Genomic DNA, 60,948 nt, shown 5'->3' with positions numbered 1-60,948 from the left:
GTAAAGCTGCACTGGCGTGTAGAGAAGGAGAAAGATGCTGATACGCGCCGTAGATCCAACAGCAACGCTGTGCAGAGGTGAGTGGAACATAAGTGATCTCAGCTCGCTGATCGCACAACCGCTCTGCTCCGAAGAAGAAATATGAATGAACAGATGCATGATTCCCTCCTTTTATTCCTGTATGTCTGGGGGAGGGACATGCAGAAGTCTGCCAAATTCTCGTTGAACTTTTCTCAAGTTCAGAGGTAACCGAGGCCTTCAAGAAAGTCCCCTAGTGTTGCTTCATTCGACACAATGTCGGGTGAACGACAGATGGGGAACTTCAGAAGCGATATGATGGTTGAGAAACAGATCCATATTTAAGTTATTTTTTACTGTAAATCTCCACTTTCACTTTCAAAATGTGAACGAATGTAAAAGTGGAGATTTATAGAAAATGATGTGAGAATTTTTCATGTTTGGGTGAACATTCCCTATAAAATTGTGTATTCCATGCTTATAAAATTCAGGGAAAGGTATACAATCCTATATGTCTTGGAGATTTCAACATTTTCTAGAACTCTGATCTGCTCTAAAAGATTTCATGGGATAAATATTGCTCATGTGTCGAGTAAAACTTGCTCACACACAATAGTGATGTCTGATTTGTGAGCGAAACAGTCTTTTTAGTCTTTCTAGTCTTTTAATTGGTTGAACTGGTTCACAAATTGGCTGAATGATTCATTAGTAAATCGTTTTGATTTTGAAGGGTTTTTAATCCTCATATATTAGTTACAATGAACTGGAAATGACATGGAAACTCATTGGTGAAAAAGTGTGGGAACCTAATGCACTCACAGCACAACATTTTGTTTGTGCATTTTATTGTTTATTTCTATTATGAAAATGCTTGTTATCTGCTGAGAACTTTTTTGGTCAGAATGAGATAAGGAAAGTTTGTGAAGCATGATTTATGAAAAAATTATCAGTCTAATTGGACTGCAAAAACAAAAATATGCATTTAGCAACACTGTTTTATTTGATCGCTTTATTATTATTATTAATATTACATTATTAAATGTAAATCTAGTAATGTGAAACATTTTTTTTCAACCGCCCACTGTTCTTCCAAAGGCCCCATCAGCTCTAAGGCTATATTCGGAATGGCATACTAACATACTACTCTTACTATTCCTGCAGTACATAGTATGTACTGTATACTGTACACTGTATGCAAATTAAACAATTGCATAGAACACCCAGATGATCTACTACATTAGCCAAAATGTGCAGTATACAACAAAGCACACTAGACTTGACCTTCCATTTTCAGCGTGACAAATGGAGCGAAAATAATTACATATCTTTTTTTAATCATTATGTAATGCCAAAAGTTAAGACATTGAATTAAGAAAATGTAATAAGAAAATACAATTAACTATTATGTATCTCCAAGATGCTAACTTGACGCAACTCACAAGCAATGTGCTGATGTCATATGACAACAGTGTAACATTATATTGTTTAAAACGTGGTAGGCAGTACACAGTGTACTGTGCAGCATTCAGTAAATGGTTCGCTAGTATTCCATTCCGAACATCTTCAGCCTACATCTTCAAACACTGTCATAAACAGGAAGTCTTTCTGGTGACTTCCTCTTTCTCACATTTTCCTTTTCATTTTCATTGGTTCAATTCCATTCAGTGCTCTTTTTCAAACTACACCTTCATACAAATCCATTCCACCCCCTTTAGTCTAAATCCAGTCCATTACTATACAAGGGCTTTACAAAAAAGCTAACTTTAAACAGCCATACAATGGCTAAACGTAAACCATATCTCTACCATGATGTGTTAATTCATTTAATTTTTTTCTCTGTGTGTTGAAGTTGTCATTCTTGTTAACGTTTATTACTAAAAGTATTTTTAGCAGTGTTAGTTGATGACAGAGGTGTGTGGGAGTGTGTGTGGGTTTTAGAGTGTGTGCGAGCGTGCTAGCCGCTGTCAGAGGACGTGTGTGGTGCGGTAGAGGGTGACCGCCGTCGGTGCACTGATGACGACCAGGAGCGCTCGGAGGCCTGCGAGGAGGGTCGTATCAGGGTGAATCCACGCTGGGTCAGCCCGTCCAGCAGGTGGTGCTGTTGCTGCTGTATGGCTTGTGAGAGCAGACCAGGCAGAGCCTGCAGACTGCTGTTTATAGAGTCCAGTTTTGTCTCTATGTGACCTATCCGCTTTTCGAGATCCTCACTGCGCTCCTGCAGCTCCGAGACTAGGTCGTACATCACATTCTGTGTCTGAGGAAGTGATGAAAACACATGGTTACCAGACTCACGCATACAATTATACACACATAATTGTATATTATAATTTACCATTTAAGCAATGGCAAAAAACTTATCCCAAGTGTGTTCAGAATTTAAGGGTGTGTTTGAAATGACATGATATTTTTGCAGTATGCAGTATGCATTAGACACTGTGGGGATCTATTATGGGCGTGTATCAAATAGCATACTACTATACTGCTCAAGCTATTTTTGCACTATGTATACTGTGTACATTATACAAGTTTTCCATACATATATGTGAGGTGACCTGCCATATTTGCCAAGAGCACACTGGGTGGAGTATTATATACCAAAATGTTATGTGACTACCTAATATTAAAAATATTACACACAACTGATTAAAAAATGCAGAATAACCATTTTTTCTTACACAAGATGATAACTGGATACCACTCACTGAATTAAACATGCAATACTTAGTTGAAGTATGTAATTCCTGCAAAACTAGAGCAACCGATCGGAATAGCGAAAATAATAGTTTTCAAAACATTATTACAATATTATACAAATTAATATTTTGTAACAAATTGTATTGTCACTGTACATTAATCTACTTGTTACATCTTTTGATATTGTTGAAAAGTGATTATGGTTAGGGGCTGGGGTAGGGTTAAGGGGATCTAAAATATTTATAAAAGTACTGTAATAGATTTATAATAGATTTGTGTATTCAAATATATTTATCATGGATTTGTCGAAATATTACATATCTAAATCTGTAAATACATAAAACTGTTTATATTTTAAATGCTTTCAAACATCATTATTGAATGTTTTTGTGTCTATTCAAACGTAAAAACATGTACGTTTAAATGTACAAATGGCTACGTATATTAATGAGATCAGACTGTTCTGTTACACATAATGTTTTAGAATAATATGCAGTAAATAGTATATATATGGTGAATTCAGGTAAATTGGGCGACTTTTTATCATTGAGAAGACATAATTTACCTGATTTCCCTATTTTGGCCTGTATTTTCATTACATAACCCAAATGTAACTGAAATATAACCTACAACCTAAATATAACATACTTTTTCTACAAGACAATGCAACACATTACCATCTTCACACTGAGGTGTATTTTTCAAACAACAAGAAACCTTTTTCACACCTTTGCTAAGTCGACCAGCGTGTTTGCTTGGTCATTTAGCTTCCTCTGCTCCATCTTCACACTTCGCAGTCTATAAAGAAAGGAAGCCGAAGCAGGTGGACAGAGAAAGAGAGACAAGGATGGGGCCCAAGGAAAGAGGACATACAGATAGTACATACAAGATAGTTTGTAGAGGAAAGAGTGAATCAGGAAGTTCAGGAGTTGGTTTGGGGTGTTAATGAAAGGAGAGGAATTAGCCAGGAAAAAGAGGAAGAAACAGAGTTTGATAATTAGGTATTAAATTGGAAGGTTAATAGCGTCACATTATGAATGTTCTCCCACAAAATGGTGCCAACATGCAAACATTCACATTCCAGTTTGTTTCAGTTACACATGCAAACTTATTCAGCCACAAGAGGTAAAAGAAAGAGCAATAAAAATAAATAAATAAATAAAAAGAACAACCAAGGCCTTGTTCCAAAACGTTTCTGAATAAAATTAGAATGGATTTGATAAAAACCAACTCAAAATCAAGAAATTGTGCTGCACAACTTTTTTGATGTGGTGTGATGCAGATCAAAACACACAATAAAAGTGTGATGAAATGCAGTTAAATATTAGTTACAAGTAATAACAGCATGAAATGAAGTTCTAAAGTTCTAAATGTTCAGTTGCTTTTCAAAAAATGTACCTTTAAAGAGTAGCAACAGCAGAGTGTATTAATACATTTAATTGAATTGATTATGTTCTACTGAGGGCAAAGCATGCATGTGGTTTGCTTTTGTATGTATCTCTAGCCAACATGGAAAAACATCTGTTGACTATTAAGGGCTAGATTCATTATCAAATCCACAATCTTCCTCTCAGTCTCATTTGTTTGTTTTAAAGAAAACGAAACCCTAGAAATAATCAAACATAGTTTCTTAGTAACAGGAATAGAGAAACATGTTTAATAACTGAATACTATAATGTTTTGCCAGTAGGGATTTCTAAGTCAAAACTCTTGACGTTTTCAGCCAAAAATGAAAATCCTCTCATCATTTACTCACAATCATGCCATCTCAGATGTGTATGACTTTATTTCTTCTGCTGAACACAAGAAGAATATCTCAGCTCTGTAGGTCCTTACAATGCACGTGAATGGTGGCCAAAAATCACAAAAAGGCAGCATAAAAGACATCCATAAGACTCCAGTGGTTTTTTCCATATCTTCAGAAGTGATATGGTAAGTGTGAGTGACAAACAGTTCAGTATTTAAGTCCTTTTTTTTTTTTTACTATAATTTATCCTCTCTGCCCAGTAGGTGGCGATATGCATGAAGAATGTGAAATCGGCAAAAACTGAAGAAGACGAACGTGGAAGTGAATGCGGAGAGTTATAGTAAAAAAGGACATAAATATTGAACTGTTTCTCACCCACACATATCATATCACTTCTGAAGATATGGATTTAACCACTGGAGTCTTATGGATTACCTTTATGCTGCCTTTATGTGTTTTTTGGACCTTCAAAGTTCTGACCACCATTCACAGACCTACAGAGCTGAGATATTCTTTTAAATTATTTTATTATTCTTTTTGTTTGGGTTCAACTGAAGAAAGAAGGTCATACCTAGACATACTAGGATGTAAATGGATGGTAAATGATGAGAGAATTTTAATATTGGGATGAACTATCCCTTTAACTTTCAATAGGGATCTGGATGAAAACATTTATTGTATCCTTTCAGACTGTAATGAGAGTAACATGTGCAAACAGATAAACTGATTACAGTACAGAATTAGGCAGCTATAGGCTCCATGGTAATGACAGATGTTCTAGCAACAATGCATTAGCATTAAACTAATTTCAGATTGAATTCATCAAGTCAACACCAGGAACTCTGTAGGTATCCAAGTCTGGGCTTTCGTCTAGGACAGAATTAACAAAACCCGGAAATGAAAGTTCTGTTGAGATACAAAAGAGGGGAGTGTTTTGAACATGTTAGGTTGTGTTTTCGGAGCATAGGAAATTAAGGGAAGATTCAGGAGATGCTCTGATAATAACATGCAGAATGTGAATGTAACATGATAGCTGCTTGTGTCTTCTCCAGAGTCAACCAAGCAACCTAAACCAACCCCAGCCACCCATTCACAACAACCTTTTTCCCTAGTCCCAGAAAAAACATAACTCAAGTGTGCAAGCTGTATGGAAAATAAAACTGTATGGAAGTATAAAACACTTTATACTTTTTCACAGTACTTGTACTGTTTCAGAGATGAACTCTCAATTTTGGGAAGGCCAAAATTGGTCTGTTTGTTTCTGTACTCAGACCTCCATAGTTCCTTGCACTCCAGATGCACTTGTTACTTCACCGCAGTATGAGCAACACAGCCAATTTGAGTTTATGGAGCATTTCAGGTGCAGATATTTATAGAATTTTATGACTGAATGCATTAAGCAAGGGAATGTTTATGTTGTCTCGTAAAAGCAAAGGCCAAATGCATTATAAATGAATTGTTGCTCTCAGTAGTTGTGCTTTTGCTTTGACCGGCAAACAGGGGCAGGACGGGCGATTCACATCAGTGAACTGATAGCGTTGCCAGAAAAAGTTTACAATGTTACTGCACTTAAAAACAGAACCAATCAAGTGAAAGCACACAAGTACAAGTTGCTGAAGCTTTTGTTTTCATGCAAGCTTCTCGTGCAGTGCTTTAACATTTGGTATTTTTGTAAATGTATCGTGGCATAAATGATTTGCGATACATTTGGAGGAAAACACTGCAGACTGAGTCCTAACCAGACGCAATATGATAAAGCGGCAAACGATAAAAGGTATCTCTTCCATTATATTCACAGTTTTTGTCCTAACCAATAAAGATTGCATCAAGCAAAGGCAAAAAGGCATTTGAAAATCAGACGAAAAATACAAAGGTACAAGACTGTGTACTTTACGTCATTAATGAGGGAATGAACTATCCCATGAAGCATTTCGAATGAGATAATCAAATATAATATAAACGATGGATAAATCTAAAACTACTGATTTGAAATAGTTGATTATTAGTATAGAAACAATATACGCTGATGAGCCAAAACATTATGACCACTCACAGGTGAAGCGAATAACATTGATCATTTCCTAACAAGGCCACGTGTCAAGGTCTCGGTGGATTAAATGGTAAGTGAACAATCAGTTCTCGTAGTCAATGTGTTGAATGCAGGATAATTAGGCAGGAGGAAAGACCTGAGCAACTTTGACAAGGGCCAAAATGTTATGGCCAGTCTACTGGGTCAGAGCATCTCTGAAAATGTAAGGCTTGTGGGGTGCTACCGGTCAGCAGTGGTGAGTATCTACCGACAGTGGTCCAAGGAGGGACAAACCACAAACTGGCAACAGGGTGTTGGGCACCCAAGGCGAAAGCACCTACAATGGGCATGTGAGCCTCAGAATTGGACCTTGGAGCAGTGGAAGAAGGTTGCCTGGTCCGATGTGTCACGCTTTCTTTTACATCACGTGGACGGCCGTGTATGTGTGCACCATTTTCCTGGGAAGTGATGGCACCAGGATGCACTGTTGCAAACAACAAGCCGGTGGAGGAAGTGTGATGCCCTGGGCAATGTTTTGCTGGTAAACCCTGGGTCCAGCCATTCATGTGGACATCAATTTGACATGTGCCACCTACCTAACCATCATTGCAGCACAGGTACACCCCTGCATGGCAATGGTATTCCCTGAAAGCAGTGTCCTCTTTTAGCAAGATAATGCGTCCTGCCACACTGCACACATTATTTAGGAATGGTTTGAGGAACATGATGAAGAGTTTAAGGTGTTAACCTGGCCTCCAAATTCCCCATATATCAATTGAGCATCTGTGGGATGTGCTGGACCAACAAGTCCTATCCACAGCGGCTCCACCTAGCAACTTACAGGACTTGAAGGATCTGCTGCTAATGTCTGGATGCCAGATACCACAGGACACCTTCAAGGGTCTTGTAGATCTATGCCTCGGTGAGTTGGTGCTGTTTTGGCACCACATGGAGAACCAACAGTATATTAGGCAGGTAGTCATAATGTTTTGGCTCATTCATGTATTTAAATTGATTGCAAAATAGTTATAAGTATATGCAAATATATAAGTAGTTTGGAAGTGTAGGGATTACGTCATTTACAGTGCGTCATGACAATGTGCCGTTGCTGCAGAGCTCGTTTGGTGCGCTTTGTTTGCAGCAGTTTTCTAATTGGTAGGTTCATGGGTAGTGTAGTTATTCACCAGAATTTCCGCTAGGAAACATGATTTCTTTTTTAAATGAAGAAGAAATAACACGGACTGTTGGCTTCAACAGAAGTACATATAACCGATTAACATTATTGTTAAATATTCTATTCCCTTATGGAAAAAATGCATGGGATTTTTACTTTCAATCTGTTGCGTTCTATATCTGTCACTTCAGGTAGCCCTGCCCACTGTGAAATCTCAGTGGACCAAAATCTTGCTTCTCATAATAGTACATAAAACATTAAATAGATTCTGATTAGCTGTGATTGTGCTGCGTTGCACAGCAGTTTCGCTTGTAGTGTGGACAGAACAGATTGCTTGTCACTGGAATCTTATTGTAGTGTGTCTGGTTAGGACACACTGTTACAGACTATTTCATGGAGGTACTGCAGCTAAGATGATCAGTGCAGATTGAGTTTCTATGGAAATCTGGTACAGGCTAGATGAATGAATTTTGGACATTGTGGAATCTGATAAATTTGAAGCTGAGAGGATGCAAAGAACCTTTCTTCCCTCCAAGTATGTACATTAACAGGGCTGTAAACCATCTTAACAGATTTGTAAAAAGTGTAATGTAATTTATCTATACTCTTAATGGATATTACATCTAATATAAGATGGTACCCAGCTTCAAATATTTTCAAAATGTATCATGTTAGTTAATATTGCTGAATAAAACTTGAAAAAAGGGGTTCCAATGGAAAGGAAAGATAGAAGACTTACTTCTGAGCTCTGCAGTGATTAAAGGCAAAACAAAAACAAAATATATTTTTAAAAACCTCAAGTTGCACACAACACTTGACACCAAAAGACTTTCAAAATCTGTCATTTTATTTGCATTTTTAGGCCATTTATCAATGTTTGTTGCTTAAATTTTTAATTGTATTTCCATCAATATTTCCAAATGAATAACTGATATAGTGCACATCTTCATTGGTTTTCATGAGATGATGGTAAACACCATTCTGTCTAACATGCTTGGCTGATATATACTGGGTAAGGTTAGAGCAAATCGGGTTGTCTCTGTTCTGTACCTAGGTTACGGTCTATGCCATTCCCAAGACAATTTAAATCCATGATCAGACAGAGAAAACACCCAAGATCTAGTTCACCCAAAAATAAAGAATTTGTCACTATTTACTCACCCTTATGTCATTCCATACCTACAGTATATGGCTTTCTTTTTCACAGATGACATAAAAGAAACAATGGCATTTTGCACCAATGGTGTCATAATCCACCAATGTACTATTTTTCCATTACATGGAAAAGAATGGCCGGTATATTCTTCAAAATATCTGCTTTTTAGTTTCCCAGAAAAAAGTAAGCCATGTTTTGAATGGAGGATGAGTAAGTTATGACAGAATTTCCTTTTTGGATAAACTATTTCTTTAAAATGCCCTTTGTAATGTCTAATGTCTAAAAGCTTCAATTCAACAAAACTCTTTACCATATACATTATTTTATGTGAGTCAATTCCCAAAATTGAAAAGAGAGCACATGAACTAAACCGTATTAATCACTTTAAATTTTAGATTCATCTTTGTTTTCATATAAAATCTACCATACCAACAGCTTAATGGTCAAACAGTTCTTTGTCAAATTATGTGTTAGACTGAATGTTGCAGATATACGTACTGATGAATGGCCTGCAGAAACTTGCGCTGATGTTTCCGGACCTTGGCGTGGTCGATCTTCTTCACGAGTTTAGTATATTTGTAGATTAGCCATGTTTCCCTGAGTACATTAGCAGCCGTGTTTTTTACCTGTCAGCAAATAAAGTCTACATAAGAGACTAAGAGGTCTTTTACATAAGTATTATGAGAAATATTGTTTTTAAAATATCAGTACAGCAAGTATAGCCAGAAAAACTTTGGGCCCTTATTCATCTATTACTGAGATTCAAAATATAATTTAAACCTGAACATAAACAGACAAATTTAAAACAGAAATATTATGACGTAAAATTAATATGTAATAATGTAAAAGTATATAAAGAGGTCATGACATGAGGAATCAAATTGTCCTTGATCATTTGACAAACAAGAGGTTATTGTACCATCAAAATATACTGTAAGTTTCAGAACTCAAAGCATCCTCTTCACTGCAAAAAGAACATTTGTTGAAACCAAGCTGCCAAAACAAATCGTTCTCTACTTCCTCCACATTGTGATGTCACAATGTGGTAGACGTTTGCATCTGATCACCTCCACAACAACACAACAATGTCTACTTTACTTTATTGCTTCCATAGCCCAGCCCAGTAGTGGTGAGCAGTGAGATGGCAAGTAGAGATAGCAGGTCAGTCAAAAGCATAAAGCTAATCATAACAGTGGCCGTTTGCGGTCAAGTCTTAAAGGAGAAGCAGCACCAAACCCGTCAGAGTCAGAATGAGGGTTGAAAAATATCATGTTTTACAAATATATGACTAATTTTGATGCAAAAAACTTAACTTAGATTTTAGGTGAACCTCAAGGAACATGTTGAAATAATAAAAAAGGCATGTCATGGCCCCTTTATGATTCTGCACTATTTCTAGGTCTCTGATCAAATAAGCAAACACTGACCAGGTTAACTCCTTTGCATAAAAGGTCACATTATATTGCTTTCATTGAAGCACAAAAGATGCTCTTTGGAACATTTTCAAATCATGCTGAATTAACATAAATCATCAGGTTTTACACAAACTTGTGGAATATATTCACTCAACTTGCTATGCTGATAATATCATTTGTAATTACAAAAAAAAATCTAAATTGTATTAAATTAAATATTGTATTAAATATTTTCTCAAGTGGATTCAGACTTTTGGACTGAACTGAAAAAGTGCAGATAAGTTACTGTTGTAACCTCTGTTCCCCGATGGAAAGAACGAGACGTTGTGTTGATTGTAGTGACACAAGGGGTCTCTTCTGAGAGCCTCGTGTACCTCTGAACTTGAGAAAAGGCCAATGTCAAGTTGGCAGACAGAATTTGCATGCCCAGCCCCCGGACATACAGGTATAAAGGAGAGAGGGCGAGCGAATGTCAGACAGGTTTTCACTGAGGAGCCGAGAATAAGGTTACGGCAGATTACAGTGATAGGGATAGTGACGTGGCAAGGGGAACACAACGTCTCTTTCCTTCCACCGGGGAATGGTTACTGTTGTAACCTCCGTTCCCCTTTGGTCACTCACTCGACGTTGTGTCGATTGTAGTGACACAAGGGGTCCCATTTAAAAAACGGCATGCACTAACCCATGTTACGTGGCTACCGAACCAGGTGCAAGCAGGCTGTTGCGTGCTAGAAGCAGCTGGGTCAGCTGCACGTAACCCTACCCAACACCCCCAATAAAAGGAGTCATATACCGCTCTTAGGTTCCAGTACCCGTACGGTAACAGGCTACATGAGATGTATGGGAGCCAGCCGTGTCTTTTCTCTCTCTACGTTTCTCGTCATAGAGTTAAAAGTAAAATCTTAACGCTACAGATGCATCGGGGAAGGCGTCCTTTCCCGTTCCTATTCTTTCAGGGGGAAAAAGCCCTGCGGATACCACGTCCTGCCCATACTGAGGGGAGGTAACTTGTGGAAAATACACACGGGGGTTGTCAAGCCACCCGTGGACATGGTGTGGTGGTAGATCCTGCCTGATAAGGGAGGAGTTGCTACAGGAACGGTGACCAGGGGGCAGCGAGGACTGCCCAAGGGAGACACGGGTCCTGCCTGCGGGGGGGCCGTACCGTGGAAAATACGTCACAGGGAGTTGCCTGAAGCGAGAACTATGCCTGTGGAGCCCAAGCCCAGCACGGAGCACTCGACACATGGTGGGTCTGGAGGCGAATTCCTCTACAGAATCAGCGGCCAGAGGGCTAGGGAGGAAGAGCATCCAGGGAGTGAGGGCTTGCTGGCTCCCCTGGGAAAGAAGGCGCACTGGATCAGCTTGGTGAAGGGCGCAAGGTGCAAGTGGAACACCCGGTCGGATGTTCTGTATTACCGAGTTCTACCGGCTCGGACCTGTCAAAACATGGGATGAGACTTAACCCTGAGATTGTAGAACCTAGCAAAGGTGTTGGGTGTTTCCCAGCCCGCTGCTCTGCAGATGTCTGCTACGGAGGTGCCATGGGCCAGTGCCCACGAGGATGCCACACTTCTCGTAGCGCGTGCTCGAATCCGCAAGGGGGGGGGGCACAGCCTGGGTGTGGCAGGCTAGGGAAATAGCATCAACAACCCAATGAGCTAACCTCTGCTTGGAGAAAAAGCAGACAAAGAGCTGCTCAGAGCATCTAAAGCCCTGTGTGCTGTCCATGTAGATACGCAAAGCACGTACCGGACACAGCAACGAAGAGGCTGGGTCTGCCTCCTCCCAGGGCAGCGCTTGCAGGTTAACGATCTGGTCCCTGAAGTGGGTCGTAGGAACCTTGGGCATGTAGCCCGGGCACGGTCTTAGGATGACGTGAGCATCTGCCGGACTGATCTCCAGGCAAGTGTCACTGACATAGAACGTTTGCAGGTCCCGACCCTCTTGATGGAAGCAAGCGTGATCAGGAGGGCCATCTTCAAGGATAGGGCTTTGAGCTCGACTGAATAAAGTGGCTCGAAGGGGGGTCTCTGAAGGCCTGAGAGGACCACTGAGAGATCCCAGGAGGGGAACAGGTGAGTGACTTGCCGTCTACTGCATCATGGTGGGCTGCGATTGCAGAGACATACACTTTCAAGGGGACAGCCTCCCCTCCAGCCTCTCCAGCAGGAATGAAAGCACTGACCAAACTGCGCATCTCTGTGGGTCTTCAGATCTGGAAGAACACCAATTTGCGTACAGACGCCACTTACATTTACATTTATGCATTTGGCAGATGCTTTTATCCAAAGTGACGTTTTGAGAAACGAAAGCCGTGACCACAACGTTGCCATGGTCATGTCTTCGCAGTAAGAACATGTACCATTCCCAAATGCTGCCTCTGTGTGATCGCTACCCAGGCACACAAGGCAGCATCTATGACCGTCGGATCTGGAGAGATACTGGCCACATCCAGGAACTACACAGCGGCGGAAGGGCATCTTTATAAAGATGCGTCCTGAAAAGGACGTTCAACTCCCGCTTCTGTATGTTGCTCTTTTACTAGAAAAAAACTATTTTAGAGGAAAATAAAACTCTTTCAGAGAAGTTACCTCTTTTATGAGAGACGTGCTGTCGAAGCGCCCAGGGGCAGAGTCTGCACAGCGTGCAGAGAGGAGAAAGCCGCTGTAATGCGTCATCAGATCCAACAGAAGCTCTTTGCAGAGCTGGGAGAAGCAGTCATGACACACAGCTCGCTGATCACACAACCATTTAGCTCCAAAGAAAAAATCTGTCAGACATTCGCTCGCCCACTCCCCTTTATCCCCATATGTCCGGGGGCGGGGCATGCAAATTCTGTCTGCCAACTTGACATTGGCCTTTTCTCAAGTTCAGAGGTACACGAGGCTCTCAGAAGAGACCCCTTGTGTCACTACAATCGACACAACGTCGAGTGAGTGACAGAAGGGGAACTTATGACTCCATTAAACCTTTCAAAAAGAATACTACAAAAATAAAGCACATATTCAGTAAACTGCTACCACTGTATTTGCAGGTCCTGCAACACAATTTGGCTTAGAAGTGCTTTGTGCTGAGAGCTCTGAGTGCTCCTTACACTTAATTTATATTTACTATCCTATACTAGGCTATTTTACTATTTTAAATTACATTTTCATTTACTTTTTTCCACTTTTAACTTTCATTAAAAAAAAAAATCTGTATATTCAATAAATGACACTTAATTAATCAATAATAATAAATTAAGTCTTGTAATGAAAAATTCTTACTCCCTTTTCTCGATTTTTCTCCATTTCTGCCAAAGCTTCTATACTATGCATTACTCTTGAATTTCTGTACTGCGGTGCTGCTAATTTTATTTGCTCCTGTATGAAAAATGTCTTGTGTTTTTCCTCATTTGTAAGTTGTTTTGAATAAAAGAATCTTCCACATGATTAATGTAATGCAAAAGTAAAGCATGCTCACTCTTTTGCAGAGTTGAGTGTCCATCATAAAGTTATGAACATGCTTCTCAGCCTTGGTGAGCTCTAGTTTTCTTGCTACGACAGCAACAACTAGGGCAGTGCAGCCAGCCCCCTGCAAATAAACAACAAAAAGACAACAAAATCTTTTTTGAGAGAAAGTTTAGCTAAAGTCCTAGGCTTTTTTGCATACAGTTCCTCTAGACAAAACGGCTTTTTGACTTGATGATGTGAGTGGATACCAATCTAATAATTGTAACAAATGTGAGTCTCATGCTTGTTTCACATCGCAAGTGTGAGCAGTGCATATGTGAAGCTACAGCGCAACTGCAGACTCACTATGGCTTTAACACTGGAAGTGATTTTTTTTTTCACAGCCGTGGCTCTATATAAAAAATAAAGTGATTTCTATCTATGTGGGGTATTTAGTTTATTATTTATATATATATATATATATATATATATATATATATATATATATATATATATATATATATTAAATACAGTAATCCTTATCCTAAAGCCATAGAGCATGTTGTTCTTCACAATCACTTTTGTGTCATCCATCGTCAATCCAAGAATGAGTTAAATTCTAAAATTAGTTGTGTGCATTTGTGTATCAGGTCCACTCATGCCAGTACACTCGGGTGTGTATGGGTATTGCTGCTAAGCCTATAGACCTACTCTATGTACAGTATAATAGTATACAACAGACAGTTTATTTTTGTATATTTAGGCTCATAACTTGTAGTATACTATAGTTTTAAATTAGAATTAAATCCAAGTTATAATTTAAATCATTTCAATTTGTTTTTGTGTCATTTTACATCTCCTGGCATGTTTTTTGTTTTGTTTTGTTTGTTTGTATGTTTGTTTTGAGTGGTGGCTCAGCCGTTAAGGCTCTGGGTTACTGACCGAAAGGTAGCGGGTTCAAGCCCCAGCACTGCCAAGACACCACTATTGGGCCCTTGAGCAAGGCCCTTGACCCTATCTGCTCCAGGGGTGCTGTTTCATGGCTGACCCTGCGCTCTGACCCCAGCTTAGTTGGGATATGTGAAAACAACTGCATTTCATTGGCTCTGTACGTGTACACTGCACAATGACAATAAAGTTGAATCTTAATCTTTTTTGTTTTGTTTTCTGACATTCTTTAATTCATCTAAAAACACTAGACTACAAATATATACTTATTCTGTGGAATTTGTACTTTTTTGTGTCCAAAAATTGTAATTTTGTCCATCAACAGTGCACTGTCACAAACTGTGCATGAGCAGCACTGCAAAAATAGACTCACGCAGATACAATCGCTTCAATGTTGTGACGTTCCGTCTACGCTCTGATGTGGTGCTGCTGCATCCAATGTGAATATTCTAACCTGTTAACATGGGGGCTGAAAAAATTACGCTCTGCTCACGTGCTGCTCACGTTTGTGAGACAGGCCTCTGTAAATAGATTTGACGGTAAGACTTTACACTGGAGTCTACCTATTTCTTATCTGTTTCCATTGAGTCACCATAGGAAAAGTATAATTTATACAATATTAGAAGGTAAAGGAGAGACCCACCATGATTCCAGTTAGTAGACACACTCCCTTCCCACAGTACGTGTTAGGCACCATGTCTCCATAACCAATAGACAGGAAGGTTATAGAGATCAACCACATTGCTCCCAAGAAGTTACTAGTGACTTCCACTTTATCATGGTATCTGATAAGATAAAATGACAACAAAAAAGCAGAGAGTGATTAATCAGTACTTCGTCAGCAGAATACAGTAAATCTTGAAAGATAAATTTTACTTCTGTGGCTTTTAGTCCATGTCTATTTATTTTTAGGCCATCACTATGGCAACATACTCCTAAAAATGTACTTTTATGATATACAGTATGCATAAATACTTTCAAGATTAACAGATACAATATATGCACTTCTTCTTCCAGGAAAGCAAAACAAAAATATTGTTGACTCAACATGCACTCAGTTGGCATATCCAAATTTTTGTCCAACAAAAACCTCTCTAGAATGAAAATGTCCCTCCCCCTAATACCACCTGTCTCTGACTAGCAATACTAGTAGCAAATCATGTTTTTTCTGGACTGTTATGTGAACTTAAGGCTACTGACTATTTAAAAAAATGAACTTTAATAAGTTCTGCCCAAATTTCCTGTTTCAAAAGAAAATACATCAACAAACTTCATACAAAAAACAAGCATGCCAAGTCATTTCCTGGTTTCTGCTAATTTAAATTTAGAATGGTAACTAGATATCTATTACCTTGAAAAGACTGATTAACAGCAGATCTTTCTTATGTAATAGTAAAAAAGATAATAAATATTGATGACCTTAGTAAAGGTTTTCTGACCCGCCTACTTAATACTTGTGCTACTTCAGAAATCTTGTAAATATATTCACAGATTTTCATTGATTTGACCCATACTAAATGATAAAGTTACAACAGCCATTCACAAACTGTCTCTTTAAAACACCACTTAACATTGACACTGTTGTAATATACAGTAAACTGTTCAGAATATAAATAATGACCTGTCCAATCAGTGGCCAGGTACTGTACACTTTATATTAAGTGTCATTTGAGCAGCCCAATTACATTTGAAGGGTAATCTTCAAGGTGACCTAAAGTGCAACATCAATAAGTACTGAATGCAGCAGCATATATCAATATTCAGGCCTGACTAGGATGAAAGGCAGACAGCCCAAATATAAATCAAGGTGCCTTTATATATGTAATTTCAAATGAGTGATGTCCATATTGTGCTTATATGAACGAGAGGTCAGCCAGGGCCCATTACATGATTTTGCTCTCATTCACTCAGTGTTCTAATTCAGTCTGCTGTGGAGAATGTGTCTGTGTAAGACTATTGTGGCAGTAACAGTCCATTACACAAGCATAAAGAGGGTAAATGGAAAAACATGCTGGCAGTGTAACCAAACCCAAAGCTGCCATGAACTAAGATAATGTACTGATCCGAGAGTACAGGGCACATAAGACTGTTCAGGCAGCTGAGTTCACCAAGAAATTTTTGCATTATCTCAAAACAGAGAACTTTTGTTCGAGAGCTTCATTAACGTGCAAAAAACTTAAACATAGATTCAGCTCTTACAAAAATGTACCATGGTAAACAAACTTTCTGTAATTTATGTAAAATAGCATTTACTACAAACATTGGTACAACAACTAGATACTGTAGGTAAACTTGAAACTTATAGCAGATTCAAGACCTTGTGCGGGTTTGTTTGCATTTGAATTTTTTAATAGTCTTGTTTTAACATTCCATCAATGGAAGTCTAGAAGCTTAGAAAGCTCTAGAAGTAGTTACAGTCAGAAATATTGGTCTTGGTTTAGGGATAAAAAAAAAACCCAAACCAAGTCTGACAATCCAAAATAATTTAACTGTTGTACCTTCGTATTTGCCACCACTGTCAACAAAAAAAGACTTTAAAAATAACAGAAATTTGCTCTGTTTAAAGGATTTTGCAGTAGTTGACTTGTATTTTGTCAGAAACTATGGTTACATACTACATTTTTGTAACATACCATTTATGATGATTCTTTCTCTTTAACATTTTTAAAGACACCATAAAATCAGAATTGGAGTTTTGTGCTTTTTTCCATGTCTATTAGCTCTAAGGCCATCAATGTGCTAGTGCCTAAAAGTTGAAAAAAAACGACATAATTATGCATTGATATGTACAGTCTTTCTCTTTGGGGAAACAGACTAGAAATACTGATGACTCATCTTTCATTTAGGGGTATATCCATTTTTTGTGGTCCAATTAAATGCTCAATAAAATGTGAATGTCCCCCCTCTTAGTACCAACTACATCTGACTAGCAATAGCAAGTAGCAACTCATGGTTCATGGCAGTGACATAAGCTAAAGTTTATAGGCTATTTAAAGCTTTTTGAAAGGCCCTGCCTCAACTTCCTGAAAATACGTTAACACAAGAAAGAAGACTTGTCAAACCATTACATGGGGTCTTTAACAACATTCCTCTCAAATCAAGCAACCAATCGCCCAAACAACACTTTTAAATAAATATAAAATAATAACAATAAAACAATTATGATGATGATGTCAAATTTAGAACAAAGTCATCGCTTGGCCTCAGATCCATGTTCCATCCGCATGGGCAATATGTCCATGTGCTGACTACGGGGTAACTCTACATTTATGTGCAACTTTATCAATCAGTGAGTGTCCAGCTTCTCTGCTCATAAATTTAACTGAGGACTCATTAGCTTGAGTGCTATTAAATGAGGATTGTGCTAGCCAGCCATCAAATGATTTAAAATGAAGGAGTAGTTGTGACCATTTAAGGGTGAAGTGAAGAGAAATACAGAGTCTCTGAGGGTTCCAAAGGTGCCGATAAAGCACCTCTCCATTCCTTCAATGGATTCATCAACTGTAACTCTTACATAAGGCATGAGAAAATAGAAACATAACCTCCTCCCACCTGCTTTGACACCTGACTAGCACATTAGCTTAGTTGGTGTTCTCAACACTTTAACTCAACCATGAGCCAAACACACATCAGAAAACCACTATATTTGCTTAACACACGATGTCTGGCACAGATTAACACGCTATCTCGGATAGCTGAGAATACAATTGTTATAATGGTTTGTTTTGGTGAGACCAGGTCTAGTTGTCACATAGGGAAGCTGACACTAGGGTACTAGCAAGGATTTTGCATGTTGGTTTCAACACCTATAGTGAGGTATGTTTTGTGAATTCTGTCCTCCACTAATACTAATACAAAACTATTTTCAACAGTATCATATTTTTCTTCACACTAATGAAGGTGCAAGCTGTCATATTTGTTTTATATGTTGTAAGTTTTACAATTGACCATTTTCACATTTCCAGGGTTTGCTGTTCTTTAGCGAAGAATGGGAAACCATGGCAAATATAATTTTTGCGTTTCCATTTGCTCCAACAGCTAAAGGAAAAAAACATAGCTATTATATTTCCATGACTGCCCAAAAGAGGGAAAAAAATTAAAGCTGTGGATTACGGCCATGTCCCTTTCAAGGCAAGTCAGTCCACTCGGCGGCCATCTTTGGAATGCTCCCAGGGCAGCTCATTTCTATGGATACAAGCGGCATAAAAGTACTGTTCCTACCTATTTGAGTGGGGAAAGACTGAAATCTCCAAAGCAGTTGGTAAAGATTATGATCAAATAACATATTTTAAATCAGCAGTAAAATCTGACAACAATTGTGTCATAAATTATGCTTCTTTAGCTCAGATCACGCTAACAAATTATTATTATATTTTTGGCTTTTTCAGCTAATGCGCAAGCATTATTATATTTTTGGCTTTTTCAGCTAATGCGCAAGCACATTCTAGAGTTAACTGACATACAATGTACTGTATGTACAGTATCTAAAAGGTGATTTTCTAAATGAATTGTATATTTTTCCTTGATAAGAATGTCTGAAATGTTAATTATTTAATTGTAATGATTTTTGGTAGCCAAGAATTCAAGCCATGTGCCAATAATGCAAGTGACCTTCAAAAATAAAACCACCCTTAGAAATATTCAGAGTTAAGTGTGACAACTAGTCCCAATTTCACCTATATGCTAGTCTCATAGAATGAACCCTACTTTAACGTCATTTTTGCAAACTGAGTTTTACGTGCCGCTTTCTTCGTTTTGCTGCAGTTTCCTGGTGAAATTAACATTAGAGGCGCTACAACAACTGCACATTTATTCACTTTCACACAAATCACGGCTACTGTGGCTGATTCTATCTTTTTAAACTCATATTTTACGCTCTATTACTCACACCCTGGTTTTGATGATATCGAAACCTTTTGCTCTAATGCAGGGTTGTCAAATGTGTGGCCCGCAGGCCAAATATGTCCTGGAAATGACTCCAATGTGGCCCATGGGATGATTTTAGATTTTAGATTTATTTTAATTTATGGTGTTACATGGATGTTATAACTCTCTGTCATGTCAAAATGAAACAATAACAGTTTTTGTAAAATTAATTGCAGTCATTACAATTGTTGTTCAAATGATAACATTAAGATAATATAGACAATTCTTTTAATACATGATTATATACATATAACAGATGCTTAGTGGCCCTCAACCTAAAATGAGTTTTCACCTCTGCTTTAACGCATCATTTAAAAACAATATATTTTAACGCTTGTATTACAGACCCACCCACATTTACGCACTTATTCCAATTTGATTAACTTCTGCATTAGCTCACCTAATAGAGTGTTGGCTTTTGGACTCGGAGACTGAGCCTTGAGCCCAGTCAAGGACAATTGGAGAGAAAGTGAAGCAAAGTGCTATAGAAGTGACGCGATATGACATGGTTGCTTCAATAAAAGTGTTTTTCATGTCGAATTTGCTTTTAAAACAATATCGGTTAGGTTAAGCCATTGGTTAAAGTTGAGGATGTCTTTTATTCACGTCATTTATCTTTTTGAACACTATTGGCTAGGTTTAGACTAAAGTTTTAGGGTAGGGAGGTACATTTTACTCATTAAAACATACAACTAATATTCACCTTAAAGGGTGAATATTGCACACAAGGGCAGAGTATGTCATAATCCCATATTTTTAATTTCAAGGTGAAAGGGGGCAATTTAGGAATTTTCTCATCTTCCAGGTTTAAAATGAAAATCGAGTCAACGTCACAGTTCATGACATACATTGTTGAGGCTTTCCATTGAATTTCAGCAAATCCACATCACTGGTGTTCTCGATATTATTCATGAGATGGTGTGGCCTTTACCCTTTGACAAGCGAGTCTTTGCCATGCACGTGACCAGTGCTTCAAATTCTCAAGCGCCATCTGTCAGTCGAAAGAGTTGATAGCACTGTGATGCAAAAATAGTGGTAATTTTTTGGGAAATTGTTTGGAACGACACTACAGCTTGGCTACCATTATCATTCTTCCATCGAAAATCCCTGCGAAGGCATCATTTAAGCCTTTTCAAAGTGTCCAAAAATTCCCATGACTACTTTACATTTGACAGAATGTTTAAATGAGTTTGTTTTGGAATGTTTGCAATTTTACACTTCAGCTGTGAAAACTTACACACAAGACCTTTAATCTGCTTTAAGATGCTCTCGTCTTTCTTTCTTTCTTTCTTTCTTTCTTTCTTTCTTTCTTTCTTTCTTTCTTTCTTTCTTTCTTTCGTTCTTTCTTACTGTAAAACCTGTAAAAACCTCTAACTTCAAGCATTTAAATCTATTTTAAACTTTCAGACAATGTTTTGCAAGGATGTAACCATATATTCAGGATTGAACTGTAATAATTTAATAATCAACCATGGAAAAACCCCATATCAGTATACCACTATTCTGAATATTGTGGGGGACATGTCCCCCTCAATGTCTATGGTGTTTACGGCCCTGGTAAGACCAACATTATAGTTTGTCTCAACAAACTTTTCATATCTAGTTTAATCAGTACTTTTGAACCACACAATGTAAAAAATCTATTCTTAATAAATATATTTTATTTTCTCAACCACCTAAGCCAAGATTTTATTTGTAATGTAGGGCAAACATGCAGTTAAAGCAATGAATAGTATAATAAACGTTTTTGTTCGACAGCCCTTTTATACAAAGAATAAGGCTTAACCATATATATAGCCTAATATATTAAATAAGTGTGTTTGAAATTTTAAGCACATGTTGCTTGAATTCAATAAATACTAATGAAATATCAGTAACTTGACAAATCAGTAACAATATAAATGTTATTGTTATTTTACTATCAAAATAAGCAAAGATTCCACATAAAAAAGAGAGCACCAAAACATGAAGGTAGCTATTTTGGAAATGATATTACAAGGACTCCTACTTCCAGAAGAGCACGAAAACTTATAAGAGTTATAAGGTTAAAGAGTTGCTCAAAAAATTGTATTAGAAAAAGGAAAGCAAAAGGGTCCTATAAGAGGGCTAGGGGCCCTCATAGTCACAAGGACCTGTGAAGGGGGCCATGTATAAGCTCTGGGGCCCATATATTTCAGCATACAGTATATAAATATTTACCCCCCCCAGCTGTTAGTCAAGGGCCCCTGGGCACTGGCCCCATTGGCCCAATCTGTAATTCTCCTATGCATCCATCCATTCATCCCTAATGTAAGTGTGTTAACCGATTTAAGCACTTATGTTTGTCAATCAGCATCTTGGAATAAGTTTCAAAATGTATTAAAGTGTAAAAAACAATAACATATTTTTGATACAGAGTGCATGGCTTGGCATTTATTTGTGTTTTAAATTACAGATATAAATTACCAGTGTGAGTAATGTATTGTGAGCTACAAAAAACAGTGTATAATTTATTTGTGCACTCTGTTACGAGTGTGAGAAACCTTGATGCTGTTAATTGCATTATTAAAATAAAGCTGAGTGACTGGATCAGACAGTTGTTGGGTTCACTTCCCCTTCTCCCCTCAATCCGCTGCTGATCATGCCCACTTTGAGTGCATCTTTTAAAAACGTGGTGAGAGCTCAACTGTGCTGAAACAGGGGGGTGTTGCGACCCTTTATAAACCTCTGATTACAAGATAATTTCACTCGCTTTTGGCACCCCCTGATGGACATTTTACTTGGAAACTGCAGCCAAACATGTAATGCAGCACGTAATTTTGGTTTGCTAAAATGTTGCCTTTGTCACGTAATCTTCATGCTATAGTTCAGCTTCTAATAACAGCATAGTTATCAAATCTGCTTTCAGACAGGAAATATTTTATCATGACAGGTTTAAATTCCCATTAAATCTTAAAAGTCTCATGAGTAATATTATGTCCTCTAGACATTGAACAGAAATACCCCGTACACCAATAAGGTCATAGATAACAGGACGATGATGTGGCACATATAGTCCAATGGGTAAGAAGTGCTCACAGAAACTAGCTAAGGGCTCAGAATGACCTGGTTAGCATAGCTGTGCTGCTCTTTCTATTTCAGTCGGACAGGACAACATACTAGATCTTCACTCTTCCCCCAATTCTAGGTCAAGATGTTGATATCTTGGTGGAAATATCACTTTAGAGCATCAGAAAAGGTCAAGGAATCGACAGTGCTTTAGGAAAAGAACAGGCTGCCATGAACATGATGACTACCATGTTTAAACACATGGTGTCAGCTGCGTGAAAATCCCAAAATCAAGAGAATTACTCAAAAGTTTGATAATGACCATACACTAAGACCCCCTCTTTGAATGAGGCTTTAAAATGAACAACCATTTATAGGAGAAAATTAAATTAATGTATATGTTTAAGAATTTGGGATTTCCAACATGCCAGCACATTGCTAAGAGCCAAGTAATAGCTTTTCCTTGCAGAGCACAGACTCACTTTGGACCCCTGTTCAGCAGCAGCCATGTGGAAGAAACATAGAACAAAACCATGAACATGTATAAAAACACTTTCACTTGCCAATGAGAGCACATTTTATACAGACCACAAAATCTCTGCTTGACCAACAGCATTTGATAAAAAAAAGAGGAAAAGAAATTGTTACTTAAAAGAACTATTCGCCCCAAAATAATAGTTATATCACTATTAACTCTCCCTTATGTTATTCCAAATTAAAAAAAAAAAAATATATGGAATTTTGGTTATTTAGAAATATCTTCATGCAGCTTGCAAGTCTAAAATAAAAAAAGGACACATACACACGCACGCACGCACACACGCACGCACGCACCCACACACACACACACACACACACACACACACACACACACACACCATAAACATAGTCCGCATGTTATTTCATGATATTTCCATACTATATTTCAAGTCTTTTAAAGTTGCTATTCATTGATAATCTTCACACATCTAGCCCACGTTCATGGCCAGAATTCAAAAACAGTGCATGGTCATATACTACACATGCAAAAACTTATGTAATTTTGGTGTCTGTGACGTTCATGTGCCATTTTTTAATCTCGGCATGAACACCAGCTAGATTTGAGCTCCAGTGGAGTGGAAAATTATCTGTTAAGATTGAAAGATGTGGTCACTATGAACTGGCATTGTATTGAAGGTGATGGTATTTCTTCAAAAATGTCTGCTTTTGTGTTCCACAGAAAAAATAACAGGCTTTGGAACGACAGGATTGTGAGAAAATAATAGCTGAATTTGTATTTCAGGGTGAACTATACCTTTAAGCACCTTATACTTAATAAGCCAGGTATACAAACAAGAGCTTCTTAAGAAATCAACATATATCTCACCTCTCACAGACATGCACAGTCCAGGCAGCAATGATCCATGATGATATACTGAAAACCAGCAGCACTGTGCCTGGGCAAATAGTCATCAAAGTCTTCATGACAAAGCGTGTGTTAAAGTTGATCTTATTGAGGGCTCCGATACTGCGTGACGAGGCGTCCGTAAAGAGCTTACTGTGCAGGAGCATGACCCGGCCAATCAGATACAGCCGCAGGAACATGGGGATAGATAGGATGATGTCCACGTCTGCGTCGGCCACAGACGGGGTGTAGGTGAAGGCCAGGCGAGCAGTCCACGTAAAGACGTACTGACCTGGAATGGGGTGGATGGCACACACCAGGAGCTCTAACACGATGAAGAGGATCCGCTCATATGTCATGGCTATCCGCCAGTCGTCCGCCCCATTGTCCACCATGAAGAGCTAAATGTTGGATGGACAAAGCATTTTAAATGGGATAGTACACCCAAAAATGAAAATTGTGTCATCATTCACTCAACCTCATGTGTTTCCAAACCCATATGACTCGTCTTTCTTTCGTGTAACACAAAAGGAGATGTTTGGTTGAATGTCACCATTCACTTTCTTAGTAATGGAAAAAAGAGATAATAAAAGTGAATGGTGACTGAGGCAATCAGTTCTCAACATTCTGACTAACATCTCCTTTTGTTTCCATTTGAAGAAAGAAAGTCAAAGGGGTTTGTAACAATATGAGGATGAGTAAAACATGACACAATTTTTTATTTTGGGGTGAACTATCCCTTTAACACGGTAAGATTAGCCTCAATCATACATAGACTTATCAATGTAATTAATTGTATATAATAATGGAAGAATCAAGGTCACAGTAAATGAAAAAAGTATCCTCTTCCATTTAGTGCCATTTTTCAATAAAACAAGTATCTGCGGTTCATAATGACTATGCTATGGATTTTTCTGCTGTTTTGTCATTGTGATGTCATTCGTGAAAGTTACTATATAAAACTTGCAATCAGGAATAAAGGTTTTCAATTGTCCATCCATTTAGCAATTTGACCACCATGTGATGTTTAAAGTCATTAAATAATGCTCACTAACTAACTGATAGACAGGCCTGTATTAAATTATATTAGCCATAAGCCCCACTTGTAATACCATCATTAATCAATATCAGTGTCCTCTCTATAAATACCTTTTAATGGATAGGCAAAATAGCACAGCCATTGAATACAGATATCAGGAATTAAAAAAAGCCATGGCAAGCTTTCATTCTGGTGGTACTACAAGTCATAAGAAATTGGAATAGGTGCTTTCTCTGTTATCTTTAAGGCTCCAGTCTCAGTCTGTACTCTTGTTTATGGTTTCCAAAGCTGAGTCTGCAACTTACCTGAATCTCTCGTGCGTGGTACATTATGATCAGACAGAGCAGAATTACAGTGGAGAGGCTAATAAGGCATTTCAGTGCAAATGAATATGAGGATTCCTGCAGAGACATTAGAAAGAAAGAAAAAAGATGTTTATTAATTTAAAATCTTTTTAAGTTGTGTGTGCCTCAAATGGAAGGGCACTGTTATAGCAATGGAAAGGTCATTGGTTTGATTCCTAGGGAACACACATACACATGTCTCTTTGGATAAATGTATTTTTCACAAAATTAAATGTATTTATTTACTGGATGTTATGCTGCCTTCAAGTCATGTTGGAATGATTGTATTTATAAAGCACACATGAATGGCACCAATATGTTCTAATAACAGTACCAGTAGGGAAGTCGGGATTTTCTTTAAATCACAAATTAAGAATCTATTAGATGGTATATGTCATAAGAAGCTATGATTATGAATGTTACCTGTGCAGTTGAGTTTAAATGCATGTTGTGTAAAGTTGATGCAGTATAGCGATAAAGCTTGCCAGAAAATGTGTCTAATTTAGCCAGTTTATGCTCTAACAGGCATGATTCCCACTTTAAGAGTTATTATGTGTTTAATACAAGTTAAGCAAAATCGACAGCATTTGTGGCATAATGTTGATTACCACAAAAACTTATTTCGAGTCGTCCCTCATTTTCTTTGAAAAAAACAGAAATCAAGGTTACAGTGAGGTACTTACAATGAAAGTAAATGGGGCCAATATTTGGAGAGTTGAAGCTAATAATTTTATAACAGTACAAACATTATTTTTATTTTTTTATTGTATATTATCATTATTATAATTATTATTTAATTTTTTTACAATTGTTTAGGGTTGCAGGGTTTATGGTGCTCATGCCAACAAAGTTTTCAGATTGAATGCAACTTTACAAAAATAAACAATTTCTTTGATGTCTTCCTCTCTCAGATAAAGTAATTCCAACATAAGTAGCTAAAATAAGTTCAATAGTAGCTCATTAATCCTGTCTGTCTCTGCTGATACACTGGAACATGATGTGCTGGCTAAGGCACCGAATAGTGGAAAGTGTAAAAAAAATAAAATAATTCACCCTAAGGACTGTCTAACTACTCACAGGGCCAGTGATTCACTCAGGCCAAAAAATTCTGCAAACATTGGATGTAGTACCATTTGAGAACACTACATCCTGTAGGCGACACTTAATGGATGTACTGGAGACAATTTGGAACTCTTTGGTGTAAAATGTTAGAACTACTCAGCTCCTCTGTAAGATTTGAATATCAGTTCTTGATCTGCTTTCATTAATAAGCAGGATTTACACAGATTTAAAGGGGTCTTGACATAAATAATCAGATTTTCTTTGATCTTTTGATAAATTGTAAGTTTCTTAATTTCCTCCTCACTGCAAAACGAGCATTTGATGAAACCAAGCTGCCAAAACGTCTCGTTCTCTACTTCCTCCAGATTGTGATGTCACACTTTTGTAGACATTTGCATCTGACCACCTCCACAACAACACATCAATGCCTACTTTACCTTTAATAGGTTTCGTAGCCCTACCCAGTAATGGTGAACAGATGGCAAGTAGAGAGTAGGTAAATCAAGAGCAGAAAGCCAATTTTAACAGTGCCCGTGTACTGTTAAGTCCAGGGCTGGATTGGTAATCTGTTATACTGGGCATTTTCCCAGTGGGCCGACACACTTTGGGGCCTATCAGGGGTGGACAAGCCATCGGGAGAACCAGGCAGCTGATGGGATGGCCGCGAAATGTGCCAAATGGGCCGTGATAACGCTGATCCCCCCGCTCAACAACTTTTGGGCCAGTTGCTATGTAAAAACCTGGACCGATTTCTCTTCCCAGTCCTCCCCTGGTCAAGTCTTAAAGGAGAAGCAGCATCAAAACTGAACGTTTCTGACAGAGGCTCAGAATGAGAGGGGAAAAAGCTACTTGATGTCCAATATAAACTCTAGGTCCTGAAGCAAAAACCAGTTGAATCTCTATTAGGCATGTCAAAGCTCAGGTACTTTTATACCAAGTCGATACTAATATTTAATACAATGTAACAATACCAGTCAAATTAGATTTGTGTTACAATGTGAGATCTGTGCCACCTAGTCAGGCTGCAACCTAGTCTCATTGAATGAACGTTACTATAACTACATTTCTTCAAACTGAGTTTGACGTGCTGCTTTCAACGTTTTGCTGCAGTTTCCTGTGAAATGAACACTACAACAGGTGCTACAACAACTGTGCATTTTATTCACTTTCACACAAATCATGGGTGCTACGGCTGTTTAGGACTTTGCTATGGTATTATATCAAAACTATTTTACTCTAACGCATCATTTGAAAAAATATACATTTTAACGCTTGTATTACAGACCCACCTACATTTCCACACTTATTCCAGTGTGATTAAATTGGCTGTAGCTCACCTGATAGAGTGTTGGACTTTGGACTTGGAGACTTTTTAGCCTCAAGCCCAGCCAAGCACATTTCAAATGAAAGAGAAAGTGAAGCGAAAGTGCCACAGAAGCAACACTATATGACACTATATGAAAAGTAAATGTGCTTTTCATGTCAAATTTGCTTTTAAAACACTATTGGTTAGGTTTAGGTGTTGGTTTAGGATAAGGATGTCTCTTTTATTCACCTCTCATTTATCTTTTAAGACACTCTTGGTTAGGTTTAGGTTCAAGTTTTAGGTAAGGGAGATACGTTTTACTCATTAATTCATATTCACCTTAAAAACCTTAAAAAAAGTCTGATATCATCATTTCACTGGCAAACTGCAGCCAAACGTGTAATGAAGCTTGTAATTTTGGTTTGCTAAAAATTTTGCCATTGTCACATAAGTTTCATGAGACCAGACTGGATCTGTGCATTAGGCCATGCAGTGTAAGTGTAGCCTGATTGGTATAAATCTAAAAAGCAACCTTTACTTAATTTAGAAATGCTTTTAATGTGGATTTAATGTGTTAATGTTTACATTAATATTTAAATGTTATAATAAATAAAGGGGTTGCTACTGAACATTGATGTTGGTTATGAAATTGGGATCATGTATCGTGATTCGTGAAATTTCACTGGAATTGGTATCAACCCTAGTCTCTACGAGAAAAAAAAGAAATACCATTATTGAAGGTTCCACAGAAGGGGAATGTGTTCTACTAGGATATCAGGCTCTTACTATAGCTGAGCTCATTAAGAGTCCCTTAAATAATTGATTGAGCATATAATTAAGGGCTAGGCCTATTAGCTCATTCACCTTCATTCAGTTTCTTTTGTATAGAAGCTTTACTTGGGGGTAAAAGGAGTGCAGATGCTTATATAACAAATGACATGTATTTGTCATGAGATCGCATTGACTGATGTTCTTTGATACCTCTATTCATTAAGGAAGTGCACACAAAAAGGGTGATCTCAATGATGAATTTATGATTTAGTGTCTTAAAACGGTCATAAATAGATCAATCTCAGAACTCATTGCTGCAGCATTTAATTGCTAGGCATGAATCAATGTGCTAAAGATGAAATGAGATGTACTGTATAAAGCTAATCTAGTGGAGGTCTACACGTAATACTTTATGATATATTGCTGCCCTACTGAAAAGCACATTTCATGAATTTTCATGCAGGTTCAGACTGATTTATGTCGGTGAGTGCTAGTTAGCACGGCGACAGCATTTGTGGCATAATATTGATTATCACTAAAATAATTTCGAATCATTGCTTGTTTATTTAAAAAAAGCAAAAATCTTTCAATTGTATAGCTAGAAGACATAAACATTACTCATGTTAACATGATTTAGTGTGATAAAATAGCTTATTAACCTTATCTGTGTAAAATTATATCCAGTAATAAAACTTTGTTGTCATGACGAAGCAACAGCGGTATTCCGTGTAATCTGGCAAATGTTGTAACACCGGTAAATCCCTTATTTTATCACACTAAAATCATGTTAACATGTATAATAGTTATGTCTTATGGCTATACGTTTGAAACAAAGTGTATGTTAAAGTTTATGGATTGGCCCCATTTTTTTTTAAATAAATGAAGGATAAGTCAAAAGGTTTTTTTGTGGTAATCAACATTATGCCACAAATGCTCTCAAATGAGCTAATTTCTATTGAACCTGGAACATTCCTTTAAGCAGAACACCAGCTTTAAATACACAAAATATGCTGGTGACCAGCAATTCTTGTCTTTTTAGCAGGGAATGGCGTATTAAGAAAAACTTAATATACAGAATCTGAGGTTACTCTTACCTTTGTATAAACTCCCCAGGAGAGCTCAGTCTCTGTCACCATAACAACAATACCAAACATTCCAAATATCAGGGCGTAGTCACTAAGGCGTTTGCGTTTCTCGAACAGCGCCCTTCGGTGCCCGAGCCTATAGCCAATGTCCTTGTTCTTCTTATGTGGAGTGCTGCATGGTCTTTGCCTCACCAGGTTCTCAGTGGACTGCTTACTTGGGTCCTCCCCGTTTCCTTTGGAGACCACCACCTCCAGGCCAGAAGTGTGTAGGGTCTGCAAAGGCTGGGTCTCAGAGTCCAGCTCTGCTAGGTTCTTCCGGGATGCCCCCAGACTGCCGAGTGGTCTGATTATGCCTCCATTGTACTTGCAGCTGTTCATGGCTATCTGAGGATACTGCGGGCCACCATGGGACAGGGAAGGCCGTGATCCAGCATGGCTCAGCCTGTTGGCATCCGCATTCACCTGCCAGAAACAAGAAGATATTTTAAAGATTATATCACTGCCATTTATGCTCAGGAGGTTGTGTACACTACAGCCTTGGGCAGAGCACTGCCAATTCACAATAATGCTAAATTGACATATGACATATTTTTTAGAATTTAATATTATAAATACGAGCCTTTTCAGGGTTCATAATGCATGCTGGTGTCTGCAAAGCAAGTGACAAGGTTAGTCTATGTTCACTACGGAAAAAGCTCTGTCAAGCAATGTGACATCTACACTATTTAACTGTGTAGTTGCATGATTTAGAGCTATAAAACAGATTATTTGATTTTATAAGGATTAAAGTGGTCCTAGGGGTCTTGAACTTTTGAAATAACGGTTTAAAGTGTATAATTTACTCACCCTCATGCCATCCAAGATGTGTCTGACTTTCTTTTTTCTACAGAACAAAAACAAAGATTTTTAAAAGAATATCTCAGCTCTGTAGGTCCATACAATGCAAGTGAATGGTGACCAAACCTTTGAAGGCCCAAAAAGCACATATAGGCAGCATAAAAGTAATCCATACTACTCAAGTGTTTAAATTCATGTCTTCTGAAGCATTCCAATTGGTTTGGGGGTGATACCAGAACAACATATAACTTCTTTTTCACAATAAATCTTGACATCAGACATTTCCTTGGATATCATGATTTCAAGCTCAATTACACTTCCTAGCACCATCTAGTGCACTGTCCATGAGTCAAGCACAAGGAAGTGCAATCGAGCTTGATTTCATGATCTTGCCTAGAAAGTGCAATGTAAAGTACTGTGAAAAAGCAGTTGTATTTTAGTCTGTTCTCACCAAAAATCAATTAGATCACTTCAGAAGGCATTGATTAAACCACTGGAATATTATGGATTACTTTTATGCTGTCTTTGTGCTTTTTTTGAGATTCAAAGTTCTGGCCACCATTCACTTGCATTGTATGGACCTACAGAGCTGGAATATTCTTCCAAAAATCTTTGCCTGTGTTCAGCAGAAGAGAGCAAGTCACACACATCTGGGATGGCAAGGGGGTAAGTAAAGGATGAGATAATTTTCATTTTCGGTTGAACTATTTCTTATATCATGACAATGGCTCCAATACAGTTTTCAGCTAAACCAGTGTAAGTGAAATAATCAGTAGCAAGCATTATAGATGCAATTATTGTTAAACCAATTCCACAGCTAATCATAACAGAGCATGTTTTCATTGAAGTCTTAAAGGTACAGTAGTTGTTTAGAACTAAGTCAGAGAATGGGTGGAAAATGATCATAAAAGACTGCTTTGGTGCAAGAAACCTTGACAAACATTATCAGTGCACCTCAGGGAAAACAAAAGAAAATAATAATAATAAAACAATGGTGATATGACTCCTTTAATCTAAAGCTGTAACACAGAAATCACTGTCCTTATGAGATACTGTAAATAGAGAAACCAATCAGAATATTGCACATAAAGTAAATGACACAACAATGAGTGACAGCTCAAAGACAACAGAAAAATGGGAACATGCAAAAAAGTCATTTTAGTGTCAGAAATGGTTATTTGTCCTTATTACAGGCCAGTAAATATGGTGATATTTGCAAAGATAATGCAAACAAGATTTCTTTCCATAATCTCTCCTCATTGAATTTGTTCTGAATTGAATTTGTCTATTTAATTAATACCATTCTAATTTTCATGGCAATTAGGATCAGTTTCTGCTATGTAGCAGCTACTGCTATGCCAGCACACTGCCAACTCATTTGCAGAGACCTACTTCTGTAATGTCATTTTCTGATAGGCAGCGCAGTGTATACCGACATTCTAACAGACTAGAGAGAACAAATGCCTTAGAAATTAGAATAATGACAGCTTCATTGAAAACAATACAGTCGGATTTAAATTCAGAGTGTACTTGTGAAAATGGTATTTTGCATTATTTTTAAATACAACTTTTCTTTTAATAACAAATGATATTATCAGTATAAACATATAATTGAAAAAATTACATCAATTTCTTGGTCTTTGGTATGTCCCTCTTGAGTAAAACCTTATGATCCATGTTTTTCCATCATGATCTGAGAATATTTTAAAGAGCGTCGTGTGTGCTTCAATGGAAGCAAGGAAATCTGACCTTTTTTTACCAAGGACATAACATGGTCAATGTCACAAATTTGCTTACATTTGATTAGTGACCTAGAAATAGTGCAGAATCTTAAATAATTCTTCTTAATATACGTCATTTTATTTATTTGTTTAAAAAAAAATTACATCCAAAAATCTGTTTATTATCATATTTAACCTCCTGAGACCCGAGCATGACTGCTATGTGCAATGTCTAATTTCCCTTTTTGTAGCACTTAATAAACATGCAATAATATTTATAATAAAATAAAATAAATTCTAGAGCAAATCGTTTTCCTAAAAATGAATGTCCACATTTGTGGACAGCGGGACTAAGTTGTGACATTTTAAATACTGTAATACCAAGCTATAGGAAGTTAAACATTTTTACATCAATTTGTTCATTATGGCTTCAAGAGTGTTGGTTATTCATGTTTTTTAGATGTTACAGACATTTACGGAAAGGCACAAATAAAAAACTATACCAATAAAAATTATTTGACTTGATTTGACTTTCATGTTACAATGTTTTTTATACTTAGGAAACAAACTTAATGTTCTCAATGTTCGCACTGACAAACAAACAAGTGATAGATATTGCTGAAGCATTTTACCAATCAGAAAATAGCATAATTATTTGTGATACAAGTAATGGCCAGCATCGCCCAATGACTGTCAACCATGATAAAATAAAATATAAATTATAAAATTTATAAAAATATAAATTCTGAATCTATGTACTGATTACCATTGTCCCATGTCTGCCAAACATGTTGAGTGGTCCAAATATCTGCAGCCTGAAACTGAACTTTTGATAGGAGGTTTGGATTGAATGCACTTGGCTTCATAGGAAAGCAACAGGATGCTCCCTTGCATCCTATTTAGTTAATGACGTAACTTCCAGTGTGCTGTCAGACTGCACTGGTCTCAGAGCAGTTTGAAATATGTATACTGTAAATATAGGATTTCTAATAAAAATCTTGTGCTATTGTACACTATAGTGTTTCATGATAAATCGCTCAAATTTTAAAAATCAGATGAAACCAGACACTAATCTTTTGATACAAACATAATTTGGATTCTTACCAGATGTACTTTTGTTGGCGTTTCTTCCAAAGACAAACTCTGCTGTGATCAGCGCCATGTTGTTTTGTCACATGACACCGTGCATCAAGTGACATCCTAGGGTCTCCTGAACTGAGATCAGTGAGTTTAAATGAAATTGTGTTGCATATAGCAAAGGCAAAATACAATGTCCAATGATTTGTATGTGGGGTCGCCTGAGGTTAAACTAGATATTAAATATTTAAATTAGGTTTTTAACCCTATATTTTCAATGCAAACTTAAACTATTAAAACCTACAGTATATCCTTACATCTCAAATGCACAAACTCCTTCAAACATGAACTTAAAGATTAAGCCATCCATTTTCAATCCTGATTAGGTTTAGTACTAGTTGTGGCACCACCTGGAAACCCACTTTTCACAAATCTGGTTTTGGTGGTTTAGCCGAACCTTCATAAAGAGAGTGTTAAGTCCTACACCACTGCTGCTTGAACTCTCAGCACAACTAACAGTTTTACTTTGTTCACTGAAACAATTCTGTTTATCCATGTTACTGCACTGGGCTGTTCAGTAACAGCATTCAAGCTAGTACCAAAGGTAACAAAAATAATAACATTCAGGCCTAGAAAACAAGTATTATAGACCTCAGAAGCCAATGGCTGTCAACACCCACGGTGTGAGACTGTTCTCATTGAGTCTTTACATGGATTTCTACTTAAATTGCAACAGAAAACAGATCCTGAAGAGCTTTTTATTTGTTTCACTTTACAACTTTGTTGCCCTGAAGACAACAAACCTAAAAACCTTAGATTGACTGTTAAAATGTTGATTTAAACAACCTTACAGCTCAAAGAATACATGAGTTTTACCAGAAGAATTAAGATGTGCTTTTATAAAATTATAATCCTAACATTTCTGCCTTTGAATCCTCGAAACATTGGCCCCAATCACTTCCATTGTAAGTGCATCACTGTAACCTTGATTTTTCCTTTTTTTTTACAAGAAAAGGAGGGACGAGTTGATTTTTTTTTTTTTAGTAATCAACATTATACCACAAATCCTGTCGATTGAGCTTAACTTGTATTGAACCAGGAATATTTCTTTAATACATATAATCTTTATTATTTACAGTATGTGATCTGATGTACTTTAGTATACATAATCTACATTTTATATAGAGTGTTAAAAATATATTTATTTAATATATTTTATGCACTTTTGGGGGAAATCAACCAATAGTCAGATATTTTTAACATCACGTATCACACTCAAAACCGGCTACTTCAGCTAAAGAGATATATTTTGGCTCTCCTTGCATCATCTACAGTAATTCTGCCACTACTTTACTTTAAAATGCAATTTAGTTATAAACATAATGACAAATACAGAGAGGTTCAGAACTGATTTCCAGGAAACAGTGACTGTCGCTCTGATAAAAGAGCTCAATCGCAGTACCCAGCAAAACTGTCAAAACTTTTGCTCTTTCCAAAGCCAACATGGGTCTGTCGCTTGCCAAAATTAGCTATTTTTTTCTCCACAGAGGGAGCAAGTGGTCAATTGTGTTATAGTGTTTCTTCCTGTAACATTAAGATACGGCACAAATCTGCTCCTGAAGGATCACTTTGAATATTGACATTATTCTAAGGTTTAAAAGACAATCCCAGAGAAAGATTTTGGAGGTTACTCTTGCATAGCTCAGGACTACATAAGACTATTGATGACCTACAGACTATAGAGTTCAACATGGAGGTCGATGGACGGGTTGCAAATTTATAGTGCCACAGAGACACAATATTTATGTTTTTTGAGGAAATCAACTTGCAAATGGCTTACTTATAGTTGTCTGTACATATTGTAGTAAGCTGGGATAAGAGAAAGTATTTTAACACTGAAAAAGCTTTTGAAAAATAGTTTTTTTTTCTGCTGATTTTAGGATAAATTCCCCATGTTCATATTCAACAATTACAGATCAAATTTCACCATTATAAATATCAACCACAAAAACAACATCTGCTCATCTTCATTTACTCTGCATTGTATCCATTTCGATGCAACAAGCTAAGATTAACCACTTTGCAACAGTATTTTCATCGTCACAGCCTCACATTTTCACATTTCGCTAATTGTCTGTATTAACCAATTTTCTCTTCTGTGCGTGTCAAAGCTGAAGGGTCCCTAGACTTCACCCTCCATTGCTCCCTCATTCCCCTCTCTGCAAGCTTTGGTCTGTACAAATCCAATTTAGCAAATCTATTTTGACATTGAATTTGCACTCATTCAGATGTGGCATCAGACTCTCTGTTCTCCAGGTTTCTCACTGTAATGAAATGTCGGCAGCAGAACTGATTCAATATTCTCTTTTCTAACTGCTCTCCACTATCAAAATGCAATCTTTACACGTAGATATCTTCCCTCATTTTGCAAAAATTCTCACCTAAGAGCCTGCATGATATACTGTAGAAGACAAAAGATGAAAAATATTTTGAATACAATTTTTGTGGAACATTAGTTATTGCATTAGGTATCAGGAACTAGCATTTATTAAGCCTGCAGTAGATAATGCTAATTTTTCAAAATACTATTGTTAATTTCTAGCAGTCATATTGCATTAATCCATATTAATTATCCAACTTTAATGTATATAGATTTATAAATGCTGTAAAAGTATTTATCCTTGTTAAGTTATGTTAGCTTTTGCGTTATTGTTATGTGTTACCAATTTGTTACAGTCATTTAGATTTTTGTGTAGATTGAACTACCTCTCAGTTATATATTACTGCTGCAAAACTGCAGTACTTATGGACAACCATAATTGTTAATATGAGGATGCTAATGACATGAATTATACCTCAAATTGTGTGGCTTACAGAGAAAAGGTGTGCCATTACTTTACAAAATGATTGCACAGAGACTTAAGGGTGTGTTCTTTTGACTCAGGGCAGTTGCAATACCCTAGCAACCACTCATAACAACTTATCAACCGCAGATTTCTAAGAACACCCTTGAAATGCAGTTAAAACCACTCAGAACACCGAAGTTACTACTCCGAAAGAGTGAGTTTAAATTTACACCAATACACTGTAAACAACCAAAAATCAGCTTATTAAAAACATCCGACAACACAAGAACACCGTGATAACACGAGGTATAAAACGATCAGGTTATTCTCTGGTTTTGACGTCACAACGTAAAGTCGCATGCCCACAACACTTGCAAATATTGGATGACCTGGTAAATGCAAAATTGGGGTAATGGGTAACCAGTATTTTCAAAAGGGTTGTGTTCACATGTGACCTCTAAACTGGAAATTATAGGTACTTTTCTGAAAAAGGCTGTTTGCGAGAACGTGACTTATGTGTGCCGTTCGATTGATAATTAAGCCTTTTATGACCTTACCCCGATAAAGGAAAACCATTTAAGCTGTTTATGTGACCTTAAACACAGTCAGCTCATTTAGCAAAATCATTGTAAGACGGTGCATGTAAATGTGCTCATTATGGTGGTGAGTTTTGCACAGGCAAGCACCACACACATTTTCTATAGAAAATGTAAAGATCTAATTTATTTATTAACGTTTCACATTACAAACAGTTTCGCACATAATGGCTTTAAAAGATTGCATTTACATCCTCAAGCATTTGACTTCATTTAGCATCATTTTCATTCTTTTCCCAAGTGTAATTTAGTGCTGTATCACACAAATAATGCAGGGGCTCTCATGGGCTAAAAGAAAAGCACAACAACAGCAGTATAATCAAGTATCAACATTAAAAAACAAAAACATTAGATTTAGAAACAGACTTCAGAAAACCAAAGAATGATTAGAAAAATAATCAAAAATACCAGTTGTTTAAACTATAGTGTTAATACATTAAGACGTTGCTCATGTTCTTAATCAGTATTTTTGTCTTGCTTTCCGGTAAAAAAAATAAGTTTCCTGTAAATAAGATACATTTACTTGAAAAGCAAATCAGTGTGTAAGATAATAAGTCTTTTTCTCAAAGTATATCTCTTGAATTTAAATTTCGTTTTCTCACCCCAATTGGATTTTATTTTTTTTAAGCATAAACTTCACAACTTCTTGCAAGAAATATGCTTATAACACAATATATATATATATATATATATATTTGCCAATGGGGTGAGAAAAATGTATGTCAATTCAAGAGATATTCTTGAAAACAAGTAATATCTTGCAGTTACTGTATCTTGATTAAAGATGTTCAGATAATTTAACTTGAAAACATGACACTAATACTGACTAAGAAAAAAATATACTGTATATTTTCTTTAAGTGAAAAACGTTGGTTCTAGAACATATTCTTGTATTAATCATCTATGCTATCTCATTAATAGGGCTTGTCATAGCCTGACATAGTTCCAGAAGACACGTGCATACACATACACACACCATAGGTATTGCAGAAAGAGACCTATTATTAATTCGAATACACACAAAGACAAGAGAGCTCCGCCAATTATACTCTCCACAAATTACCCTTGATTAAGCAGCAGAACGCCAGCTGCAGAGTATACCAACACCCGGAGATTCTCCCCTATGCCTGCTTTTCAGATTGAGTCAGTCATTCCCTTATATTCACAGCACATCCCAGTGCCACCACTTCCTCTGAAGCACAATCAAGAATCCTGATTGTCAACTCTATGTAAATATTTACATAATTACACCCCCTGTTGTGAGAATTCTGCATAAATGTGGTTTTCCTAAAAGAGCAATTTGTACTAACAGCTAAATGTGTTACACAGTTCCCAGGGTTATTTACTTCAAACCAATCACTGTTATGCTGATTCTGAACCATGCATCCAACCTTGACTGGATTTGCTTCAAGCTCTAGATTTTACATTGGACATCAAGTTACAACCTACTGCAACACAGTATCAAATTGGCACAACACGTAAAATAATGTGTAATAATGCATAATTCACTGAATGCATATGAAGCAGAAGTGTGATATACGAGCCTAACACGTGGACCAAACACTGTTTCATATTGTATAAATATAGTATTAGGCATATTACAACATAACATATACAGTACATTTGCACATCTGACATCAAAAACAAAAGATACGGTATGTGATGCATTTTCTACTCTTTTTTTAAGTTGATAAGCTCATTTATTTTGTTATCCTAACTATGCACGATTATATGGTTACTTGCATTTTATTAATTGCATTTAGCATTGTTTTTGTCCCTGCTATCCATGACGCTAACAGACTTGCAACCCATTTTTTGGTTGTGATGAGAACCACTGCATTGAATAATTAATTAAATTGAAAATTAAGCAAATGCCACACGTTAAACATCCACTTTCTCCAGTGCAAGAACATTTATGCAGTCACATATATGAACCAGTCAAGCAGAAAAAGGAAGACAGACATAAGGAAAGACTTATTGGAGATTTCATGGTAAGAGATCTGTGATGGCTTTTTTCCTCCATCTGCTTTGCATTGTGTACTAAACTGGTACTGATGTCTCTCTGCTCTAGCAGTAATGTCTAACCCTTCATGTATTATACAGGCCTGAAGTACATGTTAGTGCCACTCAAGGGGGATTTCCCTTGGCTTACACAGGCAGAAAATGGAACAGCCAGGCAGAAACAGGGTCGGCTCTCCCAGAAGGAATGAATGACACTGATTTGCCTTTCTATCTTGCTTTTCTGCCTCTGGTCTTTGCAAGGTATTTATTTTCACATGAAGCTGTGCAACACATGGATGTATGGATGGATGGATGATGTATGGATGGATGGATGAAGGGATGAATGTATGGGTGGATGGATGGATGGATGGATGGAAGTATGGATGGATGTATGGATGGATGGGTGGATGGATGGATGGATGGATGGATGGATGGATGGATGGATGGATGGATGGATGGATGGATGGATGGATGGATGGATGGATGGATGGATGAAGGGATGGATGTGTGGGTGGATGGATGGATGGATGGATGGATGGATGGATGGATGGATGGATGGATGGAAAAATCAAAGTTACAGTGAAGCATTTGAATGGAAGTGAATGCGGCCAATTTTTGAAGGGTTTAAAGGCAGAAATGTGAAGGTTATAATTTTATAAAAGCACTTACTGTACATTAATTCTCCTCTTAAAACGGTAAAGTTGTTTAAATTGTAGTTGTTAGGGTCATTTAGGGTTTTAGGGTTTACACTGTTATGCCGTCATAGCAAAGAAGTTGTAAAATTGGATATAAATTAACAAAGAAAAGGCTAATAAGCGATTTTATCACACTACAAATATGATAACATGCATGTTGTTTACGTCTTTTGACTATACTTTTAAAACAGTGAATATTTTAATGTTTAAGGACATTGCCCCATTCACTTCCACTCCACTCTTTTAATAAGCTATTTCTACCTCAAAAAATTTTCTTGGTGTAACCTAATGTATTAAGGTTTATTCAGTAATTATATATATATATATATATATATATATATATATATATATATATATATATATATATATATATATATATATGTGTGTGTGTGTGTGTGTGTGTGTGTGTGTGTGTGTGTATGTATTTATTTTTATCTGAATAAAACCAGATTATTGATATATTATACCTGAAGCCCTTTTTAGGTTAACGTTTTTAATGAGGACAGACAGACAGACAGATAGACAGATAGATTCCCACTAAGACTAAATATTAATGAGACACAAATGAATGAAATGCAACTGGTCTTCAAAGCGATTATTTACTGTTTGCTACATCTCTTTAAACGCCATCATGTGATTCAGCCTGTTGCAAGCACACCCCGACTGTTCTTTCCATATTTTCGAGGTTAACACAAATACCATGTACGACGAAATGCTTCAATTACAAACCTTATGCCCTGTACATTTATCTTGGCGTAATTATGTGTCAAAAATGGCAAGTGATTTCAAGCATGACCTCACAGTTTTGCTGCACGCGCTTTCTATCAAGCCGAAGCCTGCGCAATAGAGTGCATTGATAAAATTGGCCACCTGTTAAGCAACAACTTCACAGAGTGCATGTATAAACGGCGGATAGGCCTACTGCATGTCTAAACATCAGTCTGAGTGTGATCGGTATGTGCAGGATTACCTTATGCCCTTCGTGTCTGTGTTTATTCTCCTCGAGCCACAGGCGACTGTCGGAGGAGAGCGGACTGCTTTTACTCCGCGGTGAAACGGAGCTCCTGGCTCTCTGGCATCTATCCGGCGTACACGCGCGGGCGTGATGGCACTGTCGCGAGTGGAACTGCTGCAGCAGAGCGGGCTGCTGACTTCTTAGCTCCGCGGATCCCCACACGCAGCAGTTGGGCAGGCTGCTCCTCAGCAACCTCTGCTGCTGGACCTGCAATTGCGGCTGCACGTCAGTCGGATTGCAAAAAACGAGCGGTTTCGAGTGGTTCGGCTTGTGACGCTGGGTTTGATGCTGTTGGTCGTGCAATCCGCAGCTGCATCCGAAAGGATCTGGTTGGCAATGATGATGACTCCCCGAATGCGACGCACTCCAGGCGCATGCATTCCCCGACTCTGACAAGCGACACTGGTTGCACGGGGAGTCCCACCTCTCCGCTTGCGTGACAGCTCCTCGAATGCTCTGCTGCCGACTCAGGGAGTGTTTGGAACAGTCTGGCAGACTTGGTTTGCTCCCATGGCTTTGCACTGGTGCTGCTGAACCAAATGGGCTGGGCAGCTTCTGTTGGCTCTCTTTTGGCTCGGACAGACTGTACACCGGGGTGGTTTGTCTATGGGAAGCGGTGCTCTGGATGACTCTGTTCTCTGCGTGGTGGTGATGGTGGTGCTGATGAACAGCTCCCGAGTACCGATGCTGCATCCCACCCTCACCTGCGGCGGATTGCGAGTGCCGCTTTGCGTTGCACTGCTCCAGAATCCTTTCGCTGCGCGCAGCGCCGGTGGAGTCAAGAAGGCCCGTTTCATTGGTAGGTTTGACAAGGACCAGCCTCATCACGTCACTGTGGAGTTACAGAGAGCGCCGCCCTCATGTGTCAGTCTAAACGTTTATATGAATGAGCACACTAAGATACAGGCCAAAAAAGAATGAAGCCCATGGTGTCCACCTTCAGAGTCCATCTACTTCTTATTTACTGTCTTCGGAAATGGCCTAGTGGTTTAGGATCTGGATATATGGTCCCACCAAGAACCTTAAACATCCATGGAACCTTCCCATTGTAGTAGAAAAAAAGGTTATTTAGACAATGGGTTTTCAAAAATGGTTCTTAGGGGAACTAAAAACAGTTCTTCTACGGAATTGCAGTGAAACCCCCTTTTTGGAACCTTTATTCGAAAAGTCACATTGGTGATCTGGGTATTGGAAAAATACTGAAATCCCAGTCCTGACCCAGCATCACTGTACCCATTTGCAATGACTTCTAGTTTGGGTTGTTCATGGGGATGTATCCTCACAACTTGTGTCCTGGCAATTGCTTTACATTACAGGTGTTTGCAAAATAGCTTCTAAAGCTTGGCCATTTTAATAACAGAAGTCCAGAAATAAATTAGAAGGCAGTCACGACTCTCCAAGAGGCCTGAAAAAAGATCAGAGAATGAAGTTGTATTAATTTTCATGAAAACCCTGCAGCAATGGCATCATGTTTGCAATCAATATGGTATGCTTTTATACCGTTTTAATTATTCTATCAGCACATGCACCTCTGTCGGCACTGAACTGATATAAAAACCCATGAAATTCAAGAGGAAACTTGTTTAGATTTTATGATAGTGGTGTTAGTTTTCACAGGATTGAGTGCTGATATCAGTGAGGGTGATGCCAAAGCACATAGTTTGGAGTTGGGCTTCAGCAAGGATCTGGGGCGCAGATGAAAGAAGCCAGTAATTTGATCTTTTTCATTAAGTAATTAGTACCGGACAGTTGTATGGGCTCCTGATCAGAATGAAGTATCATTTGCTTGCTGGTTTTGGAGGCAATGTTGCTTACAACCATGTAAATTATTAATTTCCTCTTTCCCACTACATGTTCAGAGACATATATATGTGTGTGAGTGGTATATAAAAATAATATTTAAATCAATCTCCCCAAAACTAAACCTGATCATTTCTATTTTGTGTTTCTGTTAGATAGAAAGTTATTTTTTGGGTTTACTGGCTGAAATTTTCAGTTTGAAAATGGTGGAAATTGTTACTATGCATTGAACTTGATTCATTATTTTACAGGAGAATAGGTATATACAGGGTTCCCACCTTTTCCAGTCATTCGGGTTTGCAGGTTATGGATTTTCATAAATAATTTTTATTCAGCTCGATTTGAGAACAATTTCGACCTATTCACTGACTCATATTCATTGAAAAAAAAAGATTCTCTCACAATTTTTTTCCCATAAATTTACCAATAAAAATAAATAAATTCTACCATATCAAATTATGCTATAATAACTAATTTCATGTCACCTAAAGCATTATTTCCCCACATCGACACAAATACAGTATCCCCTTTATTGACACCAAACCCCCGATTTATTTTGTTAAATTGAATAATCTTAACCCATCTGTATTTTGACATCAGATCAAATGCTTATCATGATAGTAAGTAATTTGTATAACCACTCACTCAGGCCATGGAAACAGCACACCATACAAAAAGAGCAATTTTATGGCTGTTTAATATCCTGGTATCAACAAAAGGGCCAACTGTTTTCAATTTTAACTTGTACAAGAGTGAATAGTTCTCTGGAAGTAATTCTTCAAGCAATTAAGCTGACAGCTCTTATATAAAGGCCTCTCAGTGTGCATTATTAATATATGTCCTTATTGCCATTACACCTGTTCATTAAAATGCATTCGAACCTCTTACTCACAGTTACCAAGAAGTTACATTACATGATCTTTTTTTTTTTTTTTTTTTTTAATGCAGTCTTGAGAACAAACAATATTTCTTTCAGAAAACATATATACCAATAGTTTTAAATTCACTGGATTGGTTTGTGTTGATGCAATTTAATTTGCATATAATGTGCCTAAATCATACATTTCAGTGGATCTAAATTTACTATCATCAGGCAGATTCAGAGATGGAAAAAATCAGTTAACGGTTTCTGATATGAAAGCTATGTTCCGTGTTCAATACATGTTAAGCTTAATCAACAGCATTTGTGGCATAATGTTGTTTCCCACCAAAAATAAGTTTGACTCGTCCCTCCTATTCTTTAAAACGTTTACAGTGAGACACTTATACTTTAATGTTTTAGAGGCAGAAATGTAAAGCATCTAATTTTATAAAAGCACATAAATTAATTCTTCGGTTAAAATTTGTATATTATTTGCGCTGAAAAGTTGTTTAAAAAGACATTTTTGGGGCAGACTACTAAATTACAGATATTACAGGGTTTACGGTGTTACATCGTCATGGCAACTAAGTTATGAAATTGGATATAAAATGTAAGCAATTTTACTACTAAAGTCATGCTAACACACATATTGTTAACATATTGTTGGTTTACTTTTAAAACAGTGAGTATTTTAATGTTTATGGACTGGCCCCATTCACTTCCATTGTAAGTGCCTCACTGCTACTCAGATTTGTGTCTTTTTTAAAGAAACGTCGGTACAAGTAAAATGTAATAACATTTTGTGGTAATCAACATTATGCGCAAATGCTGTCAATTGAGCTTAACTTGTGTTAAACACGAAATATTCTTTTGAAGTGATTGTATAACAAAAATAAAAATCTTGTCATTCTTATGTCATTCTGTATGGCTTTATTTCTAACACAAAAGGATATGTTCGGCAGAATATTATGGGACTGACAGCCTTAGTTCCAATTCACTTTCATTGAATGGAGAAAAGAAAAATCAGCAGCGCAACCATTTCCAAAATGTTTAATAGAAATATTCAAGTCATATGGGTTTGCAATGGTATAAGGGTGAGTAAATGGTAACAGACTTTTTATTTTTATTTGAACTGTCTCTTTAAATTGATATAATGCCAATTATTGAAATTAAGTAAACATTGACTGAAATGTTTTGAGAATAGTTCAGGAAACCGTAGTACTGTAAAATGGTGGCTTCTGTTTATTTTTTGTTTGCACTGGCTAACTGCGTTGCTGTTAGAGATGCTCTTTTGTATGAAGAAACACACATTCCTGTCTAACAGAGAGGAGAAAGATGGAGAGGCCCTGTCACAAGCAGATGAGTGTTCACTTTACCCCTGAGGGGGGGTGGGGGTGTGCTTGAAAAAGATTTCTCGCTAATGTCTGGCATGGAACCTGAGCCATTTATAAAATATATAAAACTCTCCTGCTCTTTTTAATGCCACCAATATTATCACAACTGATTACTTGTGATTTAATGTCTCCCTATATGCCATAAAGCAGGTACTATATTGTAGGGCTAAAACGATTAATCAACGTTTTTGACAATGTCGACATGAAAATTGTTGACAAAAATGTTAGTTGTCGAATAGTCGTTTGATCTCATTTAACAAAGCATGAAATCACATTAAACTCTAACGACATGAGAGAGCAGCACTGCAGCTCACACCTGACTGAAGAGAGGAAGAATTACACAGATCACGGTCCACATGCACTGAAGATCGCAAAATATGAGGGAATTATACAAAAATACCAAATAAGTATTGGAGTCGGAGCTCTTTAAAGGAAACATCCTGGTGTTACATCTTAAATGCAGTTTTATTTAATGAGCTATAGCTTTATTAAAGTTGAAATAATAAGGAAGCAGTTCATGTAAATAACTACAAACTCCGAAACTGGCATTTCTCTGTGCGGTCAGCACCTCTTCTATGAGTTGCGGAAATGTCCCGATCATAGGGGGAGAGATTGAAACTGCACCCGTCTGATGCACATTCTGGCACGGGGGCGTTTCTCCATCAAGCGCGCTTACTTAATGCAGCTAGATTATAACGTGATGGCTCGTGACTTATTGAATCCTAATATATGTGTCACTGTGCATTACTAACCATGAATAAAATTGGCAATACGCAGCTCTATTAGTAAGAGAGAGTTTGTTTTTTTGTGAGTTAATGATGGATTGAAGTGAACAGAAAGGTGAGAGAGGGAAGACTTTGCCCCATTATTAACAAAACACATTTTAGATTTTTGGATTGTTTTGGCTTGTTTTCCAATATAAATATCTAAAACCCCTTTAAAACAACGTACATTTTCTCTAGCAGCTATACTGCAGAAGAAAATTGGATTGTCTGAGATTTTTTAATATAATATTAAAAATACAAATTTAGAAATATCTACAAATCTTTTAAAAAAGATGCGTACACCTGAGAAGCAGCATATACAATATTTAGACTTACTTTTAGGGAATAGATCTTGAATATAAGTATATTTTGTCTTTACTGAACTCGCAGAAGTTTAATCTAGTAAAAACTATACTTATATTTAAGATACTCTTAAATCAAGTCTTAATATCTTACATGTTGCTTCTCAATTAAATGTATCTTGTTTTAAGTATTTTTAGACAATTTTAAATGGAAAACAAGACAAAAACACTTGATAACAATAGGATTTTTTTGCAGTGAATTTCTTTACCGATTTAAAATGAATAACAAAATATGTTTTCCCCTTTAATTCAGTGAATGTCATTTTGAGGTATTTTTAAAAGATGATTTTATCCTATTTATGTTCAAGTTTAATACAACCTTTTAAGTCAGGCACAAGCTGAATATTCGGTTAAGAGCTAATGATTAATCGTTGCAATAATCACTGAAAAGTCAAATGATCGTTCTAATAATTGTTTGATTAATCGATTATCAAAATAATCGTTAGATGCAGCCCTAATAAATTGGTAGGACAAGATGTTAAAGGAATAGTTCACCCAAAAATGAAACACTTTGTGTTGTTCCAAACCCATATGACTTTCTTCCATGAAACATAAATAGAGATAATAGCCTCAGTCTACAAATGTCATTGGATGGAAAAAAAGAGAGGCATCAACATTCTCCCAAAAAAATAAAATAAATAAATTCATATGACTTTGGAACAACATCAAGAGGAGTAAAAGACAACAGAATTTACATTGACTATCCCATTAAAACAAAATAAAAGACTGAAAGCTGTGTCTGTTATAAGAATAAAGGGCATTTCTTCCATGCGTCATTTCCAAAGAAAATCAGTATGATGATTCTGATTTCCTTTGAGCAAGCAGTTGAACTGTATGCGAATAATAAGTAAAATCTGCTGACACAATGCCTAAAATATATGTAAACCACATTTTACAATAACTACACATGTTACACAATGCGTATGTCATTTACATTTTTCTGCTTTTGCTCAGGAAAGACACCTGTCGATGAGAACTATAATTGCTTAGCTGAAATAACTTTCCAAAATCCAAATCTCAGCACACAAGATTGAGTTTGCTTTCAGAGGCCTTTTTATGTGACAAATAGATATAAATACACTTTCAATCTCCAAAGCATCAGTAACTCTAACCTGAGATATTCTTACCGTCGAGTCATAGTTCCAAAAATAGTATCCTCCTTCCCTCCAGCAAGCATGGTATACTTGGATCCCCTAACATACATAAGCTTGGAGTGATGGTCGTATTTTCTCTCTCGTAAAAAAAAAACAAGATTTAGTCATCAGACATGCAGCTTATGGTCAGACGCTTGTCAGATGTAGGAGGCCGGCCGGTCTCTCTCTTTCAGACGCATAATTAGGATGCAGGCTGAAGAAAGGACAGCCCAGCTTGATAAGGGTTGGCATGCAAATGGATAAGGAGACAAAGAAACAAGGAGCACACATACAGAGAGAGAGGGCGTGCACAACAGTATATGTTGCACACACCACCACACTTTGTTTTACATACTAGCTATCATTTTTGTAAGCCCTGCTTGGGTTGGTAAAATAGTCGAATACATTGAGGTCCGTAGATGAGGAACTGGTTGAAACAAGTGGGGAGAGATATCTGCGATTGATGCTCAGCAGTTCAAAGGCCTTCCCAAACCCTCTTATCTTTCCCGCCACAGAAGCAGTTCAGATAAAAGATGCACACTCATCACACCAACATTGACTGGAAACATGGATGTTGGACATGTACATGTACACAACCATTAGGGTTCAGTATAGATTTATATTAAAGAGTGTGTACAGTTATTTATACATTTGCTTAAACATAACCCTGCAGTGAAGATATTTGTTGGGGTATTTTTTTGATTGACATACAGTGTGGTTATTTTTGGTTTGTGTTTGACACTGTTCAATAATTTATCAATGTTAAAAAGACTCTGCACAAAATGTGCTAGGAAAAAAACAGTGTGGTCCAAAATTCTACCAAAAGAAGGGATCATTGCTGAAAATGCTTCTTTTTTGTATTTTTCAAATTTTCTAGTTTTCCATTTTAGGTATTATCAGCATAACAATTTGTGTGTAAAGTTGAATAAAAAAAGTTGCAAGGATTTCTTAGTATATGGAGTCTCTTTTTTCTTTAATCAAAGCATGTACTCGAGGAGGTATAAACTGATGATCCATGTGATTTTGGTTGAATGTTCCAAAAAGCATCCTGTGTGCTTTTGTAGAAAGGCGCTAACATGGTCAACAACCATGAGTACAAGACAGAATGGATTTTTTTTATTTATAGGATGCTGAAAGGTTAAAATATTAGATGACATTAATCAGGTAATACTTCACTATAAGGTTATATACATTAAGTAAGAGATAATCTACAGTCAGACAGTCATTATTGGAAAAGAATCCCCAACAGGGCAATCAAGACCTGGAAATGTAAAACACTGATCCCAGTGGCTAAAGCAGTAAGTGTTATTGGGAGCAGGGGCGTCACTAGACCCCTTTTACTGGGGCACGTGCCACAGCTTAAATCTGCTGTGCCCCAGTAAAATCTCAAGTTTTAGTTTTAACAATTTACTTTATTTGTCAGTGCATTCATTTAGATTGATAATCCCATAAAAAGAAATGGATCTATCTAAATGCAATGCAGTAACCCACCCAATCAATGCTTTTAAAAGAAACGCAGTTTAACCGAAAACACAAATTTGATGCATGCGCGCAATAATCCATGTCCGTGTGGAGCGCGCCTGTGTGCTTGCTATAACCAAAGCCAGTGCAGCGCACACAGCCACACATTCAAGTCCAGGGGGTGGTGGCACCAGCTATACGAACGTTTCAACTTAGCCTAGGTGTGGCATAAATGGGCACTAAGTCACAATTTACACACTACTAAATATTTGAGCGTTGCACCATTAAACTTAGGTAGAATGTAACTCTAAATGTATGAACTAAATATTTAGTTCAATAATTAGTTATCAGAAGCCCCCGACCAGGAGTAATGTTTGGAATAAAAAGCATACTCATTAAATGACATCAATGTGCTCAGGTTTTGCATGATATCTCATTCATTTAGATATGATGATGTTGGCATCTACACTCATTTACGTTTACAAGAGAGAGAAAAAAACTCTTAGATATTGTTATTTACACAGTGCAAATATACTATTTATTAAATCTACTTTTATTACATATTGTATTTTAATGGGGATATAATTTATTACAGCTGACAGTTACACAAGCAGACAAGGTCTGAGCATCAACCGTAGTGAGATAAAACTGAAATTCATGGCTTTTTAACACTTCTGTGTACAAATTTGAAGGCTGTTTTTTGTCTAAAGCTGTTTCTTCTGAGGCCGTTTTGCCTGGCATTGGATAATGCAATTCCATAGACTTACTTGGTTTTCCTGATGTGTAATGTGCAATATAGAAGAATGCAAATGTGCAAGAATGTTTTCTCCAGTTTTGTTAATTACATATACAATGTATGCATTTTATGCAGTAAAACATGTTGAGAATGTTCATGTACAGTATGTTAAAGATACTTCTTCAGGAGGAGTCATGAGGCATCAAACTATGAATGTGAGTATTTTATTTACTTATTTATTTATTATATCACACAAAACTTTAACAAAATATGCACATTCAGCCAACATTCTCTGCTGTCTCTCTCCGCCACTGACGCATTTGTGTGCTTTTTCAGGTCTCCCTCTGCCAGCACTATAACAAGAAACCGGTGTCAGAGATAATGAAAACCCAAGTGACAAGCCTCAATGCTCTCTCTCTCCTGCAGACAGACACACGACCATGGCCCCATCCCCACATTCCCTCACCACCAACTCAACTCAAGCCAGGGAACACTCTGGCCTGCCAACTGCCCCCCATTTTGGGAGAGAAAATCAGTGACAACCATCTGCACCCTTGGCCTGTGGATCATCTCAAAGGGTTGAAGGGCCGAAATGACAGGTACCAATGGGTGATTTGTGTGTTAGTATCTTTCATGCGGTGGAGCTATTGGTGTGGGGCCTGATCTGAGTAGAGGGTGAAGGCCCGCCCCAGCAGATAGTAGCGGAGGGTGAGGACAGTCAACTTGATCACAAGAGACTCCTTCTCAATGGTGCTGTACTTCATCTCCCTCAAGGTGAGCTTGCAACTGATGTACAGTACTGGCCGCTCCTCCCCCCACCTCCTGTGACAGCAATGTCCCCAGCCCCCTGTCAGATGCATCTGTCTGCAAAATAAAGGAGAGAGAGAAATTAGGAGCATGTAAAAGTGCCCCCCACAAACTGCGGATTTTACTTTTGGGAAATCCTGTTGGCACAACTCCGTCCACTGGACTAGATTGGGGCCCCCTTTCAAGTAAGATCAGTCAGCGGGCTGGTGATGTCAGGCTTACTAGGCACAAACCTTAGGTATTTGCCAGCCAGCCCCAAGAACTGTCTCACCTCCTTTTTGGTCTTGGCCTCAGCCAGACCAGTGTCCCCACCTCCATCTCTGGACACCGATACTGGCAGTATCCGGCTTCCCTGCAGCTTCAACAGACCGGCCCAGGCTTCCCACCACGGTCTCATCAACCTGGGGGGGAGAGCGGAGGGAGACAGGGGAAGCCAGGACAGGACGGACATGGGAGGGGCGGGGGTTAAACACCATCATGCAGTCTTTGTCCTGCTGTATGGCCTCCTCCAGTGACACCAGGTAGTGGCTCTGAACCCACTCGCCCATCTCCCGAGGAAGCTGGGAGATGATTTGCTCCATTGTCAACAGATCAATGATGTCTACGACATCGCAGGTTCCCTTGTCAGCAACCATTTCCGACAGGCATCCTGGAGCTGTTCTGCAAAGGTGAACGGGCGGCCGTGCCTTCCGAATTTCAGGGATCTAAAGCACGGGCGGTTCTACTGGCAATGCATGATAGCCTTCTTCAGGTCTCTGTAGTCGAGAAGGCTGGCGGCAGGAAGTTACTGGGCCACTAGCTGCGCTTCCCCGGAGAGCAACGATAATAGGCGGGCCGCCCACTGGTCTGGTGGCCATTTCCACACCTCGGTGGTCTTCTCAAATAGATAGAGCTAGGTTGTAGCAGCACACCCCTCTCTGACAATCAGGTTCCGGAATGCATGCCGGTCCTCCACTTGGGCCGGGAGCAGGAGCTGAAAACGCTGTTCCTGCTCCAGGGCTTGGTGTTGGTTCTGCTGGATGCTGGTAAGGGACTTGATTACTTCACCCAGTGGTGAAGACTCAATGACGACGTTATCCTCCGATGGACTCCTGGGTTTCAGTACCACTGTGACAGGTTTGTGATTTCTGGACAATGGAGGAGTCAGGAGACAGCGAACTATCAACGTGAGTATTTTATTTACTCCTACAGTGTCACACAAAACATTAACAAAACTGACAAATTTGCGTGCTTTTTCAGGTCTCACACCACCATCACTATAACAAGAAACAGGTGCTATAGACAATGAAAACCCAGGTGACGATCCTCACCTCTCTCTCTCCTGCAGACAGACACACCATTAAACCCCCATCCCCACAATATAATACTTGTAAAGCATTATGAACTACCAAATAAACAAGAGTATAGTTTCATTTAACATCACATAAGATTAATAAATATTTATTGTTAGTTTATGACACCAAATACATTTACTAATGTTAACATGTAGAAGTACTGTAAAATGTTGCAAATTATCATCTAGGGATGCACAATTAATTGAGATTACAATTGCAGCTGCCACAATTAACTAATCGTGAAAACTGTCAATTTTAGCAGTCCATGTAGGTCTACTTGTGTCCTTTTAATTTTCTATTGAACATATCTTTTTGCAGTGGTTGATCATTTTAACCAATCAGAGACATGTCCATTGCTCACTTCTGTGTATGCTTTATTCCAATTTTTAATAACAGTTTCATCTTTTATGCTTCTGAGAGGGCAAATATAAAGTTGACAGCTGAGGTAACTAGTCTTGATTTAATGATGTATAAAACAAAGTTATTCAGGAACACAGTATTCAGCTTGTTTTGGATGTCTAGCCAACATAAAGAATACATGCAGTTGAAGTTGGTCCACCCCAAATACATATTTTAATGTAAATTATATTAATCAAAATTAATTGTTAATAAATTAACAATATCAAGGGAAAATATGATTGTATGATAAATTATGATTAATTATTATTTTTGTCATAATCATGCAGCCCTATTATCATCAGTAAATATCAACACATGCTGTTTTAGTGATCATCTTGAAAATGCCTTCTCATTACTAAATGTTCTTCAAAGGCCATCTTGAATGGATACTGAGAAACATGTGCATTTCAAAGTAGGCAGCAGTGGACCATCAGTAATCAGTATAACCTCTCAAGCTCTACTGATAAGGGAATTCTGTGCTATTTTAGACCTGATGCTCTCGAAGACAGCATGGCATCTACCGTTTAGATTCTTCATGCTGCACAGGGTGTCAACAATTTTATTCAGTATGAGCTTTCAAGCAGAACACTCATTCAAGGAATTTTGGACTTATGAAGCCCAGAGCTTTTCCCTTGATCTTGACAAAAACGGGCAAGATGAACCATTAACCACATAAACACCTAGCATAGATATATTTTGTTTAAAGAAAACATGGCATTATTATGTCTCTGAGTTCTTGTAATATCTTGGCTATAAAACATGATTGTTTAGTTCATTTTTGGTTGATTATTATCATATTAAAATTAACAAGGACAGTTGCATCTATGTGAACTTCTGCAGTTAATCCAGGATGGACTTCAAAGACTTTGGTCATTAATCTTACAGTTCAAACAAAATCGATGTTTAAACACTGACCCTTAACACTTAGTTTAATAATTTTAAACCATGCCTTTAACTATACATAAGTAATATTTACATAATATTCATGATGTTAGCCAGAGGAGAACTGGCCCCCACAGTGAGTCTGGTTTCTCCCAAGGTTATTTTTCCTCCATTAATCAACATTTTATGGAGTTTTGTGTTCCTTGCCACAGTCGCCTACAGCTTGCTCACTGGGGTTATTAATACAATTACTTATTTTTAAACATGATAAACAATCATATTTTATCTAATTACACAATGATGATTCATCGACATTATAGACATTATAATTTTATCGTCTGTTAATGCCTGATATTTTGTAAAGCTGCCTTGAAACGATGTGTGTTTTGCGAAAGGCGCTATACAAATAAAATTGACTTGACTTGATTAAAGATTGCGATAACACTTAGAATAAGGTTTTTTTGCATTCACATTAGTTAATGAATTAGATATCATGAACTAACAATCAGAGTTATTATCATTAAAGAAAACTAAAACTAATAAAACAATTTTTCGTTAACTAAAATAAAATATGAATATTAGATAAAGAAAACTAAAACTAAACAAAAAATAACAAATCATGCCTTTACAACTAACTAAAATAAAAACACACAAAAACTATATTTAATTTTCATATTTTTAGTTTTTGTTACATTTTTCTGTCAAAAATGTTGTGAATATCAAGAATATGAAAAAGGACAAGTAGAGACTGAGGTCTATTAATGGTAATTTTTTTGTTTTGTCACTGTTTGTTTTAACTTGCCTTTTTGTTCCAGTTGGCTGTAATTGGAAATACAATTAATTACAGTTGAAGTCAGAAGTTTACATACACCTTAGCCAAATACATTTAAACTCAGTTTTTCACAATTGCTGATATTTATTCGTAGAAAACATTCCCTGTCTTAGGTCAGTTAGGATCACTACTTTATTTTAAGAATGTGAAATGTTAGAATAATAGTAGAGAGAATTATTTATTTCAGCTTTTATTTCTTTCATCACATTCCCAGTGGGTCAGAAGTTTACATACACTGTTAGCCTTTAACTTGTTTAACATGGGTCAAATGTTTTGGGTAGTCTGCCACAAGTTGCTGGAATTTTGTCCAATTCCTCCAGACAGAACTGGTTTAACTTAGTCAGGTTTGTATGCCTCCTTGCTCGCGCACTATTTTTCAGTTCTGCTCACAAATTTTCGCTTTGTGATGGCAACTCCAATACCTTGACTTTGTTGTCCTTAAGCCATTTTGACACAACTTTGGAGGTATGCTTGTGGTCATTGTCCATTTGGAAGACCCATTTGCGACTGAGCTTTAAGCGGCCCTGGCTGACGTCTTGAGATTTTGCTTCAATGTATCTACATAATTTTCCTTCCTCATGATGCCATCTATTTTGTGAAGTGCACCAGTCCCTCCTGCAGCATAGCAACCCCACAACATGATGCTGCCACCCTCATGCTTCACGTTGGGATGGTGTTCTTCAGCTTGCAAGCCTCACCCTTTTTCCTCCAAACATATCGATGGTCATTATGGGCAAACAGTTACATTTTTGTTTTATCAGACCAGACGAAATTTCGCCAAAAAGTAAGATTTTTGTCCCGATGTGCACTTGCAAACTGTAATCTGGCTTTTTACTTCCTCTTATACCTTATGCGGTTTTGGAGCAGTGGCTTTTTCATTGCTGAGCAGCCTTTCTGGTTATGTCGATATGGGACTAGTTTTACTGTGGATATAGATACTTGTCTACCTGTTTCCTTCAGCATCTTCACAAGGTCCTATGCTGTTCTGGGATTGATTTGCACTTTTCACACCAAACAACGTTCACCTCTATGAGACAGAATGCATCTCCTTCCTGAGCGGTATTATGGCTACATGGTCCCATGGTGTTTATACTTCCGTACTATTGTTTGTACAGATGAATGTGGTACCTTCAGGCATTTGAAAATTGCTCCCAATGATGAACAAGACTTGTGGAGGTCCACAATTTTTTTTCTCAGATCTTTGCTGATTTCTTTTGATTTTCCCATGATGTCAAATAAAGAGGCATGGAGTATAAAGGTTGGTAAGGTCAATTAAAAGTGAAACGAACTGTAAAGGGATTAATGGAAAGGAGGAGGCGAGAACCGGCTTGACAATATAAATAATAGTTTAATGAAGAAATAAACAAAAAGACAAACACAAAAAGATGTCGGGCAGCTGTCCATAAATCTTTCTCTCTGTCCCACTGCAGTCTCCAGTCAGCCTTTATCCCTCTCGGAGGCTTGATTAGCCTGATTAGCCTGATTAGGGGCCGGGTGTGTAGCATCACGACCCTTCACCCTGTCACATGATCTGTCTGTAAACAATTGTTGGAAAAATGACTTGTGTCATGCACAAAGTAGATGTCCTAAACGACTAGCCAAAACTATAGTTTGCTAATATGAAATCTGTGAAGTAGTGAAAAAATTTGCTTTAATGACTTCAACTGTAGATAGCAAAGTGAGCATGTTACATTGCTTCTGTATAAATAAATAATATTAAGGTTAAATCTGTATATTTGCATAATTATTATACTATCAGTTAAAGAAATTAACTATTTTCTTAAGTTTAACAGTAACATCAGAATTTATGTGTGCCATAAATTAAGTTTTATTTCATTTTCTCTCAGTCAGCTGAAGTTCTTCATACATTAGTCAATCTCTAAATCTAAAATAAAAATAACTAAACAGAAATATTTCTAATAAAAAGACTAAAATGTGCAGAAAAACAAACAAGAAAAATACTAAAACTGAAATTCAAATGAAAATTTTTAAAACTAATAAAAATTAAAAATAAATACTATTATAACACTGCTAAGAGTAATACATTTTTAGAGAATTTGTTAACCTTTGTTAATGTTAACCTATTAATTGTTGGTTCATAATGCATAAAATATGCAACCTTTGAAGTTATTAATGTATTAGTATTATAAATTATCATTAACATGATAATTCACCCAATAATGACATTTCTGTCATCATATACTCACCACCATATTTTTCAAAACCAATTTCTTTCCTCTGTGAAACACAAAATTAGATGCTAGATGAACAATTATGTCCTCAGCCATCATTGACTTTCGTTTTATGTAGAAAAAAAGGATGCAATGAAAGTAAATGGTGATCAAGACCAACATATTCCATCTCCTTCTGTTTTACAGTAGAAAGTCATACAGCTTTAAAACAACATGAGAATGACATAATTTTATCTGATTTTGATCAATCCCTTTAACCAAGATTAATAAATGCTTTAAAAGTATTGTTTATAGTTAAGTTACATTAACTATTACATTATACTTATTGTAAAGTGTTACCAACATCCCTTTGGAAAGTCATTATTTGACAATTGTATTTGATGGCTCAAACCCTTCATACCTTACCCTTATTATTTCTTTACAGACAGTATTGTCAGAGCTATAAAAAAAATGACAGGTTAATTAAAACATTCTGTGTGGGAGAGATGTTCTAATAGGAGGTAAGTAAACGAGCGGCTATCTCATAGCATAATCTCCAGATGACCTGCATTTCTCACAGTCTGATGGTGCTTGATGTCACATTATGGCCATAAATTACCTCAAGTGTTAAAGAGCGTTTCTGCCAAGGATAAAGGTGGCCACTGGGAACTATCGAGCCTACAGGCTAATTTAATTTTCTTCCAGAACGTCCCGTAGGGATTGGTGATCGTTTGTCTGTTGCTTGCATACTTGCAGAGATGTTATTAAAAGCAAATCTATCTTCAGAATGTTTGAAATATTTCGTAAGGTGGTTGGTTGTATGAGGGAAAATACGTCAGACAAAATTATATGGGACGAAAGTAGAAGTACTATAATTAGTCAAAACAGACAACGACTTCTTTCTCGCAAAGGACACAGACATAGAGAGGGTAAGATAATCAGAAAGTGATATATTTTCTTTACAAAAAATAAAGATAAAAAGCTTTGTTAAGCAAGCATACCAGGACAGCTACACTTGTTTTTAAAGTATGAGGACTGAGTGTTCTTGTAGCTCAAATGGTACGCCAAGGTTGTGGGATCAATTCCCAGGAAATGCAGGAAAGTGTCTGCCAAATTGCACAATGTAACGGAAATCAGAAAATATAAAAAAAGTTCATCCTTTCTTTTTATTTTTTCCAAAAGCCACTAAAAGTATGTTTGTGTTTTCCTCCACAGATGCAAAGAAATCACAAAATGTGTTAGTACTGCTTGGCAATGGTATCTAACTGCAGCATCCAGTCAATGCTACACATGAAAATGGAAATCAAATGTTTCTCCTTTGAGGAAACATAGTCCACACAAATTCAAAGTGCAGTTTCAAAATAAAGAGTCATAAAATGCAAAAACAACCATTATCTTAATTTAGGATTTCAGATAACTTTTCTCTTCTCCATAAATATCAAAACAAGCCCTAATTATCACCAAAGATACACTAAATGAAAAAATAAAAACTTGCCTCAGGTTACCACACACCAACTCATGTTTTGCTTATTATGTCATTTATAAATGAGTTCAACACAGCAGTATAACATGATGAAGTAAATATGGACTAGCTAAGAATACACTCTTTTGTTCAATTCAAACCAAACTAGTAACTTTCTTCACAGCTGAAAATGGGCCATGATCGTGCAGATGAGCAAATTAGGCTGTATACTATTGTCAAATATTTACTGCATACTTGGTTCAATAAAGTTTGTTGATGAGCTTATGTGGTTGGATGAACAGTTCTTTTATAAAATTTGATTCCTATGAATCTAACAAAAGTTGTGCATTCTACTCTTTTCAGATGTCTTTTTGTTTTTTTGTCTGTTGAGTGCTTCTTTGTATTCGTTAGGATCTGCATCGAGGGCCAGTCTTTAAGTGCTGTGAGGCTGGTTTACTTGGAGTTGTAGGTGGCCACACGTTGGTTGAGGGGGTTTTCAGGAGACTTTGTCCACTCTTTCTTGAGCTGCTGTTTTAGCTGAGAGAGCCGCATATTGGGGTTCTCCATTTTAAGACGTGGCATGTTTGCTTCCTCGAATGTGGTATAGGCAGCTTTCATACGTCGTTCAGGGTGCCGGTCCAGGTCTTCCTTAGTGCTAAAGAAAAAAAAAAACAACAACTGAAGGATGAACCAATCGTACAACCACATCTAGCTTAAAGATAAAGTGTCTAATTTCTGCGCTAATTTCGTACTGTTTTCAAATGGTTTTCAAAACACTCCACCTGCCTGCCATTGGTCAGGTAAACAGATACTCCTGCCCCAAACTCATGCCATAGGTTGAGCCAAAGATGCTCTGTCATGCTGGTTGGATGCTCAAACAAACAGAGCAATGTTTTGATAGGGCTACAGTGTTTACAAACCTTCCAATGGCTCACTTATAGTTGTCTCTGCATATTAAACTGGTATAAGAGAAGTATTACAACGCAAATATTGCACACATCACCTTTAAGCTCAAATTTAAAACCTGCTATAGAGAATGAGAGGAGGATGATTGATTTATGCAATGAATGATTTATTAAATCCAGCTCTTATTGTAAAGTGAATCCTAAAAGAGAAGGATACCTGAGAACTGCAATGGCATCCTCAATGGTCCGGGCCTCCACAGTGCCTTCTTCTGGAACTATCCGATTGACATTCTCCTCAAGTGGCATCTCCAAGTGGCTTTTCTCTGTAGAATTGAAAGGATACAGGAAAATGAATAAAGAGACTGAAAGAGGCTTTTCACACCTACCACACAATATTCGCTGCAACAAGATGTATACCTATACACACCCCATTGACACAAAGTGTAAAAACAAGTACTGCGACAAAGCTATGATTTTTATTATAAAAGAAAAAACAGAAATAAATGAGGGAATTGAAGGCCCTGTTGTTACAGTTTCACTTCCAATAAACCCAATGGCAGATTCTGTCATTATGTCTTAAGTTGCTGTGACACACATGTGATATGGCTATGTGCCTCACCTTTTTCCTTGGTTTCTTTAACATTTTGCCCGCTGTGTTGGTTCTCCTCAATCTGGGCACGAGTCACTTTACTGGGGGGTTCTTTTGTCTTTTTAACCTTTATCATGGAATCTTCTTCATCTAAGAGCATTTGCTTTTCTCTCTTTTTCTCAAGAGCCTCCAAACGCTTCCTCTCCTTATCATCCTGTATACACAGAAACACTCTTTTAAATTACAACTGGACTGATGTTATCTAGAGAGCCTGACGATCATTAAGTAAATGTAAGTGTAAACAGCCGAGCAGAGTAAAGAAATTAGAGATGCCTCCTGCTCGTTTAGAGTCACTCTATGTCAGCTCGACGGGTAAGTAATGGTTACTAGAATCAGAGATGGCCTTAACTGTTCACATCCTAACCACCCAGCCACTTCCTGTTGATAACATTTGTAGAAATAGTGACACAACAGTAAGAAGATACACATAATGAGATGACACCTTCAGATGTTGAGCAGAGGCTGAAATGTAATTTGTGTGACACAGATAAGCAGCAAGGCAGGCCATGCTTAAGGGCAAACTAAGATACGCTCTTCTCTCTTGACCTTCTTGCATATCTACTAGAGATTGGCCTGGGGAGGGGGCAGATATTTCAAAATATTTCACAGAAATACTTCTGTGTCTATGATGAACAGAGTTGTGTGTATCCGATTATAAGTAAATAGTTACTGTAATCCAATTTCCTTTTAATGTAACACTACATTTTACAGTTTACAGTAACTGATTTTCAATTAAAGTAATTGCTTTTCAGTACATATAGTACATACAAGTAATATATACTGTATAATACATTTAAAATATAAATTCCTATGTGCGACTATGAATAGACATTTTGAATTTGAGCAAAAAAAACAAAAACTTGTTACAGTTTTAAATCAAAAAGTGATTTAGAAAGTAAATTAAAAGTAGAATAATTATTAATGTCATTATTTTTAAATTAAGTAATCAGTTAAGTAATCTGATTACATTGAGAAATATTTAGAAATTAGTAGTGGATTACTTAATTTGAGTAATTTAAATAACACTGAAGATGAAGTAAAGCAAAAAGTTCAGTACTTGTTGCAAAAGTAAACAAGTCAGTAAAAGATTGCAATACATTTGTTTTAAATTGCAATACCCCAAACATAAAGATTGCATTATTAATGTATCAATTTTGTTTTCATGCCAATGCAAGTTGACCATTTAGGCACTGTCTTGATTTACTAATATTTAGCAATGAAGTAATATAGGAACACAGTTCTCAGCTTGTTTTTGATGTGTAGCCTACATAAAGACTATGGTAAGCAGATGCCCCACACAAAAGAGGTATTTAAGTGAATTCTAATAACAAAAATGAATCTTAAATACAACAGAGGAAAAAATTATTAGTTTTGTCTCTATCGTGCAGTGGCCCAGGTAGTAGCTGATATTTAAGATTGAGAAATGAAAATAAGTATGGTACTAGTGCAGGTGAGCTCACCTGAGTGGCCCAATGACATGAGGTATAATTAGCAGAATGGCTGCAGTAGAATAACAGTGCTGTGTGTCTGATAGGCCGGCGGGATCAGATGGCAGCGATGGGAGGAAACAGGAGGAAAGGAACAGGGTGTGAGAGGCTCCTTACAGCTGCACTTAACCAAGTAGACTGGCATATCATGCAAAAACTGCTGGCGCTCAGTACATATGACAATACTGGCTCAATAATATTTGGGGGGGGCACACATGAAGACTTTTAGAAGAATATTTCAGCTCGTTTTGTCCTTACAATGCAAGAAAATGGTTACCAACCCTTTGAAGCTCTAAAAATCACATTAAGGCCACAAAAAGTAATCCATACAACTCCAGTGGTTAAATCTATATCTTCTGAAGCGATATAAGTGTGGGTGAGAAACAGATCAATATTGAAGTCCTTTTTTCCTAAACAATCTCTACTTTCACTTTGGAGAAATGGATTTATAGTAAAAGAGGACTTAAACATTGGTCTGTTTCACACCCAAACCTATTATCTCATTTGAAGGCACATTAAACCACTGTCATATGGATTACTTTTATGCTGCCTTTATGTGATTTTTGGGGCTTCAAAAGGTCTGGTCACCATTCACTTTCATAGTAAGTACCAACAGAGCTGATATAATCTTCTGAAAATCTTTGATTGTGTTAAGCAGAAGAAAGAAAGTCATACACATCTGGGAATGCATGAGGATGAGTAAATGATGAGAGAATGATCATTTTTGGGTGAGGTGAACTATTCCTTTAATACTTTAAGATTTGGCCTTTGGACAGTTAAAATATTTGAGAGTGACTGTAAATGATTATGCTTAATAAGCGGACAACATGTAAGGTCATGCAAACACCTTAAACTCGGTTCTATAATTTGGGAAAAGACAGTTTAAGCAAAACTGGACCGACACATCTTAATATTTGCCCCTTATCCTGATTTCACTTTGTATGCGAACAACTTTATCAGAGTTTTTAAAAAATTTTATAGAGTTTATAAAATGTGTGCGTGTCCAATTATATTTTGTCATCAAGACACTTTTTACTTTTATAATAATATTTTTGATGATTATCAATCAGTGTATTGTTGTGCTTGCCAATGTTTACATTTATTCTTTCCAAATATAACACCATATTTCAATACAGCGAACAATGGAATTTTTAGGACCAG

At 37.2% G+C, this 60,948-nt stretch overlaps 2 protein-coding genes across 2 annotated transcripts in view; both read right to left on the bottom strand.

Moving 5' to 3' along the window:
- Positions 1–1,086: 1,086 nt before the first annotated feature.
- LOC127621116 (small conductance calcium-activated potassium channel protein 2-like) lies at positions 1,087–40,414 on the bottom strand. Its single transcript, XM_052094575.1, has 9 exons — positions 40,303–40,414; positions 29,569–30,021; positions 25,297–25,392; positions 23,935–24,353; positions 15,259–15,400; positions 13,699–13,809; positions 9,317–9,444; positions 3,441–3,510; positions 1,087–2,272 (listed from the first exon to the last, which is right to left on the bottom strand). Exons 2-9 carry the CDS (start codon positions 29,935–29,937, stop codon positions 1,973–1,975), a joined length of 1,635 nt encoding a protein of 544 aa, XP_051950535.1. The 5' UTR covers positions 29,938–30,021; positions 40,303–40,414; the 3' UTR covers positions 1,087–1,972.
- A 14,984-nt stretch (positions 40,415–55,398) lies between these two features.
- Positions 55,399–60,948, bottom strand: part of LOC127620950 (coiled-coil domain-containing protein 124-like) — an 8,795-nt gene continuing 3,245 nt past the window's right edge. The window contains exons 3-5 of the mRNA XM_052094324.1: positions 58,271–58,454; positions 57,869–57,974; positions 55,399–57,401 (exon numbers count right to left, since the gene is read on the bottom strand). Of these exons, the coding sequence (XP_051950284.1) occupies positions 57,200–57,401; positions 57,869–57,974; positions 58,271–58,454 (492 nt within the window). The 3' untranslated portion in view covers positions 55,399–57,199. The remainder of the gene's footprint in view (positions 57,402–57,868; positions 57,975–58,270; positions 58,455–60,948) is intronic.

This window comes from Xyrauchen texanus, chromosome 27, assembly GCF_025860055.1.
Source record: "Xyrauchen texanus isolate HMW12.3.18 chromosome 27, RBS_HiC_50CHRs, whole genome shotgun sequence".
NCBI classification, from domain to species: Eukaryota; Metazoa; Chordata; class Actinopteri; order Cypriniformes; family Catostomidae; genus Xyrauchen; species Xyrauchen texanus.
Note: the sequence above shows the minus strand (reverse complement) of the source record. Positions and strands in the feature narration are given on the sequence as shown.

What these genes read in the sequence shown, in the direction of transcription:
- LOC127621116 (XM_052094575.1), bottom strand. Translation starts at nt 29,937, where the DNA reads ATGAACAGCTGCAAGTACAATGGAGGCATAATCAGACCACTCGGCAGT. An exon ending in GTCTACTAACTGGAATCATG is followed by an intron (nt 13,810 to 15,258) that starts GTGGGTCTCTCC and finishes GTTTATTTGCAG; the next exon opens with GGGGCTGGCTGCACTGCCCT. An exon ending in CGCTGGTCGACTTAGCAAAG is followed by an intron (nt 2,273 to 3,440) that starts GTGTGAAAAAGG and finishes TCACTTCCTCAG; the next exon opens with ACACAGAATGTGATGTACGA.